Below are 72,089 nucleotides of genomic sequence, written 5' to 3'. Positions count from 1 at the left end.
CAGAGTAAGCAGATGATGGTGTTAGCTTTACATTGGAAGGTCTCTGGTCTTAACTCAGGAGCATACTTTAAGGATTTGAAACTTTACTTACCTGACAGTGAGTCCTGGCTCTGTTTTCCAGGTGAAGTGTGGTTTGTTGTTTGCCTACAGAATGAAACCATGTCACATGAGGATGGGGAAATGTTTACTACACAATGCACTCGTCAGTAGGCCTACAATTAAACATTAATGACACAATTTGCATTACACTATGCACTCGTCACTCAGTACAGTCAACATTAATGACGCAATTTGCATACTGAAAAACGAACGTACCAATGACCATCATTTCATCACCAACTAGCAACTTGGCAATTTGGCAACACAGAAACAAACAATATTTAACAGTTGACGGAGGAACACAGCTAGACTACGTTGCTTTTCCGATGTGGCCACTGGCCAGCATAGTGCCAGAATGGTAGTGAAATGTTTTACTCATCTTGATGTAAGGACTTGGCTACGGTACGGAAGGAGGGAATTACACCTGACGCACGCCAAACAGACACATTTTGCTTTCAAAAGCAATGGCATTCAAATTATAATTAAGTTACTTGACAAGCCGACAGATCATCAAACACTGAAAGATCAGCATGCTTGCCTTGGGCTAATAACAAGCTAGCATTGTCGTACGTGTTTGTTTAACAAAGCTCAGTCATTTTGGTCAATCAGCCACGTATATACATGTTTTTATTTTACTTACCAAAACTGCAGAGGTCCTTACAGAGTACGGAGAAGTACATCCAAAAGTACAACAACGCATATTTGTGGAGAAAGTGTACCAAAATTAAATAACCCATCGCAGTAATGAAGCTGTTGAAAGCAGAGCTGGTTGAAAGTAATGCAGCAGGGAGGGAGGGGGCTTCCCCTGGAGACGCCGCGAGACTCGCCCTTCTCCTTGACAACGGCCTGCCTGTCAATCAAAACAATAATTCTAAAGAATGGCAACTGCCAATCAACCCAAATAGCCATGCTCATTGGTCATTTAAACTATTTTAATAGCTTTCTTAAATAAAGGGTCAGCCCGAAAAAAATATCTGGGTTGTTTGGGAGGGAGGGGAGACTACCGTTTTAACGAAACAGGGCCGACTCGGCAAGAATTGCCGAGGAACTATATGGCTTCAAGTCCACCATAGAGATACATGGAAAAAGGCGCTCTACTTCCTTCTTCCGCCCAAAAATCGTCCCATGTCCCGCCCCCAGCCGTTGCTTCACAACACATCGAACATCCGCAGTCCAGTTATACTATACACGTCAGTGAGGTAGACTGATATTGACAAATGTAAATGTGATTTAAATGATGAGAGTAGTGCATTAGTATTGTATTGGTATAGTTCGGCTACCATATGAGTGGCATATTGGTGAGGTTTCAGCCATATGTGTCCCCCTCAGATTGTGGTTGGCAGAGAGAGAAGGTGCCTACAGGAGTTTGGTGGCAGATGGCAGGGTGGCTTTGGGCAATCCGTACTACCCCTGCCTTGCTAGTGACAGTTTGCTACCCAGCACTGGGCATCCGTGCCCCTGACACTAACAGTGCACCACCCTGCCCAGTGCCCAGCAACGAGGAACTCCAGCTGTCCTTCCCCAAGGCCTTCCCCATTGTGGAGGAAGAGAGACTCTGTGTGTGCTTGTGTGTGTGTGTGTGTGTGTGTGTGTGTGTGTGTGTGTGTGTGTGTGTGTGTGTGTGTGTGTGTGTGTTTGTGTGTGTGTGTGTGTGAGAGAGAGAGAGAGAGAGAGAGAGAGAGAGAGAGAGAGAGAGAGAGAGAGAGAGAGAGAGAGTGCATGCGTGGGTGCATGTGTGCGTGCATGCGTGTACATTTGTGTGAGTGTGTATGCTTATTTGTGTACTGTAGTGTAGTGGAGACATTAAAGAATGTTCATTGAATGTCCAAGAATGTCCATTCTCCATTCCCACTGTCTCACCTCATCATCCAATGCATTGTGTTCATAAGACTTGGTGTTGGTGACTTACAGTAAGGTTAGGTGATAACATTGTGAACACTTTATGTGTGTCTCTCTTCATGTCTGTGCAGATCAACTAAAGAACGCGTCGGTCGAGAATGGGTGCAAAGAGGACATTTTCGGTGAGTATATTGTAGCATGATATAGTAGAGTCAATGGTATAGATATTTGTGCACGCCCCCATGTATGGTATACTGTAGGCATACACGTGTGTGTGTGTGTGCGCGTGTGTGTGTGTGTGTGTCTGTGTGTGTGTGTGTATGCGTGCACGAGCGTGTGCGCGCATGTGCTTGTGCTTGTGTGTGTATGCCTGCGAGTAAAAGAGCAGCTCGTTCCTCACCGGGGTAATGTGTGGATGCTGACAGGTTAATGGGACCTGAGCACTGCTTTATGATGCCACTGCATTTTATGGCTCTTATTGGGGCGTGTGTGTGGAGCGGGGCAGGTCACACCCAATCAGAACTCACATCTGCTTGTCTGTGATGACGCCCTTTGTGTGTGTGTGTGTGTGTGTGTGTGTGTGTGTGTGTGTGTGTGTGTGTGTGTGTGTGTGTGTGTGTGTGTGTGTGTGTGTGTGTGTGTGTGTGTGTGTGTGTGGGTTTGAGAAGGATGGAAAGACTCCATTGATGGACAATATTCTTTGTGACTCAATCTGGTAGTTTTGTTTATATACTGTATTATACATCTCTAACCATCACTGTATGATACACTTAAACTGTCATTAAAGCTTTGTATGTCCGTTTTGTTTGTGTGTGTGTGTGTGTGTGTGTGTGTGTGTGTGTGTGTGTGTGTGTGTGTGTGTGTGTGTGTGTGTGTGTGTGTGTGTGTGTGTGTGTGTGTGTGTGTGTGTGTGTGTGTGTGTGCGCGCACGTGCATGGGTGCGTGGGTGCGTGGGTGTGCGTCTGTCTGGGTGTGAATCTGTCTTGATTTTGTGCAAGGCTATAGAACTGTGTATGGAATAGACAATCCCCTTTTAAACCTTAGATGTTTCTTGATGAAATGCCACTTGACTCGTACTCTATGTCTAATCACGTACGCCATTTCCTGTTAGATTTGACGGAGGCGGTCCCACAGACTCAGCGATTGGACACGAGCCTACAGAAGGCCAGAGCCCAGCTGTCAGCCAGGAGACACCGGCCCTCTCGCTCCCGCCTCCGAGACAGCCTGAGCTCCATAGAGGATGACAGCCTGGAGTGGAAGGTCTGTGTGTGTGAGAGAGAGAGTCAGAGAGCAGTTGTAAAAAGTTGGGACACTTGGTATTTTGTGAATAAAATCAATATGCTGGCTTTCTCAAAACACTCAATATGTTAATAAGGTAGAGCATTGTGCACAGACAATACAGTTGTTAAAGACAAGCAGAATTATTGTTTTGAGGTACAGTAATTACGTGATCATTTAAAATTTCAACCCTGCAACAAATCCCAAAAAAAATTGTTTTCATTACATTACATTACCATAGGTCCGTGAAAGGGGGTTGCAGTGGTGCATTTTCATACCCAGTTTTGGGCTCCCTAAATGAGGATTTCTGGACTTTTACTGCAGATAAATGAGTGGAGTGCAGGAGCATTAACATTGTTAAGAAATAATTATGAATAAAAAATGCACCGTCACTTTAAAACTCATTCCAGCGCCCTTGTACATTACATTACACTTCGCTGACGCTTTTATCCAAAGCGACTTACAGTAAATTACAGGGTATTGGTCCCATTCCCTGGAGCAGTGTGGGGTTAGATGCCTTGCTCAAGGGAGTGGAAGAGTGGAATTTAAACCTGCCACCCTCGGATCTAAAGCCCATCTCCTTAACCACCGGGCCACGGCTGCACTTCCCATTCGATTTTACAGCCGGACTGAACAGAACGCTGTTGAAACAATTGTCATTGTGCCTGCTGCGGTACGTAAGGTCAGATGTTTTTCGGAAAGAAGCATATTTCATTGTATTCGTTAGGGGATATCAGTCAGATTTTGCAATCAAGGTCGGAAGAGTCATTGTTCACCTGTTAAGGATTACAGTAATTTAAGCATCAGCTGACCCATGAAAGTGATTAGTTAAGTAGTGCCTCTTTAATGTGTGTGTGTGTGTGTGTGTGTGTGTGTGTGTGTGTGTGTGTGTGTGTGTGTGTGTGTGTGTGTGTGTGTTTCTGTGTGTGCGCGTGCGTGCGTGTGTGTGTGTGTGTGTTTCTGTGTGTGTTTCTGTGTGTGTGTGTGTGTGTCTGTGGGTGTGTGTGTGTGTGTGTGTGTGTGTGTGTGTGCATGTGTGTTTCTGTGTGTGTTGTGTCGTTGTCTGTTTTCTTTCAGTCTTCCCAGAGCTACAGCAGCCCCCTGCACAGCTCCTCCTCCCCTCTCCACTGCCTCCTCCACCAATCCACCGCCTCGCCCGACCTCCAGTCATCCTCCCCTGCCCAGCGGACCCGGGCCTTCACCTTTGACCCCTGCATGGTGGGGCCCACCCTGGCGGAGGTGCGCAGGAGGCACCGGCCCCTCCAGAGCGACTCCTCCCAGGAGGCTTTGCTGCTAACGCCCGCCAGCTCACCACCCCAGGGCCCCGTGGAGGAGGCCGACGCGGTGCCCGGCTCAAGGGACACATCACAGCAGAAGGACAAGCAGGCCCTGAGCAAGAACGGCAGCGCACTCCATGATGGGGACAAGCAAGGGGCCCAGGGCCACCTACAGCAGGGCGATCACTCGCAGAGCGAAGGTAAGCTTTCTCACAGCTCGAGTTTTAAATGACATTACATTAAATTACATTTACATGTACATTACATAGCTGATGATTTAATTTGAAAAAGCTGGACATACAGTATTTGCATTGCATTACACTTAACTGACACATTTATCAGCATCTTACGGTAACTCAAGGCGCGCTCAGGCTGACTGAGAACCGTGCCGGTGCCCGTTCTTGCACCTCATCTTGAACTGGCCGGCGTGCTCACACAGCAGGTCTGAGTGTTCGAGAACCCGAAAGCTGGTTCGCAATGCAAACTGAAAAATACTTGTCTTTTCTCTAAATACCATGACGACAACATGGACAGCAGCAGGTTCATACAGGTAACACAGAGTCAGGTGTGGAAATGTTCAGAGCCTGGTAAGAACATGGGTGGTTCGCAGTTAAGCTTCAGTTCCGAATCCGATAGTAATTGGTGCGGGCACAGGCACGACACTGTTCTAGGTGACTTGAAAACAGTATCAGACTTATTTAGGTACAATATGGTGTTAGGTTCAACCATAGACAAAAGTTCTGGAGAGTACAGTTATTCCTCCAATGCTATGAGATTCAAACCTGGAATGTTCCTGTCACAAGATCAACTCCCTAACAGATGTGTCAAAAGTAAAAGTAAATTTATGGTGCAAGTACAACACTAGCACATGGTATTACATAGCTGTTACACCATTTACTCTATTGTATGTACAATGTACTGACATAGATCGACTGTGTTGTTACTGAAAAACACTTAAAACCTAGCAAAATCCCCTACAAACGTCATCCAACCAGCGCAGAGTCAGCTGATCGTATGACAAGTACACAGGTTACTCAGATAATTTACCTGAGTTGGAAGGAAACTGTGGGCCCTTCTCAAAACCTAGTGCAGTGCACTTCCAAGTGTATCAGCCTAATTAGTCACGCCCAGTGATTGGATACTCTTTTGTGAACTCTACGGAATATCCTGGGTGTGACAAATTAGGCTGATACACTTGGAAGTGCACTGCACTAGGTTTTGAGAAGGGCCCACTGTCTCTTTTTTCCTATTACCTTTGACACCCCTGCTCCCTAACCATTAGACAAAAACTGCCTTCGCATTTGGCATGTACCCAAGTACTCACGCCCACAAGTACACTGGCAATGGCACTGAACAATTGACCTTTGCGGTAAACAGTAGAAATCAGATTTGGAGCTTGTTTCCTGTCATCCTTGTTTCCTCATTTACAGATGACAGCCACGACACTGGCACCGACGAGCCTGGCAGCCCCACGGTCCTCCTGGACAAGAAGACCAAGAGGCGTTTCCTAGACCTCGGGTAACGAAAGGAACAGTCTTTCTTCTGAGAGTGTGCTCAACTCCAAACTGTTTCTACAAGGTCTGCGGGTGCGATCGAACAGAGTTGTGCAGAACCGAAAAGGCACACTCTCAAGTGTAGTTCTTGTATTTTATTTTTGTGGGTTAGTCTGTTGTGGTAACCCTCTAAAATAAAACACAAGAACTACACTCGAGAATGCGGCTTTTCTACAAAAAAAATCAATGAAAGGAACACAGATGTGTTTCCAAATGTATTTTGATAACTAAGATTTTATTCCTGGTAACAAAATAACATACAAAAAACAAATGCAATTCATGATGACAAGAATAAGATAAGTAACACTGATATCTTAAGAAACAGGATTTTTGGAACAGCTTGTGGAAATCTTTATGTGTTGTATGTTTGGGTCTTTCAACAGGGTGACCTTAAGACGGACCTATGGAAAAGTCAGAAAAGACAGAACTAACAGAATGTAAGTGTGAATTCCATTAGTTAATTTCTAAGCAAAATGAGAGAGAGAGAGAGAGAGAGAGAGAGAGAGAGAGAGAGAGAGAGAGAGAGAGAGAGAGAGAGAGAGAGAGAGAGAGAGAGAGAGAGAGAGAGAGAGAGAGAGATTATATATGACCTTACTAATGGTGTTGCTGCTGAATTTGCTGTCTCTGTGTGCAGAGAGTCAACAGAAGCACGTCCGGCCCGTTCGTCAGCTCCGTCACTGGTGCCCTTCTCCTGGTTTAGTGAGAGGATGAGGGGCTCTGTCAAATCCAGCTCTCAGACTGCAGTGAAGGCTGACTCGGCAGTACGTGATAATACAGTAATATCATCTTATTTCCCACAAGTTCTGTGATTTGGACTGCTCTGTCATTTCATTTATAATGGCAACAATAATCCAAAAAATGTGCCAGGCATTTTTTTAACACAGGGCCCAACATTACATATGTTGCAGATTTCACAAGTTTGTTTACCTCCTCAAAAATCACTTGATTAATTTAATTGTTGAGCTTTTTGTCCTCATGACTTCATTGCCCATTGCTCCTTACTGACCGCTTCTCCTTATTTGGTCTGCAGGTGTCCAAGCAACCGACAAGAGAATCTCAGCAGTCCTCTCAGCCCTACCAGAGCCTCTCACTATCCGCTGAGGAGGTGACCTCTCTCTCTCTCTCTCTCTCTCTCTCTCTCTCTCTCTCTCTCTCTCTCTCTCTCTCTCTCTCTCTCTCTCTCTCTCTCTCTCTCTCACACACACACTCTTCCCCCCTCTCTCTCACTCCCTCTCTCTCTCTCTCTCTCTCTCTCTCTCTCTCTCTCTTCATGCTTCATGTCAAACCTGTAATAATACCTATTATAAATACCGGTGTGTATATAATAAATCATGTTACAAATTCTATTACAAAACCCCTCAAAAATAGCACTATTATTAGTACTTAGCACTTGCATCCAGCTTAGAGATGTGATAATGACACAACCAATGTCTGAATGAGCAGCAGTGTACTGTAGGTTCCGAACTGGTGTAGTTGTGGAAAGGTAGATCCAGTACTTCCTGATTCAATGTGTTGATCACGTGTGGTTTGACAACAAATTTAATAAGGAAACTTGGCCGTGTCAGATGGGAACATTTGTATTGATTATTCATTAGGAACATACAGCGTACATTCTGCCAGCATGCACACTTTCTAAACCAGCAGATATCCATCAATATGGAATGGCACACTGAATGTCAAAGCCACATATTGTTTTGTCTGTTAGATTCTCGTGGGCGTTTAATTTGAAGGACGCTCCGGTCTCCATTTCTATGCTGACATTGGGCAGCTAATAGGAAATAAATCCTGGTGTCCTTGGTGCTCTGGATTCGTATTAGGGAAGGTGCTGGCAGTGAAATAGACAGTAGTAGCAAAGCATGTAGAACAAGCATCCAAGCAGCAGTTGACAAATACTGCATAATAGACAATAGAATAGAATACCATAGAATAGAATTCTTAACAAATTATATAAATCCCTTTTTTTAAGCTCATTCGGTGTAAAATCATTAGTAGTAGTAGGAGGAGTAGAAGTATTGCTTTATTGTCACTATAAATACAGTGAAATGCTGTTTGGAAGCAACCCACAGATGCCCACAAAAGTAAAGATAGTTTAACAGTATAACTAATGTAATGATAATATAGAAATATAAAGATACACATTGAAAAAATATAAAAGAAAAAGCTAGGAAATATAAAGATATAGAAGAAAAAATAAAGATATAAAATCATCACTTCATCTAAAACCATGAACATCCCAGAGCATATTCACAGTTTCTTAGTAGCAGTGTATGACAAGGGCTGCTGAGATGTTCTGATTATTTGTAAGTGTTTAAATCAAAAGTGCATTTATTAAAACACTAATAGGCCGTGCTACAGATGCATCAGATGTTGCATCCCTATCAGAGTACAGTTGATAAGAAATGCCAGTTTCCCAGCAGTGTTTTCCTACAATACTGTTTCTTCAGGCTGCAAGCGAGTGAGGGTGAGTGCAGTCTGAGACAGCAGTCTTCCCCAAGAGCCACACCTGCACCCTAGAAACAACACAGGCATACTGCACCCTGCTGGACAATCGCAGTAACACAACTATGGGCAGACTTTTTGTTACCTGACTCTGGCCATCTAGCCGAACGCAGCCAGATGATGTAAATCAGGTTAGGCTTTTTGGCAACCACAGTGGGACATATAGTGCATTGAAATTCCTACTCTCACTTTCTCCTCCACAATCGGCTATTTTTCAACCAAAGTGATTTCCATGGTAAAGCCACGAAAACTGGATGCTTTTATCCAAAGTTACACACAGTTGTTACAGGGTATCAGTAAATGTTACACATAAAAGGCTTCATTGGTTGTGCATGTGAAATGTTCTGGCTAAAAGGCTGTAGGGTTTGCGTTGTCTGTGTGTGTCTACAGGAGAACAGCTCTGGACAAGAGACAGATGGCAGTTTGCTACCATGGAGACGAACAAGGACCGCACAGCCCTCCACAGACAAACGGCTTTCTCCACAGGACAGCTGAGAGACCCAGACCTTGCATACGATACAACCACAGCTTTTTGGGTCCATCCACACTTGGCTATTTAGCTTCCACACAAGCCCTGGCTCTGGCCTGAATCTGGGCCTTGTCCGGCCAGGATCTGTTTTGCTGCTGCAGCTGTTTTAAAAGACGTCTTCCACACACAGCAGGTGTGAGTAACAATGAAACGCATAGCAGGTATAGCTTTTGGGGAAAATAATACCCCTATGCTCAGAGGATTGGATAAATGGACAATGCATGTATAAAGGACTTCACAAATTGACAGAGAATTACAGACATAGAGGAGACAGAATGAGACAAAAATGTTTGCGCAATGGACTTTACAATAGAAAAGTTTGACATGTCTAGAGAGACTAGATGTTTGGCCACTGAGTGTTGCTCAGTTGGCCACTGAGTGTTGGTCAAGATGAATTAATGTGGAATCTTAATTGTGGAGAAGTCCTCACTTCAATGGGACAAGCCTTTATCTTATGCAGGTCCGCCACAGATAATGCTGTGACGACCTGAAAGCTTTAGATGCAAAATCTTTAAATATTTAATATTTAACGTTTCTTTTAATATAACAGTATAAATCCCTCTTTTCATGTTATAGCAAACAAAAGAGACAGATGTTGGACAGGTATTAATAAGGATGAATCATGTAGAAATTGGATTTAAAGTCTATGTATTGACACTGAACTGGAACTCCATGGTTGAGGCTGGGCATCTTCAATGAGGTAAACTGAACGGTCTGAATTAGCATAGTAGGCCACTACTCGGACTTGCCAGGCCACAAAACAGACAGTGCATAACAAAACATTTCGCTTCAGTGATGGCATACCTTTACTAGGGTAATACCACACATTAAACCGTTATCATATGTAGTGTAAGAGAACACATTGTGAAACTATGACAGAAGAGAAAAGATAGTAATGCCTGGAAATACAGTGTGTTGAGGAATGATATATTACAGGGCTAAATTGTATGTGTTATTTAAGATCAGAAGAGACGGAGGTGCTAAAGTGAGCATGTTGTAAATGTGTGACAAAGGAGTTTTTTTGGTGTGTGAGTGCGAGACAAAGCTTTGACAGGGGTGTTCAATTCTTAGAGCATGGAAATGTAAGACTGGTCATTGCCTCATTTGAAAGTGTGAGTGTTGACATCAAGAATCTTGTCACTTTGCTTTTTTTCTGCTTACCAGATGACCTCTTCATTATTAAAAAAAAAAAATTATTGACCTTTTTTCATTTAAAAGCAGAATCACATAGGCAAAGTTTTGCCCTTGTCATCACCTATGACTACAAATAGAATATATCTGGGAGAGTTATGTCTCAGTCAAACTGACAGTAGTGTGTTGGAGTGCTATTTACACTGTGACAAATGTGCGTGTACATCTGAGCATGTTTTGAACTGATGTCAAAGGGTTTCCTCTGAGATGCCAGCCTGCTTTGCTGTGTCCATTGACAGAAAGGTAGCCACATTTTCTCTTTTTTGTAAGGCGTCAGAGATCTTTCTGTTAATGTACATATCACTCCATCTTCTGTTGTGTCATTCATTGTTCCTGCTTGTGATCAGGGGTGTGTTTCTCGAAAGCGTAGTTCAGCAACTTGGGTAGTTGCCAATGGGAAATGACATTGCAAACAACAAAATAGCTAATGAAGTTAGCAATGATGGTTTCGAGAAATGCACCCCAGAACTGGTAGGATATATGGAAGTATATCCCCAAGTTATATTCTCATATTGTCTTGTTTTGCAAATGATGTACAGGGCGTGTTTGCTAAATAACGACAGTGGTTCACACAGTTCGCACGACTGACGGTTTATTCCATAAAATCACATTAAACAAAACTGTGCTGGACAATCCTTCTAAAACGTACTGCTTGCCATGGATACCCGTTTGGGTCCAGCTAATAGTGTTTCCCTAAACATTACTAAAATTCACAAGCAATTGTAACTTTTTTACCTTCCACAAATCTCCAGAATATATTTAATTATATCGTCATTGTCTGTTCAACACTTTGTGACAGAACATTTTTTCCAAAATGCTTTTCTTCACCTTTTCTGTCAGATGCGCTGTGATACAAATATCTCCCTTTTTGTTGATACCCAGGCCCTCTGATGGGACAAACGGTTCAGTTGTCCTGGACTCACGGAAAGGGGGGGGATGGGGGTTGTGTCCAGAATTGGGACCACATAACATTGTATGTATTGAGTGGGGGGCCCTTTCAGATGATTTAGTCCCGGGCCTGGTCAGAGCTGTCAGAGGCCCTGCTGATACCTGTTAAAAGTCCAGAAAAAGACTTTCGCACCAGAGGAGACAAAGTCTATACTGCTTCATCAGAATGTGTAGGACAAGTCTGGGCCCAAGCAGGGGGGTGTGAGTGAAACAGAAGGACTTTGTCAGTAATTCTGCGTGCAGTAATACTCTTGCTGGCCTGCATGTGTGTGTGTGTGTGTGTGTGTGTGTGTGTGTGTGTGTGTGTGTGTGTGTGTGTGTGTGTGTGTGTGTGTGTGTGTGTGTGTGTGTGTGTGTGTGTGTGTGTGTGTGTGTGTGTGTGTGTGTGTGTGTGTGTGTTCGTGTTCCTATGGCACCCATGCCCAGTCTTTTTCAACAGGTTTCTGTAATTGTAACGCTTCCTCTGAAAATAAAAGTACGAGTTAAGACAGAACTATGCACCAAAGAAGAAAAGAAAAGACTAGAAGAGATACTGTGCTGGCTCAGGTAGTTGGTCCCATGTGAGTGTGAACGATATACGTGTATGCAGGAAGGTCAGCAGATGGATCCATTTGCCAACTTGAAGTTGGACATACTACAGTTGGACATACTACAGTACTGTACATTCAGTAGACGTTGTCTGCAGCATGCAGAAACAGATGTGTGTCTGTCTGGCGGCTCTGGTCTAGTGATCCATCCCCAACTCTACCCAAGTCTCTGGAAAAGAGACAAAGGCTGCATTTGGATCTAAACCCATTACTACTGCTGCATGGGTTGAGGAAATATCTCAATTTCCTTCTTCTAGTAGTCGAAAAGTCATACTATACATGATGCATTTTTTTGTATTTTGATTTGTGGTACGGCTGATTGAAATCTCATCACTTCTGATTGAGGCCACGTGCAATGGCACATCAGTTAGTGAGCTTCCCCGTCTGTCACAAAACAAGGATGGTACAGAAATAGTCATCATACAGGTGGCCACATGAACCACTTGGACAGAGTGGCAAATTGCACAATTGATTGCACTGTTAGTAATTACCAGAACTTCATAGAGCAATTTCGATTAAAAAAAATGGGGGTCACAAACAGTAGCGTGACAGGTACAATCAGCAATTCTCTTATCATTATTCACAGGTGCTACTTATCAATAAAATAGGTGCACTTATTTACGTTCATCAAAGTGACAAATGATGGATGCCGTAGGTATTCTAAGTATGTGGTTTAGAGATTGACCTTGATAAGGTCAACCAGACTTAGTGTCAAGAAATCTAATGGGTAATGGGGTACATTGAGTACCCAAGTTACTCGTAATGACCCTGCTCATAATGATGCTGATGTTTATTTACACACATACATGTTGTGGCTTTAAGCCATGTCTTGGTGTGCATTCCAATATGCAACCTTGCTCCTTGCACGTTTTGCTGATGCCCCGCCTCCGTGGAGAAAACAATTAAGATTCCCCGCTGTCAGCATAGCCAAAATAGTTTTTGGGGGACTATTCTTCATTCACCATCCAGTTTGCAAATGAGAAAATGACTTAACAATTGAGCTTTCACGAGATATTCAAATATAATGCTGTTGTCAGTGATGTCATCACGCCATATTACTTCCTGGTACGAGGCCACAAGCACAAGTGGAGGATGGAAGTGTGCATATTGGAATGCACCCAATGTCTTAGAAACTGTTGGCACTATACAGCTTCCTGATGACCCTCCAATAGCTTCACACAATGACCCTGTGACCTCATGAGGCTGTGAGCCAATAGGGAGTAAGGATCATACAGTAATACTTGACAGTTAAAAGATTGTGCTGAAGTGTGATACATATCATAATTGTTCCAGAAACATCCCAAAAAATGTGCACCTGCATTAGTTGTGACATACACATGGCATTTGAATGAGGTAAAAACGGATTTTGTGTGTAGCATGGCTTAGCCTACTCCAGATGTCATCTTTGCAAACCTCAAAGTACACGTCGTCTTCCTTCTCAAAAATACATTTTACAACCAAAAACCTTCTTCCGCCTCACAAGAGGACTTCAGCAATTCAGCTCCGTTTCCTTGATTTCAGATTATTTACACTTACACTTTATGAATATACACTTATAAAGTTATATGTACAAACAACACTGATTTCAACATGTAGGAATATAGACATGTCTTGAAATACTGTGGGGGATTACAACTAAAAAAAACTATAATTAAGTGCAACAAAAGAAAAAAAAGCATTTCGTTGATGTCCATTTGGAGTGTGGGATTGAGGATGACCCCCTACAGTCTTTCATCACCCCACCTTCAAACACGCTGTCTCACACTCAAAGAAAAACTAGAGATAAAAACCTTGGTAAAGGCATTGACATGTTTAAAGTCATTCAGTAGTTTTAGAGGCAATATTTTCAAAAAAGCAAGAGGAATCACTCACAAAATACTTTCATACACAGGTTACAGCCTGTGTGTGTGTGTGTGTGTGTGTGTGTGTGTGTGTGTGTGTGTGTGTGTGTGTGTGTGTGTGTGTGTGTGTGTGTGTGTGTGTGTGTGTGTGTGTGTGTGTGTGTGTGTGTGTGTGTGTGTGTGTGTGTGTGTGTGTGTGTGTGTGTGTGTGTGTGTGTGTGTAAGTATGCTTTCCAACATCTGTTGTGTTGCAAGAAGAAATTCACATATCCTTGGGTCACAGTAGGAGAAACAAAACAAAAGAGAAAAAGAAGCACAAATACAAATATGTTTTCGACTCTGTCCACCGACAATTTACCCTCATGAAAAAAAGACTCAAAAAGGATGAATGATCCTTCTTTGAAAATGGAGGAGGAAGAAGAAAGAGTGTGGATGGCCTCAATCCCATGTCCTAGGTCCATAACGGGCTCTTCCTCCCCACAGACAGGCAGAACGGTTCACAGAATGTACAGTAGTCTATTACCAAAGGAGAAAGGGTGGGAAAGAGAGGGAGAGAGAGAAACCAAAAATGGTGTTGGCCCTAGAGATTTAGTTGTCTCTCATGGCCACAGCGGCCGACCTGTTACGGATAGCCACCCTTTAGGATTCCTCTGGCTTGGCCTCCTCTGAGGACTGAGGACCATCAGGCACCTGGGGAAAGCACATAGAGTATAGCAGGTAAGAAGCAAACCTACACTGTATGCCAGTGTGGCATACGGTAAAAAGTGTGTGTGTGTGTGTGTATGTGTGTGTGTGTGTGTGTGTGTGTGTGTGTGTGTGTGTGTGTGTGTGTGTGTGTGTGTGTGTATGTGTGTGTGTGTGTGTGGGAGAAAGAGAGAGAGACAGAGAGAGAGTAAGAGAAAGTGGAAGTGAAAGATAAAGAGAGACGTAGAGGAATGAGAGTAGGAGGAAAAAAATCGGTATGATTCTGCATGTGCACGTGAAATCATTTCTAATGTGCTGAGAGGATACAGTGAAGAGGGCTGTTATTTGATTTGCACTTGCACTTGTTATTTGATTTGCAAGTTACGTAGGCCTACCTCACAGAAAGTGGTTTACAATGTACCGGAGATCTATATAGGTAAATGCACCGGGGCGCTGTATAAAGTTCCTACCGTGTCCTGAGGCTGCTCCGCCTCTTCAGTGTGTGAGGTCTCTGCCTCCTCCCCTTCTGGCTGCTGGCCCGTCTCCTTCTTCAAGAACTCAATCTCCCTGCAGCCATTCAAAACCATGTTGGTTTATTTTCAAGTCAAGTCGGATTTAGTAAAGTTTAATTTCTGCACATGCACTGGTCATACAAAGAATTGATATTATGTTTCTTACTTTCCCATGCAGACATACTTTAGGTATAGACATAGGCATAGACATACAGACATTCAAGTGTAAGAGGTATTTGTTTTGCGGATTTACATGTAGAGTTAACACATTATGACTGAATGACACTTTAGAAACCCAACTGCCTCGTACCTGAATACTGTTCTCACTCGTTCATCAGTAACCAAATCTGCTTCATCTTTATAACTCAGTATGGTGAGGTTTCACTGTGCTTATTTATTGGTGATACCTTATTGTTCCTGAAAGCAGATGAAGCAGCTGACCTCCTGAACTCCCTTTAAAACTTGACCCGTTTAGGCTACTGGGCTTGGGTCTAACCTACTCTCTCTGGTTGCGTAGCCTCTTACTGCAGATGGTGTCGCCGGCGGGCCTATTCACTATTTGCTGAAAATACTCAAATACATCATAATAACATTGCTATGACATTACTGAGAACCTTAAGTCACAGATTACTGTAAGAAATAGCCATTACCATTTTGGTGAGTGTAAGGTTATAACATAGGCTCTGCGCTAAGGGGTTAACCTTTCTAAATGTTGGCTATGTGTATTGTGTGGTTATGGGACTGTGTCGGGGCGATTGGCTTACTTCTGCTGGTACTCCTTGATGAGTCGTTTGGCCTTGCTGTACTTGCGCTCCAGGGCCTGGTACTGGGCCTGCGTCTCCTTCAGGTGTTCGTCCACGGCCTGGCACAGCGACTGCGCCTCCATCCAGTAGCCCTCCAGCTTCTCCATGCGGTCGCGGTTGTCCGCCAGGTTCCGCTCCAGGTGGGCCTTCTCGCCGCGCCAACGCTGCTTGTCCTGGTCAGCGTGGGCCAACTGGGATAGGTGCATACACACACACACACACACACACACACACACACACACACACACACACACACACACACACACACACACACACACACACACACACACACATCAGAAGGAAATGTAAGTGTGTTATGTTGCATTAACATCATTGAAAAGGAAGAAAGGAGTCGCACACTGGAGCTGAATGCAAAATCAAAAACTGTATTAAACAAAGCCGAAAAAAGTAAATAAAACCGACAGACAGGGGACAAACGTTTCGGGTCTTGCCCATCATCAGTGTTCCCAGTTAACATTAACATCATTCACACACACAAGCAAACATACATACACAAACACACACACGCACACACACACACACACACACACACACACACACACACACACACACACACACACACACACACACACACACACACACACACACACACAGTCTGTATGTTGTGTAAATGAGTGTGGAATTGAATCCTACCTTCCTCTTGAGCTGCTGAATCTCTGCCTGTGTCACGGCATGCTTGATCTGGAGCTGATGGGCAAGGAGAGACAGACTCAGAAAAATATACACTTGGGGTTTAGCAAGGTGTGCATATATCTACAGTATTACTGCACATGCAGTATAGCTGGTTGAACATGAACTGTTATGGTGCCACCCCAGATTATTCTCGTCATGTTACAGTCTGGCTTGCCAAGCTAACCCTGACACTCTCACACACACTCACACATAGCCTGATAAACCAGACTAAATGTGAGATTGGACGTGTAATTTAGTCTGGCCCCGATGAATGATACATCCGAAGATTGTTGATGAGCGCAACCCGTTGTCTTTCAAACCGTGCCTGTGCCCAGAGCCATACAGTGAACAGAGTTACGCGATTGGAGGACCAGGAATTAAATTGCAGCCCCGCCTTTCAGCGAGATAAGGGAGTGCCTAAAGCAGCTGTCTTCCCATAGACTCAACATAGAACCACCACATTAACAGCCAAAAATAAGGACTAACGAACTATACTGCGGGGTAATCACCACAAATATGTAAACTATCAACTGTCTCGGTGGTGATAATCACAACACTTTTAGCACCTGTGATGTTTATCTGAAGTTATTACTACGAACAGCAAGTCTTGTCATATTCCCTGCATTGCATCGCATTGCATTTGCTGTGTGCTACGCCCACTACTAGGAACTAACATTCGCAACGCTGAGCAGTACTGAGAAGCTAAAACAGCTAATTTTGCTAATGAGGAAGTCGGCCTTAGGACACAGCGGAGATCGCCTGACTCTGTTCACTGTATGGCTCTGCCTAGGCCTATAGGCCAACGGTCTGACCAATCAGCGTCAACTTTTGACGCTTAGTCGCCACTCCCTCAAAACCCCACCCGCTTTGATTCAAAACACATCTCTGCGTTGAGACTGGGTTCCCAGATTCAGGGCATTCTGGCAGAATTGAATCATTCTGTGAGGCTAGACCGCTCGCAGGTTTAAAAAAAATACCACCAGCGGGTGGCGCTAGTTTATTAGGGTAACTCACACACATCCATTTACCTCTTTATACTTGTGAGCCAGCTTCTCAGGGTCCATCTCCAGGGGAGAGAGCATGTCCTCATTCTCAGCCAGGTCGAAGACCTCGATAGCACCAGGGTACATGTCGCCCATCTCCCCCTCTTCCTCATCCTCCTCTTCGTCAGTGCCATAGTCACCAGCCTGGGGAAGGGATGACTGTTGGTTACTCTTTTTACATCGCATTTTGGCCCATGCTGCCATACTGCCTAGACCTGAACCTTTGCCTCTAAACCAGTGATTCTCAAAGTGTGGTCCGCAACAGAGCTCAGGTGGTCCACGAGGGGATTTCTACTTTCAAAGACAAGCTAGCCGTTAGCGTTAGCTATATTTGTAACATTATTACAAAGCTAAACATAGTTGATGTCACATTTTCACCACAATGCTTACTGTGAATGAAAAGTAAGTGATCTGCATAGAAATTAGCAGTGTCAAATTAGTACACTTAAACTGTCAATTCAGTTGGGTTGCTCCCTGAACCTTTTTTGGAGGGACAAGGTGGTCCTCATTCTGAAAAAGTTTGAGAAACACTGCTCATCAGATGAGTTGGGTGGGAGACTGTGTAGCAGTTGACACCACAGACTGCATAATAAATGGACAAAGCATCCGTGACGTCACCCATAGACTTTAGCAGAGCTGAATGAAGCCAATTTTGAACTGCAGGGGTGCTGCCATTTTAGCACACCTGGGCATCGTTGTCAATCAGCCTGCTCATATCCAGTTCCAAACATGGATGCAATTATACCACACGCTGCAACTCCGACCTCCCAGGTGTTCTGAATGTCTGGAGGAACAGTTTGATACTGTCAGTCATGCCAGACATGCCAACCACGCTTGGAATAGTTTTAAAAACTTATTCTGGACTATGTGTGCAATGAAACGCATTTAAAACATTAGAGCTAGTCACAAACAATATGTCGTTGTCTTGGATATCACAATTGGCACAATTAGACGAAAAATTGATCTTTGAACCACGCTGTTAACATGTTTGTTTGAGATGTAGTCTGTGGGATTGGAATCTGTGGAATTTTCAAACTTCCTGTGCCTGATAGTCTACATACTTCTGCAGCCAGCTCCAGCCATGAGGGGGAAATAACTGGCTTGCTTCATTACTTTGATCGTTAAGGTTACCACTTGGATGAGACTGAAACACAGGGCTTATCTGAAATGAACAGCATTGACCACTAGAGGGAGCTACTTGACAATACTAAAGCATCTGGTGTTCTCCTCACATGCATTGTGCATAATGGGGTGTGTGGGGGGTGCTTTATGGCATTATTATGCTTTTTTTTTTAAAAGAGTAGTGTTTCTAAAAAATCAAAACAAAATCCAGGTACCGTATCATGCTCTAAGCATATGCACACACATGCACACACACACACACACACACACACACACACACACACACACAGACTGAAACACACCTCGTCCTCCTCCCCCATGTAGTTTGCGTAGCGCTGCTCCATCATCTCCCTCTGCCAGCGCTCCTGCTCCAGCGTCTGCTGGATCAGCTGGGCCACCTCGCTCTGCTCCCCCGGCTTCTCTCGACCAATCAGAAACCTGGACATAAGGATGTGCGTCAGAGCTGGACAATCACAGGCTTCAATGATACGCATAAAGATATGCAGGGTTTGTTAACAGAAACGCCGTAGCCTCATAATGCACGCCATTCCATCAGCGGAACGCTGTAATAGTCGTTGAAAAGATTTTACTACCATAGTATTACACTACTATAACACTATACAGAGCCTATAGTATTGTGTTTTGCTTTTTGAAAGTTGACCTTGAGTCTGGAAATAAAGTTGAGAATGATGACGATGACGATGACGATGATGATGATGATGATGATGAGTAATGCATTACTACTTGGTCATTGCCATTCTGGTATCAATTTATAACAAGGCTTGTGTCTTAACATGTTTGTTGACAGAAACACCTTGTGAATATACCTACTCTTGCATGTACAGTTGTACACTACAAATACTCAAGAAACCCACAGTAAAAACATTGACTACGTGTGTTAATAAATGTGTTTGCATGTATAAATGAAATTAACATTCACAAACAATTGCACATATGGGCACACAAACATGCGCCTGCGCAAAGCAGGTCTTCGGGATTAACATCTGCTCTATTCAAGAGAGTGTCGGCGGCAGACGGCCTAGAGAGCAGAGTGGAGCTTAGCAGACATGTCTCTGAGGACGCCACGGGATAATTACAGTCCTGTACTGTACTGACTTACAGGGAGAGCACAGGGCAGCCCAGGCACACCACTAGCCCCCCGACAGGGAACCCTGACAAGAGACCTAGCCTGAAATATACACCCAGGATTCTGTCCATTATCCAAACTACTGTTCTCCCTTCCGCTTGTGGCCTTGTGATGACATTGCAAGACATGATTGGCAACAGAGGTTTAATTCAATATCTCTCAAAAGCGCAATCCATTTTGTCATTCGTATTCGGGATGGTGAATGGGGGAAAGTCCATCAAAAGTTGTCGTGGCTAGTCTGGCAGCGGGGAAACTTTGTTGTTTTCTCCACGGAGGCGGAGCGTCAGTGAAGCACAAAGCCACAACCACAGGTCGAGGATGGTAGTTAGGATAGTGGAATCCACACCTAGCCTGAAATACACCCAGAGTCCAACCACACTGCTGTCCAGAAGTAAGGTCTCTGAAAGAATGTGCTGCCTGTCTTGCACATTCCAACCAAACAATTTACACTAACTTAGGGATGTAAATCACAGTCTTCATGACGATACGATACGGTATCGATTTCTTAAATCAGGGATTCGATTTTTTTTCGATACTTAAGAATTCCCCACGATACGATGCGATTCGGTTTAATTCGATTTTTTCCAATTACTTTTCCACTACTATTGTGTTATGGAGATAGGGCATTTTACAGGGGGCAGCGATTCGATTCTTTTCGATTCTTAAGAATGCCCCACGATACGATTCGATTCGATTAAATCGCCGGTCGATACTTCCGATACATTTCGATTTTATTTACATCCCTACACTAACTAATGTTGCACTGAGATCATGCCACCGCGGACTCAGAGCCTGGCTCGATGAGACTTATGACAGCTCAAACATGAAGAGGAGGTAACATTCAAATTGTCTCATTCATATTTTAAACCGACAGACCAACCATCTTAAGTAATCACATTTTGGCAACACCATTAACAACTTTCGTAGGTGCTGCTGCTCTCACTAAATAAGAGCAGTAATTGTGTTGTATCACCTAACTAACCAGCTTAAGTTCTACATTCAAATAATGATGTTTGCAATATTATCATCAATTGTGCTTTGTGAAACTGTTAATGATTTCTGACATACATGTAAGAAGAGCAGTGTTGGCTTGTCTCACCTGACAGTTCCCGTGGTGTTCCGTAAGACGGAGGCAGCAAAGGCCTGAGTGACGCCCACCAGACTGGTGCCATCCACCTCCACTATCAGGTCATTCACCTGGATACTGTAGGACACACACGCACACACACAAGCACGCACGCACGCACACACACACACACACACACACATATTATTCACCACATAGAACTGTGTGGATGTATACAAAAAAAATGAATTTCATTATACAATAAAAAAGCAAATGATAATGCTGGGACCACAATTGGTACATTATCACAGAGGCTGTCAATCTTTTTTGAAAAAATGCCCCCTTGACATAATCATAAGCCTGCCAACACCCTCATTAGTATATAAAAAGAAGAACTATTGCCCCCCAATAGCAACTGATCATCCACCTCTCCGCTGTCTCCTTCTCAAGGCCCCCCCAAGGGCTACCTAACACCCTGTGGGGGGCTGTGGAGCCCTCATGGAGAAGCACTACTCTAGCGCAAGTGCTGTGGAATATACAGTAGACACATTGTATGTACAGTACACCTACCGTCCGTCGCGATGGGCAGCCCCTCCCTCGGTGACGGTCTTGACGAAGATGCCCAGCTTCTCCAGGCCCATGTCCGCTCCAGCCCCCATCCCGATGATGCTGATGCCTAGGCCGTCGCTGTCTGCTCACAAACATACACACATCATCCATCTCAATCACATTTCAATCAATTATATGCCATTCAGTCAAACTCAGTGCAACTCAAATGCACATACCGTACTACTCAAATCAAATCTACAACTCTAATCAATCAACTAGACAATGTCAGACTCACGCACAGAATTTTCATTTGAGAGTGATCATATGAGTAAGTGCAGATTGACAACTCAGATTAACATACTGGTATACAGTACTGTATATCACAAAAGTGAATACACCCTCACAGTTTTTGCTGATTTTTGAGTATATCTTTTCATAGGAAAGCATTGCAGAAATTTCACTTTGACACAATGATTAGTGACCGTTTAACAACTTATTTAACTGCTTAAATTTCTTGTTCACTCAGAAAAAAGCAAAATACAGCCATTAATGTTTGAACATGTACTCACAAAAGTGAGTACACCTCAGATGAAAATCCGGTAGACAAGGGGCTGTGTTGGCTCGAATCGTCTCTAAATGAAACGAAATGAAAAGGGATGAAATGGGAGGTCATCAGTGTGCGTTTCAACCTTTCTTTGCATTGAACTTTTACATTTTGAGTCTGCATCTGGTTTAAATAGATTGGTGTTTGATTTGAATGTAATCCTATGGAGAATATCATAATCTGCTTCAGTAGTCACAGTGCATGTTGACATGCATGTTTCTTTTAGGTGTATTTCAGATTGCCAATGTTGACAGCATTCATGCATCCCCAAACCATGTCAGTAGCACGGTCATGCTTGGCTATTGAGAGGATACACTTTTTTGTAAAACTCACTTGTTAACCATCACACATGCTTGACACCATCTAAAGCAAATTTGTTTATCTTGGTCTCAAGAGAGATGAACAGACCAAGGATATGGATCACTGGAACCATGTTGTGTGATCTGAAGAGACCAAGATAAACAAATTTGCTTTAGATGGTGTCAAGCATGTGTGGTGGTAAACAAGTGAGTTTTACAAAAAAGTGTATCCTATCAAAAGCCAAGCATGGTAGTGGGACTGACATGGTTTGGGGATGCATGGATGCTGTCAACATTGGTAATCTGAAATACACCTAAAAGAAACATGCACGTCAACATGCACTGTGACTACTGAAGCAGATCATGATATTCTCCTTAGGATTGCATTCAAATCTCACACCAATCTATTTAAGCCAGATGCAGACTCAAAATGTAAAAGTTCAATGCAAAGAAAGGTTGAAACGCACACTGATGACCTCCCTTTTTATCACTTTTCATTTCGCTTCATTTCGAGACGATTCGAGCCAACACAGCCCCTTCTCTACCGGATTTTCATCTGGGGTGTACTCACTTTTGTGAGTACATGTTCAAACATTAATGGCTGTATTTTGTTTTTTTCTGAGTGAACAAGACATTTAAGCGGTTAAATATGTTGTTAAAAGGTCACTAATCATTGTGTCAAAGTGAAATTTCTGCAATGCTTTCCTATGAAAAGATATACTCACAAATCTGCAAAAACTGTGAGGGGTGTATTCACTTTCATGATATACAGTATCTACTCAGTCAGTTTAACTCAACGGCTCAATTGTTGACAGGAAAAAAAAATTGTGTGTGGATATCGTGTTTTTGAGAGACTCAAATCTCAAGCACCATCTCAAGATTGGAACAAGATCACAGCTGGGATCTGAATCTCAAAAGTAAGACCACGGCTGCCAAAATGGAACAATGTTCTCTGTTTTTAATAAAAGGCAGGAAATGTAAACCAGTTTTTTTGCTCAGAGAAATACAGCTTGCAACACCTTATGTCCTATAACCATCTCTAACAGTCATTGTATTTCAATGCTCTGCAGCAAGCGCCACCCTACCAAACAAAAGATTGGATGATGGATAGACCAACAGCCAATTAAACAGCCAATCTCCTTTGTGTTTTGAAAGCCTATTGGATGATACATAATGTCTACTACAGCCTTCAATTCGTGTTGCAGCTGAAGAATAAGTAACTTACAGTGTGTATGTTTTTTCCCCCTACTGATTTTTTTCTACATTTGGCACACTTAACATTTTCAGATCACCAAACAAATGTTAACATTAAACAAGAATGACTCGAGCAAACATAAAATGCAGTTTTTTAGTGATTATTTCATTTGTTAAGATCAATTAAATCAGTAGGGGGAAAAAGCAAATGCACAGCACTGTAATCTCTATCCATACCAAGGCTTTTTATGTATTACTAGGCAGAAACTGCATCTCACACTTCAAAGAATGTGTTTCTATGATCTAATAATAGACTAGCTTGTCTTGTCCTCTGAGAATCGGCGTCCAGTCTTCTCATTGCGGCCCATTGTTATTTACCACTTGTGATGGATGAGGGGTGGTGTGAGTAGTGTGTAGTGGAAGGCAGTAGGGGTGTAAATAATAATCGAAATGTAGCGATATATCGCAATATAATCTGAGGATTGAATCGAATTGCATCATATCGTGGGGCATTCTTAAGTTTCAAAAATAATCAGATCGCTGCCCCCTGCCCAATGCCCTAGTTCCATAACATAATAGAAGTGTAAAAGTAATTGGAAAAAAGTTGAATCGAATCGTATTGTATGGTATCGTGGGGCATTCTTAAGTATCGAAAATAATCGCATCGCATCGCATCACATCGAATAATAAGATATCGATATTGAATCGTATCGTCGTGGAGGCTGTGATTTACACCCCTAGAAGGCAGTTGTTGCTATTTTTTGCCCTGGATGTAGACCTGGGCACTCCAATCCTTCAGCCAGTGACAGCAAAGGACAAAATAATGTGGCCCAATCATGAGCCAGGCCAATATGTGGGGATTCGGTCCAGAAACTGGGACACCGAACATTGTTACTGTGTGTGTGTGTGTGTGTGTGTGTGTGTGTGTGTGTGTGTGTGTGTGTGTGTGTGTGTGTGTGTGTGTGTGTGTGTGTGTGTGTGTGTGTGTGTGTGTGTGTGTGTGTGTGTGTGTGTGTGTGTGTGTGTGTGTGTGTGTGTGTGTGTGTACCAATGTGTGTGCGTGCGCGCCCAAAAGTGTTACGCATGTGTGTGTGTGCCTGTGTTTGGGTGTGTGTGTGTATGCGTGCGTGCATGTATACGTGTGTGGCTCTGTGTGTCTCTGGGTGTAGGGCGTTTGTGTGAGTATAGTAGAGAAGGTGTTGCCCTGACACATCTAGCCAGGGCTCAGGAGGGTGTAGCCGGGGCCACCGACAAGGTGCGGACAAATGGGTATGTTGTCCCGGGTCCGGGGAGATAGGAGGCCCAGAATTGGGTCCCCATTACATTGTAAGTATTTGGTAGGGGGCCCTTTCAGATGACTTTGTCCCAGGCCCAGCAGAGGCTGTCAGCGGCCCTGGGTGTTAGCTGCAGTGTCCGGTGCTGTAGTCTATTATTCACCAGGAGGAGCCTTTCACTGCTGCTGTCCCCTCAGCAGAATAGGAGGGAGGGCAGAACAGATAAGGGCCCTCTCTCACAGCACACCATCATCCATTATTCAGCCTTTACATCTCCACTCGTGCATCCATCCACTCCCTGGCCTATGGACATTTACATACTATATTCTCTCTCTCTCTCTCTCCCTCCATCTCTCTCTCTCTCTCTCTCTCTCTCTCTCTCTCTCTCTGCTATTCTGTCCATTCTACCTCTCCACCTTTGCACTGTCTCATTCTACATCCTTCACTTGCCAATCTACATAAAATGATGAATATAATGCCGGTGTATGCACCTCTGACCGTCCCTGAAATCACTCAAATCTCATGTTACTATATGAAGCTCCTGCTATCTGACCATTACAGATCTCCAACATGTAATCATTTCCTTAAGTACCTGTCAGTGTAAGCACACAGGATTTGGTGAAAATCCATCCACCCATTGAAAAGTTCATTATATGAAATATCTGTGGCAACAGTGGTAAGAATACAATAAACGTACAGCTTGTGTGTGTGTGTGTGTGTGTGTGTGCGTGTGCGTGTGTGCGTGTGCGTGTGTGTGTGTGTGTGTTGGGGGGGGGGGAGGATTGGTGCATGCATGTGTGTGTGATTGTAATTCTGTGTTCACCTTTTTCCAGTTCGGCGGGGAACAGGTCGAGCCTCTCCACTCGTTTCTCCAGTTCGTACTCAGCAGAGGCGGCCATGGGATCCACGTCTTCATTACGTCGATCGTAGTCCTCATTAGAGTACGTGCTGAACACCTGAAACAGACGCACACAAACACAACTAAATTAACTTTTTTGCTATACATGTGTTGCATGAACAACTGACATATACAGGAACCATGTCTCTCTTGCCCTTTTTTTCCGGTCTGCATCATATGCATACGTACAGTATATGTTGGGCTCTCAATTAACACCAGCCAACCAGCCAAATGCTGTTGAAATTTCAGTTTGGCTTGTAGAAAAGACCAAAGTACTAGCCACATTGACCCATTAGACTTATGTGTGTGTTGGCTGGTAAGATTAGGATCTACTAGCCATTTTGGCTGGTGATGAAAAAAGTTAATTTAGAGCCCTGCATATATGTGTAATGACACATACAGGGGAGACTGAAAGAATTGCACATAGGGACCCAGATTCGACTCCAGGGCCTGGGCAAAATCCCAACCCAACCCTAAACCTCTTGCCCTTTTTTCATGTCTCCACACAGTAAATTTTATAGTGTTAAAATAACACTTAAAGAGTTAAAATCAACACTGTTCTAGTGTCTATTTGGTCCTGCTCCAGATCAGTGTTAAACACTGGTGTTAGATTCATAGTGTTAAGCTAACACCATAAAGAGTAAAGCAGTTTTGGGGAGCATACAATGGCGCAGACAAACTCCATCACCTCGAGGAGGCGGGGGCTCTCTGGAGTACTTCTAACTCCACACAATTTAACAACTTCATTTGTCACTGACACTGGAGAGCATATCACTCAATTTGGTGTTGGAATTACTCCAATAGTGTTAATAAGCCTTAACACTGCAAAATTAACACTGGCAAATTTACTGTGCATCTTCATTTTCCAATCGTAGAAAAGGCTACAAAGCCCCAAAGATATACAGAATAATTTGTGAGTCAGACAACACATTGCACACCTTTAAATAGATTTACAATGGGAAAGGAATACGCTTAAGGAACAGAGGCACCAGAATGCTGGACTGTTTATCATCGACTTTCAAATCTCTTTGAGAACATAACACAACATAACAACATTAACATTTCCCAAACGGCATGGTTGACCCGCCTCCCTTGGTTTGCTACTGGTTGTTTGCTTCCCAACAAAGTGGGAGGAGTTCCCAAATTTTTTGGAGCTCAGAAACGATATTTGTATTGCTCCTGGCCTGACTAGAAGCAACACTGAAGGTGTTGCGTCACTCACTAGGAGGGCGCGGCCTGGCAACCAGAATGCTTCCTCATTGAAATCAGGAGAAGTCTCAGTAGCGCTCCAAATCCCAGCATCCTTCCTGTGCTCGCTAACTTGCAGTACGGGTATCATCTGACCGAGGCACTCTACGCCCCCTGCTGCTGCAAGCCTCGGGCACATTGCTTATGTAACCGACACCCCCCAACAGATTGGTATGGTAAATGGGGACTAACTATGTTGGATATGCCAAAGTAAAGCAGAAAAGACACACAGAGAGACATAGCTACACACATATCACACGCACACATATTACACGCGCACACACACACACACACACACACACACACACACACACACACACACACACACACACACACACACACACACACACACACACACACACACACACACACACACACACACACACACACACACACACACACACACACTATTCCTACACTGAGAGAGCCAGTGAGAGTGATTCCCTTCTCTTCAGGATGTAAACACTCGGATTAAGAGGAGCCAGACAGGGTGATCAAGGTCAGAGAGAGAGAGAGAGAGAGAGAGAGAGAGAGAGAGAGAGAGAGAGAGAGAGAGAGAGAGAGAGAGAGAGAGAGAGAGATGAGAAATCAGCAGCAGAATAGAAGGATGGGAAATGAGTACTACACAGATAAAATCAGAATTGGGAAAACGAGATATAGAGAATGGTTGTGTGTGTGTGTGTGTGTGTGTGTGTGTGTGTGTGTGTGTGTGTGTGTGTGTGTGTGTGTGTGTGTGTGTGTGTGTGTGTGTGTGTGTGTGTGTGTGTGTGTGTGTGTGTGTGTGTGTGTGTGTGCACGTGTGTGTGTGTGTGTGTGTGTGTGTGTGTGCACGTGCGTGTGTGCGTGCGTGTCTGTGTTTTAGATATATATATATATATATATATATATATATATATAGAGAGAGAGAGAGAGAGAGAGAGAGAGAGAAAGAGAGAGAGAGAAAGAGAGAGAGAGTGATGGAGAGGAGGAGAGGAGATAAGGGGGGGCGAGGGGGAAGGACTAGTTGCGCTGCTCCAGTTGTGTTGCCTAGTAGAGTAGAGTAGGTCACATCATCTCAACCCATAACAGATGGCTACACACCCCCACAGCTCCCCCGCCCTTTCCCTCTCTCTAGCTCTCTCTATATGTCTCTCTCACACTCTCCTTTCTCCCTCTGCCCTTCTCTGTTCTCTGCTTGCCTTTCTGTCTCACTCTCTGTGTGTATCTCTGTCTGTCTAATCTGTTCTGTCTTGTCTGTCCACGTCTGTCTCTTTTCCTGTCTTCCTCTCGGCGCTCCCCACTTGCCTCTTTCATCTCTCTGTCTCCCTTCTTCTCAATCTATTTTTGTCCTTTTACATTGTCTTTAATCTACCATTTCTATTTATTTCCTCCCCTCCTCCTCTTCCTCATTCTACTCATCGTCATCCTCCTCATCATCATCATCTATTTTGTCTCACTTCTGTTGCCCTTGGCATTCACAATGATTCAAGGATACACAGATTTTCTATTTGTCACATGCATATATCCATATGCATATAAGTACTACTAAGTATAATATGGTGAAAGTCAGGTATATCTCCTACACTGGGTACTGAGGTACAGTGTGAGTGAGTGAGTGAGTGAGTGAGTGAGTGAGTGAGTGAGTGAGTGAGTGAGTGAGTGAGTGAGTGAGTGAGTGAGTGAGTGAGTGAGTGAGTGAGTGAGTGAGTGAGTGAGTGAGTGAGTGAGTGAGTGAGTGAGTGAGTGAGGTGCAGAGACAAGAAAAGAACCCCCCCCCCTTTTATTTGCACTCTTCACCCCTTCATCAGGAAAGACAAATCCTCCTTTTTGATTTATAGTACCATGCCAGCCCCAGCCCAGCACACTATCAACCCCCACCACCAAGACCCATCATTGGTCATGGCATGAATGTAGGAGATTAAAATGCCATGTGTTTATCTACGCACGCATTACACATGCACGCACGCCATCATGGCATGCTGACACACATGGATATAGTGACATAGTGACATTGGCTACTACGTTTACATGAGACATTTAATTCAGAATCAACTCACTTTAATTCTGAATGAAGCTTGATTCCATTTTGAAAACGTCATGTAAACACTTCACATCACTTTCAAATCAACCTGGTCTCACAGAATGCTGTGAAATGAACACAGCCCCTTGAAACAAAAAATCTGTGCCAGCTGCACTGATTTGGCCTAAATTCTGTGGTGGAATCACGGAAGTGCTTTCTTTTTTTAAAGGGGCTCCAGGTAGGATTTAAAGTTTAGTTAATCACCGTCCCGAGTCAGTCGATGGTTATGTGAATCATTAGTAAATGAATGATAACTCTCGCGGCCACTTACACTTATCATACGAAAAATCGCTTTACATACCGTATCAGATTTGTATCAACTGCTGGCATTCCGTGATGAAAAACATACTCACAGCGAGTTTATTTGAACAGCACTTTTTCATTACAGTGTAGATTTTGAGACAGGCCACGGACACCGTGCAAACGGCATCATCCTACCTTGTGCCCCTTCAAAATATATTTTTAGGGGCTTTTGTGCCTTTATTCATTGGAAAGTGGAGACTATGACAGGGAGTGAGTGTGGGGATTGAGAAGGGGAAGGATCTGCAAATGACCCGGGCCAGAATCAAACCAGGGTCGCCGACGCAGCAACCCAGTCCCCCACCGCTAGGCCACGGCAAGGCCCATGGAAGTGCTTTCTATTGTGTTCTCACAGCACTACAGACGTAAATCATACCAGAACTACTGTATACCGTTAACTATAAAGATAAAGATAGATTAGCAAGCATCCTGTTTTGGTATGAATGAAAGTAAACAGCGCAATTGAATTTGAGAGAAAGTTTGGAGCACATTGAGAGAGGCGTAGGAGCACAGTCACAAGCAATATGAAAGCCCATATTTTTGACTCAGGAATCATGACAAACACCCCCCTGAACCTGAGATGACTTTAAAGAACTGTGATGGATCTCTGTACATGTTAATTCCTTGTGTTCCTCTCCCATGCTCCTCTCCAGTGCATTCCATGCTGTTCCATATTACTCTCCTTTGTTTCACAATCAGCTTGAACTTCTTGAATTAAAACAATCCTTACACATAAACTCCTCCTCTCTCTGCCTCTTTCTCTCTCTCTCTCTCTCTCTCTCTCTCTCTCTCTCTCTCTCTCTCTCTCTCTCTCTCTCTCTCTCTCTCTCACACGCACGCACACACACACACACACACACACACACACAGATGCAGAAGAGTGTGGGCTGGATTTGCCACTCATAGTCTCCAGCAGACTCTAATTTGCACATGCTGCCAACAGCACAGCACGACACCAGAGGTGGAGAAGAGGAGAGAGAGAGACAGACAGAGAGAGACAGAGAGAGAGAGAGAGAGAGAGAGAGAGAGAGAGAGAGAGAGAGAGAGAGAGAGAGAGAGAGAGAGAGAGATATGAAATAAAGACATAGGGAGAATAAAGAGACAGAGAGGAAGACATGGAAATTAAGACGTCACATACACCTGACAAACTGTATTTCCTGACATGCCCCCTACCACAGGCCAATACATTTAAAACACAAATCCACACAAAATCTCTCTCGCTCTCTCTCTCTCTCTCTCTCTCTCTCTCTCTCTCTCTCTCTCTCTCTCTCTATCTATCTATATCTCTCTCTCTCTCTCTTCTAAATGTGCTGTCTTCAAAACAGTCATGTGAGTCACCACCAGAAATAGCTCTCTTCATTGCTGTTGTGATTTGTGAACATGCACACACACACTTAGATAAAGTCAGAAACATACACAACACACACAGAGACGCACAGAGACGCACGCGCGCACGCGCGCACACACACACACACACACACACACACACACACACACACACACACACACACACACACACACACACACACACACACACACACACACACACACACACACACACACACACACACACACACACACACACACACACACAGTAAAATACGAATGCACACCCCTAAACTTCTGTGTGATGTATCAAGGGAGGTCAACATTGGGAAACCTGAACAAGTTGTACAATGTTTCTCCTTAATATCACAGTCCTCTGCAAATTGAGCCCAAGACAAATGGCTCATTCCACAGTCCATACAACTCACCAAAATTGAAGCAAAGATAGACTTATGCTGTTTTAACTATTTTATTGTCTATCTGATATGACAAAAAAACACCGAGAATTTCGGCAACAAACACAGAAACAATATTTCTCACATCAATAGGCATACGTATGTCTATGCTACTTTAAACCAGGAAAAGTGCAGGTGGAGAACGTGAATAACTATGATATTTAAAAATTGAGCACACACTGGCGTGCTGTGATTTGTTTATGAGACATGACTCTTGCTTTTACTGCTTATCTTGTGCCCAAAAGAATGACTAAGATTCAAGTCTAATAAAAGTCTGAAAATCTATACCTCATGCCATCATGGCTAGTGGCTTTGCAGTGGTAATTGAATACTTAGAGAGTCAAATGTAACACTTTTCTCGATGGTTTGATTGATATTCTTCAGTGGTACTGTACAAATATAAATATACAAGAGATATACCTTTGTACTTAAAATCAAAAGGTTTACCTAAAAGAGTTCAAGAACTTATTTCCATTGTGATCCTTCGTATAATGAGCGATTAAGTTTTGAATACACACTCTTGAATTAACACTGCAAATAGTACAGCAAATGCACCTCCAACTCACTCTCTCCTTTATTTAAAACACCACTACTACACAGAGGCAGAGAGGTCAGCGGGGGGTCAACCTATTATTACTAAGAACAAAAGCTCTGACCCTTCATGGCAATCCATCTTTGTTGTCACTCCTTCAATAACCCCATTGAAAAAACATCACCATGGTGTAGCACCACATCACACGCATAGAAAACAGAAGCTTGCCAGGCTTATATATACACTATCATGAGATGACGCATTGTAATGCGCCAGCTTTGAACGATTTTCACATGACGTATACTCACATTTTGTCATTTTGGCATGTCATTTACTCCATATAATGGAGATTATGGTTATGGATGGGCTTTTGTGCACAGCACAGTTTTGTCTTTGTAGATATATTTTGTTAATGATAAAACTAAAAGTGCACTTGCTCCCAGGTTTTTTTTTTTTTAACATCAAATAATCACATTAAATGACGTGGGGGAAAAAATGTGTCACATAACACTCAAAAAGATGTGTTGTCAGTCTATAGCGTTTTGTGAGAACAGTCTGTGAAGGGCCCGTGCTACCTGCCCTGGCATCCACATGGAACCATGTTGCCATGGTAACTATTTCCTCAGGAGCCAGAGCTGGAGTTGGCTGGCGGAGGGCTTTTTTTGCTTGGCTCCAGCTCCACACACGCTCAGGTCTTGGCAGCCCCACTGTTGATCTACCAAAGGATAAAATAACTGCATGGACAGGCAACTCTGTTTATAATCTCTCTGTTTCTGTTTCTGTTTCTGTTTCTCTCTCTCTCTCTCTCTCTCTCTCTCTCTCTCTCTCTCTCTCTCTCTCTCTCTCTCTCTCTCTCTCTCTCTCTGTGTGTGCCTGTGCCTGTGCCTGTGCCTGTGCGTCTGTGTGTGTGTGTGTTTGTGTCTTTGAAAATATGTAGCTGAGTTAGTTTGTTTGTTTGTGGACTGGCAGTTTCAAGGGCGATCTGCCAAACGATGTAAGACAAAAAGGAAACACATATTAAAAAATTATATTGGTAATGCACCAACATGTACCCCTCATCGACAAAATATTAGACCACTACAGTCCAGTATCATTATCCCAATGCAGACCAGTTGACACAAGCTCCAATGAGAAGGAACATCTCATCGACATCTTGGAGAGTCAAAAGATGCCCAGCTGTTAAGCTTCTTTGACGTTAAACCCAGTAAGACACAGCCCTTGTCAGTGTTTCCCACAGAAATTTTGGAAACTATGGGGGCAGCCGGGGTTTATTTTGTCCGAGGGGGGGGGGTTCTTCTCACACGGGCCTTTTTTGGGGGGTGGGGGGGGTGTATTCTTGCAGCGTAAATGCAAAACGGCAAAACAATGACTTCAGTATGACATTGGCGCATGGAGAAACTGTAGGCCTGGGCCTATATTTCAGCCATTTATATTTTGAGAAATAAGGCTACATAAGATTTTACCCATGACTTGTATAATAGTAGTACATTGTCATTGTCAAAAAATGCAGTACAGTGAATAATTTCTGTTTACAACACAGTTTCATTCGTCCCTCATGCAGGGGTCTGGGAAACAATAATAAAACAAAATAGGAGCAGAGATAAGAATTTAAGAGCACTGTGAAATTGTTAACGCATAGACAAAAAGGGTCTTAGAGGGTAGGCTATGCCTTTTCCCCCACACATATCTGTAGGCGTACACATTCTACATGAGGGGTGCTGGTCACAGGGCCAGTTTTTTCCAAATTCCTCCCATTAAAAGGGCTGAACAACATATTACACATGTATGTCTATATTCACATTCATTACACATTCATTTCTATATGCAGCCCGATGTCTCCTCTGCTGTGTCAATGAAGGTCTGTCACCAAACTCATTACAACTGTAAAACAAAGCCTAGGGAGTGTTAGTAAACTCATCCCAACTGTCCCTTCTCTGAAGGTTTTTTATATTGCTCTCAAACCCAAGTAAACTACAACAACTTGACTAGGCTTTTGATCCCTGTCTTTCAAGCACTTGTGGTTCTCTCTATAGCAGGGGTGCCCAACCTTTTTTTTAACCAAGATCTACTTTTGAAGTTGATGGTCTGCCGTGATCTACCAAGTCAAATTCAAGGATGTCAGTATGAAAATGTAAGACCACCATTTATTAATCACCATTATTATGAACAAAATGTTTTCAGTAGGCTACTATGGCCGTATCTTTTCAGTGTGTTTTTAAAGTGTGTTGAATAGCCTATCTTTACAAAGCAATGCAGCACTGATAGTATGCAGAGATAATTTCAGTCATACACAAGTCATAAACAACTGAAACAATTTCAAAATGATAAACATTTGGTATATAAAAGGCACATATGCCCTATTTCTAAAATATGATGAAGCATTATCATGCCTTCAGTCAGTGGTATAGGCTACAAATTAAAAAGGGCTCAGAAATTCACCATTTGTTATGGGTAAATAGTAGGCTACTATGAGAGAGAGAGAGAGAGAGAGAGAGAGAGAGAGAGAGAGAGAGAGAGAGAGAGAGAGAGAGAGAGAGAGAGAGAGAGAGAGAGAGAGCTCATTGGATTGGTAGACTTCTTTTATGAAGGTTTTTTTTCAGCTCTCTGGGACAGTAGCACAGCAAAGGCTTTCTATTGTGAGTTTGGCCAATCGTTTTGTCCACAACTGAAGCAAGAAACAGCACAAATTGAAGTGAATTCCATACATGTCAACAACTAACATTTCCCTTACACGCGGCACGCGATGTAAACGCAGTTAGCGATGATGCATGCGACTAGCGATTTGGACGAAGATCCTCGCATATCGGCGTGTCATAACGCATCGTTGCGCACATGTTCTGTTACTCACCCGATGTTACACGTGTGCACACATGAATCAACTGTAATACCCTTACGGTCACTTCCTAATGCTTTCCCCTCATTCTGTGTGACCGTGGGACTACTTATCTAACCAATACAGAGTCTATAGGATGTATTTACTCCAGGAGGAAAATGCGAAGGAAATTCAAAATCGTAATTCAAATCGTTTTTAACAAAAACGGATATCGTTTAAAAAAAAAAAAAAAGTAAAAAAATTTTTTTTTTTTATTTTTTTTTTTTTTTACATTTTCGTAAACTATGGCGGCCAAATTTAAACTATGGCGGGCCGCCATAGTTTCCTCAATGTATGGGAAACACTGCTTGTTATAGATTAGCTGTTACCAGAATAGCAATGACCAAGTCATAATGTCTTACCAAAGGCCCTGTTATTACCATCATAGTGGTGTAGTGCTATGGTAGTAAAGGACCATCATGGACTTCTGATTTCTGCAGTGTTCCACTGGTTGGTGCCATTAAGGGGCTACAAATGTTAAAGCCAGTGAGAAGACATTTTCCGTGGTGAAGCCTCAATAGCAGACACTTCGACAGAGCGAGATGCCATTAAATGACGTGGAAAAAATGTGTTCCCCATCAAGTCACGCATTACGAAGTCCTCCTCCTAAACCTTCAAGTCCCTCCATGGTCTGGCGCCCCACTACCTCACAGACCTTCTTCACCACTATGACCCCTCAAGATCCCTGCGGTCCTCTTCCAAGGGCCAGCTGATCATCCCTCATACCAGGCTCAAGGCCACCAGTGACAGAGCCTTCCATGTTGCTGCTCCTATTCTTTGGAACAATCTGCCCGACCACATCCAGAATGCCCCTTCACTGGCCATGTTTAAGCAACACCTTAAGACACATCTCTTCCCTGAGCCTTATGGCTGCTAGTTCCACAAGCACTTTCACTTACATGCATTCACACACACACTCACGCACTGACGCGCACACACACTCACACTTTCCTACACGATACTCTGTGAAGCGACCTTGGGTGTTTTGAAAGGCGCTATATAAAACGAAAGTATTGTTATTATTATCATTACAGAATATAGCAATATACTGTATGTATATAATGTACAATATATATATATATATAGTACATTATATACATACAGTATATTGCTATATTCTATAATAATAATAATTAATAATATAATTAATAATTAATAATATATTATTATTTATAATATATTATATTACACATATATATATGTGTGTGTGTGTGTGTAATATAATATAATAATATAACTTATAATAATAAGTTGAGTCTTCTGTACCAGAAGTCGAACCCACATCAAATTAAGAAAAGGTAGGCTCTAGGTTTCTAGCGAGGGTTTGGTAGCTGTGATTCAAATCCTTCATTTCCTTCGGGATCAATAAAGTTACTCTACTTAATCCCTCTACATGCCAGAGGATAGTACTTCAACCAATCTGCACAACAAATAGGATGACATAAGAACTTCATGGCAATTTGTTGATCACTCTCACGCGCATCAATTCAAAAGCACTATATGGATTGTCATAGGCCTCCTGGCAGATAATTATCGTAATTTACGGCCTGTAAACCGCAACTTTTTCCTAATGCTTTGAATCCTGCAGCTTACGTATACCATGTTGTGGCTAATGTATAGATTTTTACATGTGACAAGCACAAAGTGAGTTTGCACCAGAACTAATGTAAATGTACTAATGTAAATAGCCCATGTTACAATGTGGATACCTGTGGCTTACAAAGAGCTGCAGCCTATATATGTGCAATTGTTTTTTTCCTGTTAATTAGAGTGGGTGCTGCTTATATTCAGGTATGGCTTATAGGCCGGAAATTACAGTACATTTGCTGCTGCTGGGGACGTGCAGATTTCTAGTATGGGCCTACTTATGGGGATCCAACAGAAAGACAAGGAGGGTGGCGCTGTGGGGCCCTATAACAAGTCACCCCTCAGTGCCGCCTGAGCAGTGAGCAGCATACCATTCTCTGGATGGGAGTGGACCAGCGTAAAGGCTACTTGGCTCCCCGCCCAGCAGGACCAGCGCAGCGCACAGAGCAGACAGAGGAGCCCTCAGGGCATGCAAATGAGGAATTAAAGCTGTCCCATCAGAACCAGCGCTGAACTGTTTGAAATTCTAATTGGGTCCGACTCTCCCAAAGACCGCAGCCAGCTAGCCAGCTCCGGAGCTGTCAAGTGTCACAATGGGCCCCATGGTAACAGGGGCGTTAGGATGAGGTGTCAGAGAAGGTACAGCACACATAGACACACACACACACTCTCGGACGCACATGTACATACACATGCACATGCCCATGCCCATGCCCATGCCCATGCCCACGCACACACACACACACACACACACACACACACACACACACACACACACACACACACACACACAAATGCATATGCGTGAATGAAAACAGTATATGCAAACTTTCACATGAAAGACACACAAATGAATCTGCACGGCCAATGTTTGGTGCTTTAGAAATTGAAACAAATGGAACGTAAACAGTGTCCGTCTGTGACTGCTGGTTGGTCAGAGTTCGCACTTAAAAATCTCACATCATTGAAAGTCACTAACATCCTCCACACCTCTCAAAGATCCGTAGCTACCCCTTTGTGGATGACTTTTAAACATTTCAAACATTTCAAACCTCTCAAACACGCCTGCATACTTGAAGGTTAAGTTACTTTAAACCCTTGTGTAACTTTAAACTGAGACAACACGCAAGCTATCAATGCATTGTAATAACAGACTCATTTTCTCTTTAATCATTTCATGTAATGGATCAACACCCACGAAGGTAGATAATGCTATCCTTGCGGTGGTACTAAATGAAAAATGGAACACATTTCTCTGACGACAGTTCCAGGCAAAGAATCTGAAGGGCTACAGTGTTCTAGAATCCTTGGTTCCAGGACACCTCCAGTCATTATGGTCTGTGATGTGTTTTTGTTGCCATGGTAAAAGAACAATGGAGTGTAAGCAAGAGGGGTAAAAATTACCTAGCAACATAGTGAAGAGAAGATGAGATTTTTTGGACAAGGACTAAGCAAGACAAACCATCCAACTGGCTGAAGAGCTATGAGTAGGTCAAAAACTACTTGTAGCCTATGCATAAAAATGGCCTCAACAGACTAGTTATCCCATTGATGCCTGATGTTGTGTTGCGCAACATTGGCCCTGGCGCCTGGAGCTGCATTATGCAACACTCATGCTCATGAGATTTGAGACAACTTTATTAAAAATCTAGCTCGTTTGACTTTGAACACATTCTAATAAAAGATGAGGGTCTAAGTGTTTAAGTGTAACTTAGTGCATACTTTTTATGTGCTTCAGAAGCTGAGATATTTAGGTTTTTATAGGCTGAGGGCAGCTTTTCTTAAAAAGGGCTCAGGCATTCAGTACCCTTTTTTGCAGGTGCCTTTGGCATCAATGGGTTAAATCTAAAAAAAAAATGGTAGAAAACTACATAAGCATGCTCCACGACTGTTGTAAAGAGAAATGTCAGTAACACATCACAGCATAATATAATGAAATATAATAAAATTAATTTTATGCACTTCCTATATTCAATACTATGATGGAAAAATGGAATTCCAAGGATGGTGAATAATAAATATGGGTACAATTGCTTTTAGATAAAAAACAAAAAAACAAAAACATGTCCGCTCTTTAGACTCTTGTTCAGATGACCATTAGTTAAGTCTAAATGTAGTGCCACGTGTTGACATGTTTACTGTGGTAAGGCTTCTGTAGGCTATTGCACTCTCCTTCTGCTCTGGGCATCTTCAATCTTCCTGGCTTAATTAATACACTCTGGTCCCACACGGCTTAGGCTCAATAAAGACACACTCGCCTCCGCTCAGACACAGATGCAGAAGTGTGTGTGTGTGTGTGTGTGTGTGTGTGTGTGTGTGTGTGTGTGTGTGTGTGTGTGTGTGTGTGTGTGTGTGTGTGTGTGTGTGTGTGTGTGTGTGTGTGTGTGTGTGTGTGTGAGAGAGAGAGAGAGAGAGAGAGAGAGAGAGAGTTACCTCCGCACACTGGTGCCGACATGCTATAGCAAGGAATGGCCAAGTTCATCAAAGCAGAGCATAGATAATCAATGGGCGGCAATGGGTGTTTGTATTTGGGCTAAATTATTAAGACCTGCTTTATCTATTTATTTGGTACATTTAGCCTTTTTTTAAACTAATTTTAAATATTTTTTGTCGAATAAATGCCCCCGACCACCAAAGCAGAGTCCCAGAGCCCTGGTCTTGTCCTCTGTGCACATTCAGGGACATCCTAGAAGGAACACTGAATGAACAGAGGACGTGACAGAGTGCAGGCTTCTCACTAGGGGAGGAAGAGAGGGATGCTTGCCCCATGGTGAGTGGTGAGTAAGGAGGATGGATGGGTGAAAGTGGGAAAAAGGAGAGATGCAATACTAGCAAATGGCAAATGGTGAAAGCCAAGGCAATGGGAATAGAGCAAGGGGATGGTAGATAGGAGGATAAAAGAATAATGATGGAGACGTTAATAAAAGATGAAGAGGGGAAGTGACTTCCTGTGTTCGGCACATGGCTTAAAATAGGGCTACAATATGGCTATTTATAAAGGTAAACACCAACATGCACACACACACACACACACACACACACACACACACACACACACACACACACACACACACACACACACACACACACACACATGCGCGCGCACACACACACACACACACACACACGCACACACACACACGCGCACACACACACGCACACACACACACACAGCCATTTGAGACTATTTCCTCTCTCTCTCATGTGTGTGGCGTGTGTGTGTGTGTGTGTGTGTGTGTGTGTGTGTGTGTGTGTGTGTGTGTGTGTGTGTGTGTGTGTGTGTGTGTGTGTGTGTGTGTGTGTGTGTGTGTGTGTGTGTGTGTGTGTGAGAGAGAGAGAGAGACAGAGAGAGTGTGTGAGAGAGTGTATGCGTGTGAGCGAGAGTGTATGTATGAGTGTGTATGTGTTTGTGTGTGTGTGTGAGAGAGAGAGCAAAAGAGTGCGTCAGCGGTAGACTTAGACAGAACAGAGCAATATGCAGTGAAAGAGGAGACTGGGTTGGGAGGAAGTGGTGAAGTATCGAGAATAAAACTGAGAATAAATGAAGACCTGAATGCATGCAGAGAGAGAGAGAGAGAGAGAGAGAGAGAGAGAGAGAGAGAGAGAGAGAGAGAGAGAGAGAGCAAAAAAGACAAAGAGAGTGAGAGAGAGAGCAAAAGAGACACAGAGAGAGGGAGAGTGACAAAATTGCACAAAGACATCAGTGTGAGATGTAGCAGCTCGCTGTGTGACTGCCAGCACTAAGCGAGAAGTCTTAAATCTACCCCTGTCTCTCTCACACACACGCGCACACACGCACACACACACACACACACACACACACACACACACACACACACACACACACACACACACACACACACACACACACACACACACACAGTAAGGACCTCACACACTCACAGCACTCATTCAGACTGCAAAGCGAAAGGGAACAGAGTACAAGAAGACAAGTGATGAAGTAAAAATGTCAACAAAGCACCTATGATTTCCAACTAGATATGGTACAGCCTGGTACACACTACTGTGGACTGTGCTGCTCATTAGACAATACCAGCATCAGTAATACCAACATCGGCTGTGATGGAGAACACACACACACGCACGCACGCACGCACGCACGCACGCACGCACGCACGCACGCACGCACGCACGCACGCACGCACGCACGCACACACACACACACACACACACACACACACACACACACACACACACACACACAGAATAGTGTTGGACCTGGCCCAAATCCCTAAACACACCCACCCACGCATGTGTGCACGCAAACACGCACACACGCACACACACACACACACACACACACACACACACACAGAGAATTGTAAATGTTGATGCAAATGCTGAATAGTGTTGGACTGGACCCAAAAGCCCCCTTGACTCCACAGTGCTCTGTATTCTGTCACACTGCCCTATATACGTAGGCCTATTCCGCCTCTCCTTCCTCCACCCATCCACTACTCCTATATTCCTCCTCTCCTTCCCCCACTCCTTTATTCTTCCTCTCTTTCTCTCACTCATTTCTCTCTATCATACAACATACAGGACAGTTCTTTCTTCCCTTTATAATAATCACATTATATTTTTTTGTAGCTGTTCACACACAAAATACTGTAAATATACAAAATACTGAAAATACTGTTCAATCTCTGCCATCATGGGCAGTTTGTCCATCTGGAGAGACGGAGATGTCATGTTAACCCATAGACAATATTGGACTGACTACCTGTATGATCGTCCCCCGGGCCCCTACAACTCTGTTGTGATTTCCAGTAATATTTGGGTCTGCGTAACTGATAATGGGCTGCGATCCAAATAAGAGTACTAAAATGTGTAGGCCAGTATATTTGTTACTATTGTAAAGTCTAGTCATATTTCACAACTACCTCTCAACATGGTGAAAACGATCACGAATGCCTTGACACTTTCAAAATGCAAAACACTCATTCCTTTATCTGCAACATAGGTCCTTTATGCCCAAAACAACAACCACATTATGATCCATTATAATGCTTCTATTGTCATTCATCCGTTACACATTATGAAGCTTCATAATGTACACCGTTCTGCCAGTGGAGAGGTTATTTTATTGAAATAACTGAATATAGTACTACACTGCTACAACATTACACAGAGCTTTGAGTAATACATTACATGGTCAGTGCCATTCTGGTTACGGCAAACTTATCACATTCACTGTGTCATAACACAATTATGTTCCTCAAATGACATTGAATCTTCATACTTTTTATTATGCATGTAACTTCAGGTCTCTGTACATTGTATAGACGATTTATTATTAGACAGAGTTTACAATTCATCCAGTACAGCTCAAAATGTCACGGCATGTTCCATCTCGTCAATAAAGAAACAACACTCTCTCGCCGCCTAATAATCATTAACAGCGCATAATGTGCCTCCTACACTAATAGGGAACATGGCTCCCCACCTCTGTGCTCTTGCCTGGGGGGCTGGTAATGGGAGCGGGGTGGGGTGGGGTGGGGTGTGGAGTCACTTCACGGGAGACGAGATTGCATTCTGATTGGCATTACCGGGTGCTTTAGTTGGGGTTAATGAGATCGCTACTAACACAGAGAGAAAAAAGCAAAACAAAAAAAACAAAAGAGTTCACTTCGAGGCCATCCAATGTTGTGCAGAGGCAGGTAGCTTCCAGTCCACACATGTAGTCAGAGATATGGGAATATGCTAGCAAGCTAGCAAGCAAAGATAGGCCTACAGTATTCATTTGTGATATTCATAAATATACTATGGTATGGTATACTAGGTACAGTAAGTAACAGTATATACTACTATAGACTTCTATACTATGTGATGTGGTGAAACTGTTGCTCATCTATTTTGAGTATACATGCAGAGTAGATGGGAATCTAATAGATCTATATCATGCATATGGACTTGTGCATGGGCTATGTGCAGAGCAGTTATGCTGACTGTGATGTAAGCAACGCTTGTCAATTCCAGACACTGGCATAGCAACGGTTGTCAGGGCTATCTGTGACAATCCTTAGTGAATCATCAAAGCTGCATAAATGAGGCCTGTTGACACAAACCCTCAAAGCTACAATCTCTCTCTCTCTCTCTCTCTCTCTCTCTCTCTCTCTCTCTCTCTCCAAAACATCTAGGCCTATCGATCAATAGGTCAAATAGACCAATACATAAAACAATAACGAATACAAAAAAACCCTCTCTCTCTCAAACACACACACATGCGCACACCCCTTATCCCTTATGGAAGAGAGGTTTCACGCAGACCAGCGGCCATATTTGATGCATAAGAGGAGCGGCTCAAGTCAGGTCGCAAGTGGGGTCTCTATACACTTAATACTATGGGGCTGCACAATATATCGAAAATGTATCTAAATCGCAATATGAGTGGCGATATGCATATCGCGACAATGACTTAATTATCAATGACCAGTAAAAGAAAATATGTGCTGTCCAATCACTAGCTGAATGTCAACAAATGCGCGAGAAGGCCGCCACAACCAAAGCCGCGCCCCCCACACAGACCGACAAATTAGTGACAAGAAAAACACTCGGCTGTATTGCTAAATATCGTTTAAATATTTTTATCGAGGTATTGCATGCTGTTATCGAGTATCGATTTTTTTCTGATATGGTGCAGCCATACCAGAGAGACTAGAGAGAGAGAGGTTCCATTGGCCCATTGTTTCCTGATTCTATTATGGCCCCCCTTAGGCAGACCTAGGCAGACCTAAGGTCTGTTCTATTCATTGTAGGAGCATTATGACACGGCCCTTTAGGCAGACCGGAACCTGGTCGCGTTAAGTGCCCATAGAAACCTATTATGTTGGCATATCTCTATATACTTAAAGAATCTCTGGCCATAGTACTCAATACCATATGTGGAGGAGACGAGCCCCCTTTGTGTCCTACTGCAGAGGGAGGAGTACAGTGGGAGAGTAAACACTCGAAAAGCTACAGAAGGCATGGAGACCCAGATAACGACGCAATCAGGCAAACGTGCTGTGTCTGCCCGCTCCCCATAAACATGATCTTCCCTTCCTCTTTTGCAGGCCTTTTCTTTGTCCTCCGTCTCACTCACATACAGAAACTCTGTGCGTGCATGCGTGTGTGCAGGAGAGAGAGAGAGAGAGAGAGAAAGAGAGAGAGAGAGAGAGAGAGAGAGAGAGAGAGAGAGAGAGAGAGAGAGAGAGAGAGAGAGAGAGAGAGAGAGAGAGAGAGAGAGAGAGAGAGATCAGAGCAATGTGTGTGCAGGATGGCAGCAGGGACACCACCAAGGGGACAACACAACAGTCCTCGTCGTCTCACCACACGGCACCAGGGATGGCAAACGGGCACCCTCCCTCCTAGGCAAGATGGCAATGGTGCCAGAGTTCTAGCACAGTATGCAGAAATGCACACACGCACACGCACAGACATGCACTGAACACAAAATACCATCTTCATGTTCCTTCCTCTCCCAGGCACCTACTGTGCTTTGCCATCATATGTACTGTGCGGTTATTCAGCAACCATATGCCAAGCAATCACACAGATATCTATGTGCAGCCAAGTGAGCCAACCACACAGCCTGGAGCTGTAATGCGCTCTAGGAAGACTGCATAAACTAGCCTGATTATCATCGACTTTCAAATCTCTTCAAGACTTGGTCTGACCAAGAGCATGACAATTAACATTTCCCAAACGGCATGGTTGACTCGCCTCCCTTGGTTTGCTAATGGTTGTTTGCTTCCAGACAAAGTGGGAGGAGTTCCCAATTTTTCGGGAGCTCAGAAACAATATTTGTATTGCTCTTGGACTGACTAGCATAAACAGCTCTATGCATGTTGTGATACCACTACAACACACAACACTCACTACCAAACCTGAAGGATTATGCCAAATTCACAGACCAAAAATCCAAAAAAAAAGGTCTCTTGTCTCTGAGTAATTTGACTCCAACAACATAATAAATAGTATGAAGGCCAATATGATGTCTACTGTTCCACCAGAGGAACGCTGCACTACTTGCTGTAAAACAATGTCACAACCACAGTACTACACCACTATGGCATCAGACAGTCTTTAGCAATCTATTACAACATAGTCATTGCCATTCTGCCCGACAAAGGCAAAGTGCAGTAACTATGCCAACATTGAAACTGAGAGAAATGCCTTCAAAGTATGGATGGATAGGTTGGATGTTGTTGTTACACCAAATTTGATATTGCAATATCTCTAAAAGGAAACATATTTGGATCCTAAGGCTTTGTCACAAGATGAAGGAGGTGCAACGAAGAGCATTTTCGATTTAAGCGCAATTTTGACAAAATGTACTGTATGTAGTTACTGCATTTTGTCTTTGTGGGGCAGCATTCTTGTAAGTGGTATCAACAAACTCATAACAGGGGATTGGACCCTGAAACGCATTACAGGGTTTGGTATTTCAATCTGAGTTGAACAGCTTACCGGTAATTCATCTCTGGCCGACTATCATTTTCCTCAATAACAATACAGAAACAGCACAGTAGATTGCATAGATTGCATGGGAAGGATGGGTGGGGTAAGCAGAACATCTTCCCTTTAAGGCAGGGCTGGGGAACCTTTTTCATTCGAGGGGCCACTTCAAATTCCTCCAAGGGCCATAAAAGTCCTCCGAGGGCCATAGTATGAACACAAACCAGGATTTCCCCCTGCACTAGGCCTATATTGAAGGCAGCCAGCTTTAAAACAGACCCCGCCTTCTCTAGTTCCCTGAATAGAAGATAATTGTATTGTTGGCTAAATGTAATTTCTAAAATTCCTTTACAAAATATTAGAGATGCACCGGATCCTGATTTTTAGGATCCTGCCGGATACCGGATCCACTGCTTAAGATCCAGCCGGATCCGGAACCGGATACCGGATCCTACAAAAGGGATGAAACACATAGCCAACTCGCACACGTGGGCCCTTTTTATTACGTTGGCGCAAACTATTTTTAAGACTCATTGGCTTACTGCCACACTGCCTTCAACGACCGCTTCCAAAGGGCTTTCACTCCATGCAGCGATTAGGGTTGTGAAAGACTGACTGAAAAGCCTAGGCTACGTAAAAAGTAGAGATGCCCCAGATCCTAATTTTTAGGTAACTGCCGGATACCGGATCCACTGCTAAAGATCCTGCCGAATCCGGATAGTCTGAAAAACCCTATTATCCTGCCAGATCCGGAACCGGATCTTGGATCCTGTACATCTCTACAAAATATCTCAGATTTCATGTGAAGATGCGTAACATTGAAATTATATCGGGGGCTGGATAAAATGGCCTCAAGGGCCGCAAATGGCTTCAGAGGTTGCCTGGGTTTGATTGAGAAGGGGGCAACGGCAGTGTGTGCGTTTCATATGGCAGACTAGTCTTTAGAGTGCACACCGTGTCTGTGGGCTTTGTGTTTGGGTATCTGTGCATAACAATTGCATTACACTACAATACACTTTGGCGACCCTTTGTTCCAAAGCTACTTACAGTTGCTGTATGTCCGTATAATGTATTGATTACACTCAATGGAACTCAAGGGCATTTCAGACGTGGATGAGAGCACCCACATCCTGCTATGGGATTCAAACCCGCAACCTTCCGATCACAGGACCAACTCCCTTACCCTTAGGGTACAACTACCCCATGATAATGCTATAGCCAAACCATCCGCTGGCACAGCAATTGGTTCTCCTGCAGCAGACAGCAGCTATTCCACAATCATTTCATTACGGCCCTTATCATCTCTCATTTCATTACATTACACTAGCCTACATTACATTACGCATAGCTGTGCAGTTATATGTAGCACATACAGTCCCTGGTGCAATTTGGGGTGCCTTACTCGAGTGCACCTGGAAGGTAACATGACTTGACCCTGTAACGTTATAATTACACGATCACCACCCTAACCATATTAAGCCACGGCTGCCCCACCTAGCCCTACCTTGCAGAGCCCAGGGCCGGGCAGGTGCTGGTGCTGGAGCCGGTGCCGAACTGGCCTCGGCCCTGCACCGGCACGGCACCAGCACCGGCCCTGGTCGAAAAGAGGTCTAGACTCACCTTGATGGGGCCGGTGCTGAAGCGAATCTTGCGGCTGGGGGGCGTTTCGTCCTCTGGGGGAAGGCCTGTGATCTCCGTGCAGCTGGACTCAGGCTCGTAGGCCTCATCTTCCTCCTCCTCCTCTTCCTCCTGGCTGCCGGCTGACTCCTCGCCGGCGGCACTGTAGGTGCTGATATCCAGCTGATTTCCCTCCTTCTGCTGCTCTTCTCCGTCTCCTCCTCGCCTCCAGCCCCCTGCTGCCCTTCCCGTAACCTCCCCGTCTTCTCCCTCATGGGCACCGTTCCTGTCAAATGTCTCCTTGCCGTTCTCTATGGGGCTGCTGTGCACACCCCGGCTTGCCCTGGTTACCTCGCTGGCCGCCTGCTGTGCGTTGGCCTCTGGTGGCGATCCTGCCACACCTGTGCCGTTCTCGGCCCACTCAGCAGCCCTCGGGTGTCCATCTGCAGCTGATGAGAACCCGTCGGTCGTGAGGGAGCCTTGGTTCTTGGTTCCATCCTGTTGCCGTTGGTTCTGATTTTGATTTGATGCGTCTTCTCGATTGGACCCCGCGGGAAAGCCCCGGGCACGTTTGGCAATTATTTTGGAGTTGAGTGTGCCAGGTTTGGCGGTGACGCCCCGCGACGGCAACGGCGGCGTGTTTGACAGGCGGTGCAGGTTGTTCCGCAGCTCGGCTGCCCGTTCGAACACCGCGCTCAGCTGGCTCACGGTAGGCGAGACGGCCTCGGTGGCACCACCCACCGCGTCGAGACTGTCCAGTGACTCTGTGCTGCCGTTGAACCGGGCTACCACGTCCAGCCGCCCGTCCTGGATGCCAGCGACCCGCTCTTTTTTCAGCAGAACACGGCCCGTGACGCCTTGCCTCTCCTGTTGCTGAGTCTGCTCAAAGATCTTACGCGTCTCCTGCAGCTTGGAGAAGCTGGAGGATGCAGAGGATGAGGGGGAGACAACGCCTCGTTGTTGGCCGTTACTGCCTTCCGCTTTTGGGTCGAACTTGTTCACCCGCTCGGAGACGGTGGCTCCCAGTTTCAGCAGCGCGCTGTGGTCCACGTTTTCGTTCAAGCTCCCGGCGCGGGGGAGGGTGAGGCGCACGGGCTTATCGCTCTCACTTGCTTTGCCCGGATCCTCCCCCTCCGTCGGCGAGGAGGCTCCCATCTGCATGAACATGTTTTTGATGCGGTGCACGTTAGAGCCGTACGTGCGGCCGCGGCTCGATTGCCTGGGCTTCCCATCCTGGGCATCTCCGTTGGCGGCGTTGCTCAGGATGTCGTTGGCCGCCGGCTTCAGCGCCTGGATGCTCGCCTCGTAGGCGTTGCGGTGAGGCGACGGGCTACGGAGCGCGGTGGGGTTGGCCGTCTTTGCGGACGAGGGTTCAGTCTTCATCATGATCAATCAAGCGTCTCCAGGGTTACTCAGTAACGGCATGGCTCCCTCGCTCGCTTAGTGTGTCAGCAGTCAGTAGGCAAATCCGTGCCCCCTGATGTCTACCGTCCTGCTACGAAACGGCGAATAATACCAACCAACTAAAACAGAATCAATCGTCAATAGGCCGTTAAATCCCACGCGAAAAAATAGGCCTACACGTAGAAGATCGAATCAAGAATCACAGAGGGAAAAAATGCAACGGTGCATCTTACAATACTCCAGGTCAATAGCATCCACCGCCCCACGCCAGGGTTGAAATTGGGGGAAGTGTGCTGATCACAAAAGTATTAAAAAATGTAGAGCACCAGTGCGCCCTGGATTTCCTACTGACGACAGATTGGCCACGTTTAATCCCTTTTCGCCACATCATTTAGATCTCTCATTTTGTCGGCAGCAGATTTTCAGTCCCTGCGCTCGAGCTGCTCCTGCTGCTGTTGCTGCTGCTGCGGCGGTGAAAGCAAGAGGAGGCGCGCGCATGGGTCATAGTGCGAGTTGGTTACTGGTTCGTGCCGACCATCCCTCAACTACGCTTTCCATTATCAAAGCGCCTGAGCCCCACAACTTAAACATATCGGTTTAGTGTGTTATAAACTGACACGGGTGTAAATCGTCATTTAAAAAAAAAAAAAAAAAAAAGCCCACTGCTGATTGGGAAATGTTTTAGAAATGCTGTGATACGGATAGGCACTAGGGCCATGTTTAGGGCTGCGTATGCCACAGAGCTGGCATACCTAGTGATGCTTCGGCTATATGACAGCTCTTCCTGCATCCTGACGCTTGGCCTTATCCAGCTAGCTGGCACCGAGAACGAGCATAGGCTCCACAACACTGGCGATTCTAGGGGGGGGCAGGGGGTGGCCAGGGCCACCCCTGGGACGCTATTGTCCACCCTACTGGCCACCCTTGATTCGACAAGTAATTAATAAAAAAATATATTTTTAAAAATAAATAAATAAATATACAATAATAACAACAGTATAAGACCAATAATAGGTAATTATCAGGTAATCATTCAAGTTCGTCAACCCAACAACAAACAAGAGAACTGTCAATCCAATGTGATCGCTGGCTGACAGATCTAGGGTCAGTTTTACACTTTAACTAACACGACAGTCGTTGGACTGATGCTGCACAAGGCTGATTTCTGATCAGTAGGCTTACACGAGATGACCACTGCGTGTCGCCTGCTGCCCCTATAGTCGCTTATTTATCGTGAAAGATCTGGCAACCCCGCACCAGCGATGCTGAGGAGCACTGTGTCACCTGCAGTTCCTTCACGAGAGACCGCATCCACTAACTGCCTGGACAGTCTAATTTGGACAATAAGGTATGGCAATTTAATGATTTGTTGGTTGTCTGAATGTGTTGGAAAACCTAATTTTGAAAACTTTATGCAAGTATTAGCAGCCAGGAAGAGCCAAAATACGAGATAGCTACACGAAACAACAACATGACTAAATGAGAGCAAGTTAGTGTTGTGGCAGCTGCAAACCAAGTTAGTAGCACAGCGCAATCCTAACGTGCACGTCAGTTTATTGTTTTGTTGATAACAGGATAGTTAATATGAAACCGTTTGGATAGCCCATTGGCCACACATTGGAACTAATGCTAAGCTGTCCTATGATTGTTGTGATGCCTTCTGTCAGTGAGAAGCTTCTCCTTTGCTTCTTCGATTGTCTTGACTTTTCTTGGAGTTTAAATCAAACTTAAATAAAGTCGGAGTAAGTCATAGTAAAGAGCACCTCTGCCTCAGTCACAGATGTGTTGCCTAAACCCACAGCGCTAGTCCACTTCAGAGTATGACTCCCCCCCAATAGCTAAATTTGCGGTACATATTTGACCTCAAATGTGTCAATATATCGTAATCCTTTTGTTCAAACGTAGCGAAAATAAATCGTCACGCACACAAAATCATGGTACAGATGTGAGTTTGTTCACCGACGAAATTCACGTCATGTAATTTCTTTGCTAAAACCCTGCAGCCACGGCTTTAGAATCAGCCACTGCTCACAGCTGTAATTGCCTTGCAGGCCGACGGCGCCTCAGACTTGAAATTCACGTCATGTAATTTCTTTGTTAAAACCATATGCCACTGCTTTGACATCTGACACTGTCAACATCAATAATATAGGGTTTTTTTGTATTCTGACATTGTTGAATGAAGTCAAAGTTGTTACTCTAAGGGGAACCACAACCACGAACACAAAACTCATGAACACAACATGTGTACTCTGCCAATTCGACAATAATCCCTCTGATATTGTAGCCAGTTACTATGCTTAGAAGTGAGTTGATTGAATGATTAATTGGTTGCATTGATTTGATTACATTTCCTCCAGTGAGTGACATTAAGATGAAGAGAAGAAACGATATTGAGAGCTTCTTTATCAAGAAAAAAAGAGTCAGAGTCAGCTACAGCCAGTACCAGCGAGCCTGATCTCGAAAAATTGCGTCTCATTTCTCACGCAAACCAACATCCAAGATTGCGTACATATTCCGACGCATTCCCTGCTGTCTAGAGCACATAGGAAGCTTCTGATTGGTCTAGCTGTGCCCTTCCCAAAACCATCCCTAAACCTAACCTGTCAGTAATGCAATGTTTCATAGTTTTACAACTGTGCCCTTCCCAATACCATCCCTAAACCTAACCTGTCAGTAAGGCCACGTTTCTGAGTTTTAAATTTGTGCCCTGACCAAAACTTTCCCTAAACCTAACCTGTCACGGAGACCTGCATGACCACTGCGCATGTGTGTAAAGAGAATGCGTCGTAAATGCGACGCAATTTCAGTTTTGGTTTGCGTGATAAATGAGACGCAATTCGTTCGAGATCATGTAGGTACCAGCACCAGTGCAGAATGATGCCCACACAAGCCAGCAGCCTAGGGATAGTGTTGATGAGCAGTCCACTACCCCAATACAAGATGGTAGGTTGTGCATGGAAAGTTTGAATTAGTTACATGTAGCCCTTTCATGCACACCGTTCAACCAGTGGAACACTGTTATTGTCATCAAAAAGGTTCTGTCATAGTGCCACACTACATAACACAGGGTCTTTAGTAATACACTATGGTAACTCTGGTAACGACAAAGGTATAACGCCATGCATTACAGGGTTTAACAGCTGACAAATGTTGAGACAGAAGATGATGAACTAAAGATTTGTATTATATGTATATGTGCATGGACCTGTCTGTCTGTCTGTCTGTCTGTCTGTCTGTCATTTTAAACTATCCTTGTATTACCACAGTTGACCAGCCACATTTGGAGGAGGAGGAGACGGACTGTGAATCTGTGTTGTCTGGATCTCCACCTACTGAGCATGGTATGTCAGGTTCAGATGTCATTCATGAAGTTGGTGTCTACTCTCTCATACTTCAGTTATTTAAAAATGGCCAATTATGCATATTTATATGTGAATGCATAGCATTTAACCAGATTACACTGCACTTTCAATTAAAAGCCTGGCACATTAAAATAACTTAATGAGGATATGTGTGTGCATTTATCTTTAATTTCTGTGAATACGTACATAGAAAACAAAGACCTAAACATAGAACATTTCAATACTATATATATATATATATATATATATATATATTATACTACTACAAAATATTGTAGGCCTATTTGAAGTTCACTGGTGCTTTTCTTTAAAATGCAGGAAATAGCATAGAATAAATGCAACATTTTCTGTGTGGGAGGACCCCCGTATGTGTATATAATTCCATGATTCCATGGCCACCTCAGACTATATTTGTGTGTCATCTTGGCCACCCTAGTAAAAATGTCCTGGATACGCCCCTGCTCCACAAATACTAGCTTGCAGAGGAGAAAACACGTGGGCCTTACAACCAAGAGAACCGTGGTCTCTCTCTCTCTCTCTCTCTCTCTCTCTCTCTCTCTCTCTCTCTCTCTCTCTCTCTCTCTCTCTCTCTCTCTCTCTCTCTCTCTCTCTCTCTCATTCTCACTCACTTTCTCCTCTTCTCCCCTTCTGTCTACCTTATCTCCCACTACCCTGATGCTTTGGCCTACTGTGATAATCTGAAAATAAAATGTTCAGAAAGGCCCTTTGTACTGTCAGAGTAGTATCATGCTGTGGTAGTAAATGTTTTTCAGGTAAAGTTTCACTAGTACAGTGTTCAACTATTAAGTATAGGCTATTATTACAATACTGTAATTTTGCCACATACGACTTTCATCCTATACAGTAGGTCTATATGTATTTTATAATGATTTACCAGTGGCAGGAGTGGACTATACATAATAATACTACATTTTATTTGGAAGCGCCTTTGTAAACACTCAAGGTCACTGTACAATATAAACATCTCAGGAAAAGTAGACACAACAGCGCCAAAAATAAAAGCACAAAAATAGATAACGGTAAATAGAGATGAAGATAGAGAGACAGCAATCAAAGAGAATAAGCTAACTGGAAAAAAAGTTTATATAGGGCTAAATATAAGGAGTATCGTATAAATATGTATATGTAAGAAACAGATTTGCTATCATAATCATCATCTGGAATTAACTCATAGGCTAGCTATTTATTAACTTAAGTAAATGTAAGAAATAGATTTACTATTACTGTAAATGAAAAGCTAGCTATGTATAACGACAGGCATGGTTGGGTCTTAAGGGCATTTCTGATTCATAGAGATATTCACACACACACACACACACACACACACACACACACACAGACACACACACACACACACACACACACACACACACACACACACACACACACACGCACACGCGCACACACACAGAAAGAGAGAGAGAGGGGCGGGGGGGTGGTGGGTAGCGAAGAAGCTCGGTGACACTACAGCACCAGAAAAACCTTAAAGGAATGTAGGATGTAATAGCTCAGAACGAGTGGTGAGAAAATAGCTCCTGTGTATTTCTGCCTCTCTCTGTGTGTGTGTGTGTGTGTGTGTGTGTGTGTGTGTGTGTGTGTGTGTGTGTGTGTGTGTGTGTGTGTGTGTGCGTGTGTGTGTGTGTGTGTGTGTGTGTGTGTGTGTGTGTGTGTGTGTGTGTGTGTGTGTGTGTGTGTGTGTGTGTGTGTGTTTCTGTGTGTGTGTGTGTCTGTGTGTGGGTGTGTGGTCACAGAAGCCCCCCAGCCCTCCTTTCCTCCTGCTGCTGTCCATCAAAGCTTCAGTCCAAGATGGCGGCTCCACAGCACTGGGCTCTACTTCTCGCAGGCAAGTTTACTTTTTATAACGTGTGGACAGTTGACGGAGATCTTTCAAAACTGACATCATAGTGGAAACAACATAAAGTAATATTTTTTTTTAATGGAGTATAGCTGCACACTTACTGGATGTCTGAGGGGGGGTATACAGTAGGGAGGTCATTATTAGATGGGCAGGGCTGGGCTGCTACATATGACCTATATACTGTAACCACTCAGACTAAATCCCAAGCTCTTTTCAATGTAAACAAAAAACAATAGAACTGTTAGAAGTATTAGCATGTGGTGCCATTGCTGCACTGATTCGCATGAGCCTTCATATCAGAAATGTAGGCCTTGCTGAAGGTACTCACCACTATCATTGTCTGCACTAACATACTAATCGTCCCTGTATGGTAAGATTGTTGTCACCAGGAAGGCAATGACCAAGTTGTAACAAATAATAAAGTTGTGTAGTAATAGTGGTTTTTCAACCAAAATTAAGGCATTCCACTGTTGGAATGGTAGACACAGTGAGGTTTCAACAGTCTTGTTTTTGGATAATTAAAAAAAGAGAGATTATGATTTGGCTGTGGCACATATTAACTGATAAATACTGTATTATTTCTGCTAGTAGCTTTACGCAATACCTGCTTGCATTCATTATATTAATTAACTGTAATATTGCCACATTTGTAAACTGGGAGAAAGTTTTGTCTATATTGAGTGAAAGGCAGACGGAGAGGCAGAGTCTCAGAGACACAGATATACAGACATGATGTGAGGCTCATATATCATTTTTGTTTCATTTGTTTCAAGTAATATCCCCCCAATAAAACAATGTATGTATGTATTTCTAAAACTTTGGGGAGTGTCAGTATATGCCAGCCGTCCCCCAAATATTTATACAAACGTAAAGTAATTGTAGTTAAGTGTTTATTGAAATGTATTTAAAGTGTACAACTTATATTGAATAAAGTTTTTAGTAACACTTTATTTTAGCATTACATCTATTAGCACTAATACATACAATGTGTCTGTATAAGTGACTTTAAGGCGTGTACTAAGCAAAATCAAACATTTGTTAGGCATGTATTTGCAAATACCTTGTTCATGCACAATAAGGGATTTATTACCAAATCAACCTTAGTAAGGCTCTAGTAGGCCTTAGCTTTTGTTTAATACATGCCTTACAAGTTATTTATGCAGGCATTACTGTTGTATGTATTATAGATGTAACACTAAAATAAAGTGTTACCAAGTTTTTTATTAATCTGTTCTCAAACTGACATCCATTCTGGTCCGGGCACTGATAGTGCGTTCACTTCCAGTGGTTGCATTGGCCTTCACAGACTGTTGCATGTCTCATTGCATAGACTTTAGACACCAGTTGGGCAGTGACAAAATCTTAGTAATGTCTGTACATTCTTTGAAAAGAACATGCATTTGTAGATGTACATTTTATTGGGACACCCTGTATATACCAAGCTTTCATATTTGTCTATTTTTGTCTATTTGATGTGTGTGCGTGTGTGCGTGTGTGTGTGTGTGTGTGTGTGTGTGTGTGTGTGTGTGTGTGTGCGTGTGTGTGTGTGTGTGTGTGTGCGTGCGTGCGTGCGTGCGTGCGTGCGTGCGTGCGTGCGTTCATGCATGTGTGTCCCACAGTGTGTGCCGCCAGCTCCGTTGTGGCTCAGGCTTTGAGGACTGCCCCCATTGGCCAGTTCTTTGTGTTTGAGATCCAGAGAGAGGTGTACCAGGCCGACTTCCACCCCGTCAGCAAGATCTATGGTGAGGACACACCAGTTCTGGGCAGCCGTGGCCTAATGGTTAGGGAGGTAGTCTTAAGGTCAGAAGGTTGCAGGTTCGAATCTCACCTTGCCATACACCTCTATCCATGGCTGAAGTGCCCTTGAGCAAGGCACCTAACCACACTGCTCCAGGGATTATAACCAATAACCTGTAAGTAAATAACTGTACGTTGCTTTGGATAAAAGCGTCAGCTAAGTGCAATGTAAAGCACACCTTCATCCATGGCCGAAGTGCCCTTGAGCAAGGTACCTAACCCCACATTGCTCCAGGGACTGTTACCAATACCCTGTAAATGTACTGTAAGCCCCTTTGGGTATCTGTGTCAGCTAAGTGTTATGTCACCCGTTTCTCACACAGGGGAGGACTTTCCAGTGATGAAAAGTAGTTAAACTATACCAATGCAATGTGTAGGCCTACTGTGTGGTTCAGGCCCAATGAAACTGTGACCTTACAGCAGGGGTGGGGAACCTTTTTCAGTCCAGGGGCCACTTCAAATTCATCCGAGGGCCGTAAAAGTCCTCCGAGGTTCCGCACTATGAATGCAAATTAGGATTTCTCCCTGCACTATAGGCCTATATTGAAGGCAGCCACCTTTAAAATAGACCCCACCCTCTCTAGGTCCCCTGAATATAACTTAATTGTATTGCAAATGTATCTTCTAAGATTCCCTTATAAAATATGTCATATTTCATGTGAAGCTGCATAATATTGAAATTATATCGGGGGCCGAATAAAACGACCTCAAGGGCCGCAAACAGCCTTCGAGACATAGGTTCCCCACCCCTGCCTTACAGCAAGGCAGACGGACTACCAGGTGACCCATAAAGCAGGCTTCTAGCTCAGTGCTATAGGAAGGGATATTTACTAGCATTTCACGCTGGACTACCCTGATAGCAAAATGGCGTTGATTCGACGGCATTGAGCTATTGGACTGGTCCTTTAGCTCAGCGGCATCGTGCTGTGCCTCCCATACCCAAACTGGAGTGTTGACTAGGAGGTGACGGGTTCGAGCCCCGAGTGGTGGACTGCACAGGAAAACCTCAGATAAATTAGGATAAGTGATAATAAAACAGTGAATATTGCACTTTAAAGTGTGCATTCACCCTTTGAATAGTGGCTGCTGGTTAAAGTGTGTATGTGTGTGTGTTTGTGCGTGCGTGTGTGTGTCTGTCTGTCTGTTATTCTGTCTGTCCCCTACCTGTCTATAGGGTCAGTACCAAATGACCCTATTGAGTTTAAGTGCAATAAGCAGTTCTCCCCCGACCTGCCGGCCTGGCTACGCTTCAAGCAGAGAAATCCCTATGACAACGGCTTCCTGTACGGGACGCCCACCGAGGACGACAAGGGCAAAAACGTCATCGAGGTACGGCAGCTCACCACAGGGGGCATCCGCTGAGCACAGCAGGCCTAAAGACAGACTCACTCACTCACTCACTCTCTCTCTCTCTCTCTCTCTCTCTCTCTCTCTCTCTCTCTCTCTCTCTCTCTCTCTCTCTCTCACACACACTCACTCACTCACTCACTCTCTCTCTCTCTCTCTCTGACAGGGAGGGACAAAGGGGACAGTTGTCCCAGACCCAGGGATTGAGGTGGCCCAGAATTGGGTCCTCATTACATTGTATCTATTGGGCTGGGGGGCCTTTCAGATTACTTTGTCCTGGGCTCAGTCAAAGCTGTCAGTGGCCCTGCATGTGTGTGTGTACATTCCAAACCTCATAGATCTGTAATTGAAAAGCACAGGGTTTCTATGAGCTAACCACTTCACTGTTACAATCAATCAATGAAGTAGTTGAAAGGATTCGACTGGTTGTTGAGAGCAATTGTCTCTCACCAGGACCATCAAATTGTGTTAGTTTCAGTCCCAATAAAGTGCATTCCATTTCCAATATTTTCATCCCTATGGATTTATTTTTCCAAGCGAGTGCATGCACAGCAGTTGGTCAGCTGTCATTCAACTTGTGCTAAAAGATGGCTGTAGCCTAGTTTCTGAAATTGTTATCTTAATTGTTTATTTTAATTGTTATTTAATTCATTTTTAATTTTAATGCATTTACTTTGTGTTTTGGATGCAGATAACAGTGATTAACAGACGCAGTTATGAAACCTTTGAAGATTCTGAGATCATCAATGTGATTCCACGAGGTACAATATACAAATCATTATGCAGTGCACGTACACACACATTCACACACACATTCACAAGACACACAGACACACACACACACACACACAGAGAGACACACGCAAGCACACACACACACACACACACACACACACACACACGCACACACACGCACACACACACACACACACACACACACACACACACACACACACACACACACACACACACACACAGACCTTAACTTCCCTAATTCAAATCTATATAAACTAGAACTGCACTCAGAGAATGCAGACCTCCGCCAAGGAGACTGTTTGATAGAACATTGGACTATGTTATACTCTCTTTTTTTTCCAAGTCTTTCTGCCTTGTTTTTATGAAGCTAGAAACTGGAATGTCAAAATTCGCCCTATCCCGAAATGGTGAAGAGTCCTTTTTAAAAACTCTTGGATCCGGATCATGAACCGGATCACCACCAACATTTGATCACTTGTTAGTATGCTTGCCATGCGGCAAGCATACTATTGTTATTCTTCCGTTTCTTTTTTATTATTTTTTTTCTCTTTTTCTCTACGATCCATTCGTTTTGAAGAACCGCTCAAGCTAGAATATCCGTTCAAAGACCAAAATGTTCGGCTCGGTGATCCGCTTTGGATTTGTATTTTTCACAGGGGTACCTCAAACTCTGTAGCGCCACCAGCAGGTCAAAGTTGCAAGATGTAACACACTGTAACTTTTGAACCGTTGGTCAGAATTTTAAAAACTTGGTATCCCTGGAATTCTTGGACCAAGCCGAATCCAATGCACCCTATGACGTCATTTTCCGCCAGGATAATTTTCCCGCCTTTTTGAATTTTGTAAAAATCACTAAAAAGGACGACCCGCCCACAATTTTAGTCCACTCGTCCCAATAATTTTATAAGGGCATTGTCAGACTGAGATACATCTACCCTAAAATTCCTGGAATAATTGATGGAACCGTCTTCAAACAGGAGCCAATCAAAGTTGGCGGCGAAGACGCCAAACAGGAAGTGAGCTCATATCTCGGCAACGGCTACTTGTATCAGAACCCAACTTTATATACATCATCAAGACTATCCCCAGAGGAGAAAGATTACGTTTCGTGTAAATACGCCACTAGGGGGCGCTACAATAAGCAAAAATGTGTTTTTGCCCATATTGGCCCGTATTGACTTCGAATCATCAAACGCTTGATTTCATTGTAATCCTTGGGTCAAGACGAATCCAACGTATACTATGATGTCATATTTACCATCATGAATTTCCCACCATTTTGACATATTCAAAAATCAATAAAAATGAAGCTCCGCCCACAATTTTTGTCTGATCGTCCTACAATTTTTATCAGACCACCATTTGACTATTCTGCACCTATGCTGAAGTTTACAGAGCAATAGCTGAAAGCATCGGCGCACAGCAGCCAATCAAAATTGACAACAAAGGCAAACTTACCGTCGAAACAGGAAGTTAGCTCATATCTCAGCAACGCCTTGACGGATCTTAACGAAATTTCTCACAAATGATCTCCAGTACACCCAGAGGCTACGTACCGAATTCAGTGCAATACGGCCATTGGGGGGCGCTACAGTTGGTGAAAATGTGTTTTTGCCAATATGATACATACCAAACAGGAAGTTAGCTCATATCTAGATGGTTAACTGTATGTTGTTTATGCATGAAGGGCAGCATGTGCATTAAGGGCAAGTCAGGCATGAAAGGCAAGGCATGCATGAAGGGCAACGAATGCAAGACGGGCAAGCATACTCCAGCATTTTCTGTGAGGAAATGCAATCTAGTTCCTTTTGTCATTTCCAACAACTCCTTAAAATTCAATCAAAATCCACTCATGACTTTTTGAGTTATCCTGCTGACAGTCAGACAGGCAAACAGTCAGACAAACCAATGTGACCAAAAACATAACCTGGCAATAAAATGGAACATTTTCAAGGAGACTACCAATGTGTACATTGTGTCCCCGTCCTCTCTGCAGCCAAGCTGATGCCCTTCCAGGCCGAGTTCTTCATCCCCCGCAGAGACATAGAGAAGGTGCTGCCCCCTAGTGTTCAGTATGACATCAAGCAGGACGTGCAGAAGATGTGGGGCGTGGACGACCTGGAGTTTGTCAACATCACCTCGGCTCTGGACCGCGGAGGCCTGGTACCTCTGCCCCTGGCCGGACACTTTGAGGGGTAACATACAGCATTTGTCATAACAACATATGAAAGCAAAGTATACCTGCTATGGTCAGTGCTGATAGACCAGGAAATTGGATGGGCTTTAGTGGTGGGGGGAGGGGGGGTCACTTTTTCCAGGTTCATAGTACTCATACAAATTGTGCCAAGGCCAGTGAATCTCAGTGTGAAAGATTAATAATATTGCTACTATTTTTCTCAAGCAAACACTGGAAACAGGTGTAAAAGACTACCTTACAAGGGTTAAGAGCATTAAAGTCCCTTTAACACCACACACATAATTACAATACTGACATTCAAAGACAATGTCACTGTTCAAGTCTCATTCACCTGTTTCAAAGACACTGTCTGCTACGACTAACGACTGTTTTGTATGTGCTTGTGCCCCAGTGTGTATGTGAAGCTGGGCTCTGAAACATACTTCTCAAAGTGTCTGCTGGGCGTGGGGACAACACAGCACGTGCGCGAGTGCGATGCCCTGGACAAGATGCCTGGCCACACCTTTGCCAAAGTCACCAGCGACTGTAGCAAGTGCACCGTGGCCAGCAACTGTGTGCAGTGGTGCCGCTCCACCCTGGTGAGAGAAAGGCCCTCCACAATGTACAGTACATCAACATATACAGTATGTCACATACATGAGTACACCCTTGACATTTTTGCAGATTTGTAAGTATATCTTTTCATAGGACAACAACATCTACAGAAAATTCACTTAGACACAATGATTAGTGACCTGTTAACAACCGCTTATAACCGCTTAAATTTGTTGTTCACTCTCAAAATATCAAAATCCAGCCATTAACGTTTTGTTTGTTTATGATGTTAACAGGTCACTAATCATTGTGTCGATGTGAAATTTCGTTAACATTGTCCTATGAAAAGATATACTAACAAATCTGCAAAAATGTCAAGGGTGTACTCACTTAGGCCTACGTGACATACTTTACAGTAGCCAGACAGATACAGCAGATATTTTAGGTAGATATACCGTAGATCATAACTCAAACAAACATACACTCAGTAAGACAATTCTGAAGTTAATTATGTCTGAAGGAATGTGAGACTGTACAGATTTGTTCTTTTTTTGGCACTTTTTCATATATCTTCTGACCTAAAGTTCCTCCACTACAAAAAATACTATAGAATAAAGAAAAAGGTATATTAACCCACTGGGAAATATTTCTGCGATGAAGATCCACGTGTCATCCATTCATTAGCCACTCATCTGCTGTCTTCCTGTTATCAGATTGATCTCTCCAACCCAGAGCCTCCTCCGCCTGTACCCACAGTGGGCTCGGGCATCCTGGAGAGCGGGGGTGACTTTGATCCGCCCGAGTCCCTCCCGCCGCGTGACTTCTTCCCCGACTACATCGCCACGGTGCTCTTCCCCTTCGCGCTGGCCCTCCTCCTCTTCCTGCTCCTGGCCTACATCATGTGCTGCAGGAGGGAAGGCCTGTAAGTTCTTTTTTAAAGATATATATATATATATATATATATATATATATATATATATATATTTTAGGGGCTTTTATGCCTTTATTCAATAAGACGGTCTGAGATGGTGACAGGAAGCCAGTGGGACAGAGAGATGGGGCGGGATCGGGAAACGACCCCTGCCGGCATCTCAAACCGGTGTCCATGTGGGCATGCAAGGCCAAATGTGGGGGGCCTAGCGCCATAAATTCTATAGTCTAGATCAGGGGTGTCAAACTCAGGCCCGGGGGCAAATTTGGCCCGCGGAGCCATTTTATTTGGCCCGCGAGATCATTTCAAATGTATATTACATTTGGCCCACATACACCATTAATGTATCGCGTAACATGACTTGAACATGAAATTTGCTGTGTCACAGGATGCGCAGACACACATTAACTAACAAATATGATGGAAAAGAGTGTATGTGAAACTTAACTATGAGTATGAAGTGCATGCATGCACAATTTTAGTCCATTTTTGAAAATAATTGTTGAGTTCGGCCCACAACTTTGTTACAGATTTAGATTTTGGCCCTCAGTCAGTTTGAGTTTGACACCCCTGCTCTAGATTAAAGTAGCTCACACCAAAGATTGCTTTTGAGGTGCTGGGCAGTGGCATATCATTTCAAAAACATTGGCTACGTTTACATGCGACATTTAATTCAGAATTAACTCATTAAAACATCATGTAAACACTTCACAATTCGGAATTAAATGAAAGATCAAAGCAAACTCGACGAAACTATTTCATTCGGAATTATGAATTCAGAATTAAAAACGTCATGTAAACGTAGCCATTATTTTCTGTTCTGCGTTAGCAAAATCTTCTAGTATTATAGCTGATGTAAAAATGACTTTTTTTATCTATTCATTTCTCATAGTCTGCTAATTTCGCAACCACGCAAGTCAACAAAACACCATGAATTACTAGCACAATTCTCATAGCATCTATATGTAATAATAATTGGTTATTGTTCTCATAATATGTTAATTTACAGTTTTTCTCGATTGGTTTGGCTAATTTCTCAAAACCGAGATGACATTCTCAAAACAACACGGACAAATCTCCAAACCAACTTACAATTTCCCACAACAGAATGGCATTTTTCATTGCTTTCATCAAATTTCAAATGCTTTGTACATGTCTCAAATGTTTAGTACATCTCAGCAGATGGCTATATACAAGTACCCTACAGTTGACACATTGAGCATACATTTAGCACATTTTCCAAATAAATTGACCTGTCTTATCTGAACGAATTAGACAATTCTCAGTCTAATGGTTGCCCTCTCCAAAACATGTCAGCATGATTTCATTGTGTGAGTCACCATATGCAAAGTAGTCTACACAATCGTCAAAACAGTCAAGGACATAATATTTTAAGAATTTCTTTACTGTAAACAGTAAATTCATGACAGTGTTCAACAGGCCAGATGGTAATGTAACTTTACTAATTTGTAGAAAATAATTTTACAGCCGTGTATACTACAGTTTCCTCTGTTATTTGGCTAATTTCTTGACATTTTTTCAAACAGCATTCTGTGGAAGGAATTTAGTTTTGACACACGGGTAAACTGTTTTTGGAGTGATATGAGCAAGTGATGAGGATCCATGGCGTTATGCTGAACCATCCAGTTTATTTTGACAGAATGACTAAATGCATGCAAATGAGCCAAATCAATTGAGAAGGATATATGCCATTTTTATGGTACTGGCTATTTATGTGGGAGAAGGTTTGGTGCTGATGCAAGAATGAGCTGTTTTGGGAGGTATATGACATTTTGCTAGTTATCTGAACTGTTGTGCAGAAGTGTAAGAATGTTTGGCCAAATGACCCAAAATTTAAAGAAATGTCATCTCGGTTTCAAGAAATTAGCCAAACCAATCGAGAAAAACTGTAATGTAGTAACCACATCTGCACTTTGGTGTACCTAGAGAAACAGTATGAATTATTTGCAATTTTTTGCTCCCAAAGAGCTGTGTTGACATTGTCCCTTGTGCTTTCGTCCTGTTGACAGGGATAAACGGGATGCCATGACACCTGAGTAAGTGAACAAGAATTTTGTACACCACAAACACTTTCAAGGATGCACACACACACACACACACACACACACACACACACACACACACACACACACACACACACACACACACACACACACACACACACACACACACACACACACACACACACACACACGCTGACAGCTTTTTCTGGGCCTAGGGTAAAGTCATCTGAAAGGGCCCCCAATCCAATATATACAATGCAATGAAAACCCAATACTGGGCCCCCTCTCTCCCTGGGCCCGGGGCAACTGAACTTTGTCCCCCTTGTCAGCTTCCCTGCACACGCACACACGCACGCGCACACACATACACACACATACACACACACACACACACACACACACACACACACACACACACACACACACACGCACACGCACACACATACACACTCACACACACACACTAACACACAACCTCACGTCATTTTTTAACCCTTTGTCCTCTTTCTTCCAGTCTGCAGTTGTACCACCACCACACCATCGTGGGCAACACGTGTGAGCTGCGGGACCTGGCGGAGACCAGAGAGGGCATGCCGCCTCCCCTGTCCACCGTGCCCATGTTCAGCACCCGCACTGGGGAGAGCGCGCCGCCATACTCCGACAGCATCCCCCTCATCATGGCCCAGCAGTGAGTACACACCACAGGGGTCACCTCACCGCAAATCAATATCGGCCCTGCCTGCTGTTGTTTCCTTTGATCTCTGGCCTCTTCATAAGGTGACGCCCCTCCTCCTCCTCCTGTCAATCAGTGCAGAGTGGTGGTAGATAGATAGATAGATAGATAGATAGATAGATAGATAGATAGATAGATAGATAGATAGATAGATAGATAGATAGATAGATAGATAGATAGATAGACAGACAGACAGACAGACAGACAGACAGACAGACAGACAGACAGACAGACAGACAGATTATTATATCTCTGGCCTTTTGCTTTGGTGACGCACCTCCCCACCTCCCCTCCTCCTGAGTAGTTTTTTTGGGCCTCCCCCACCCATGAAATGTCTTGATTAGTAAACGAGACAATAACATATAAATGAGGACTTTTGTCCTTCCATCACAAGTTCAGAGGCTGGAGGAAACACATTAGTACAGGGGGATATACTACATGGCCAATCCACGCCCACTCTTCACTTTACAATCATTTCCTGAATGCCTTTCAGCACAAACCCAATAGATAACTTGCACGTGAAATAAGCAAATTGTAGTAAACCATACACATAAGTGTATATCATTTTTTTTTTAAACATTCAAAAAATATAAAGTTGCATCATCATAATACCAAGCTAATGTCTAGCCAAATCTCCCAGTGCATCGTAATCATCATGTTGATGCTCCAATGTACATAATATAACCAGTTGATACAGAATCTATTGTAATAAATCGTGTTTTTTCTCCACACAGGGAACCCAATGTGGACACTTTCCCCAGGTAAAATGAGGACTGGCTGTACTTTCCTTATTTGTCCACCAGATAGAGACAAATGTAACGTTTTATTGCATCTAGAAAACCGTAAAATCTGCCTCTCTTTTTCCCTCTAGGAAATAAGAGCACAATAGAGATTTACAATGGACATGGTTTGCAGTGGATTGACAGACGATTAGCATTAGCAATGTTGATGTGAGATGTGCATAGACTTCAACTATATTGATTTGTCATGAGTAAAATGTGCCTTTGTAATGTGTGTGGAACACTTGAGATAATGTTATGTATATAATCAAGTCAAAAAAATATGCTGACATTTTAGCTAAAGACCTTTTCCACCACTGTGTAAACTCAGTGATAACCATTTGCCTCACGTGTTTTTATTTTTTTTTACCCTCTGGTCTGAGAGAATGCACTTTTGTAAAGACCATACTGATGACCGGATCACAGTTACACAGGGTTTTTTTTTTTTGTTAACAATTATTATTATTATTATTATTATTATTATTATTATTATTATTATTATTATTATTATATTAAACTTCAACATTGTCTTGAGGCTTTCACCTCTAGGTAGGCCTACCATTATTGCTTTTGGAGCTGCACAGATGATTCTCTTCTGAACAATAAACATTTAAATTTACAAATCTGAAGAAACATTTAACCACCTTGAAAACACTTCAGTGAGAAAGGCTAAAATAATATAGGCCTATTTGTTGTTGATTTTTTGTTTGTTTTTCACTTTTTTATTTAGGCCTATCTACGTATTTAAAAAACTGGGCAAAAGCTTTGAATCGCATATGTTATCTTCTTCTTATCACGATCATCATTATCAGCGTGTTCAAATGCTTGATGCTATGCTTGATGAATGATTGAATATGCTTACTGCCACAAGTCCTAAATGAACTAGACTGAGTTCTCATGTGGTTATGAGCATACACTTGATTTGAGTTTGACTGCTGCTGCCATAACCAATGTGCACTTATGTGTGGGTGTGATATTTAAGTCAGTGTGAAGCCTATGTTTGGAAAATAAATAATTATTTGATATAGTAGACTATATTATTATTATTTCTATCATTGTTACTGTTCTTGTTGCTTCTGTTGTTTATATCAATCAATAATAATAATAATCATATTAATATTGTACACTCAAGTGTTATTATAAGATGTATTAAAGTAATTAAGGAAACAAAATATAGTAATACTCCATGTTTAGAGAACAAAAAAACTTGCATTGACTCCATTGGGCTCAAAATGGCAATAACTGTACACATCTTACCATTGCATTTGACCTGTGTTTTACTACGTTCTGCTATATTTTTGTTTGTATGAGTTTGATTGCTTGCTTGTTGATTAGTTGATTTACAGTATAGTACACTCATAAAATCTTGGCTTCAAATATCATGAAAAAGAGACGAGACAGCATGAATAATTGGCCAAACTCCAATCCATTAAATGACATTTTAAGATATGGCTAAACTCAACTTCAGTAGTGACTGTGGTTACAGTCTTGCCAAAGATTCCAAAGGCACACTACTGGTAAAGTTAAAAAGCCTTGCGTTGCGACTACTGTCTTCTTCAAAGCCTCATTAAATGGCATGATGACGTTTCGACCTTTAGGAAGACCACAAGGTCAAAACGTCATGCCATTCAATGAATAAAAAGAAAAAAAGAACCTAAAGAAGGAAAGTCCAAAGGGGTGTGCAAACATGTTTTAATGTCACTTCTTGTACCCAAGCTAACCCACAAGTCAACCTCAAAGCTCCAAATTGGCTGGGGTTAACCTGGAAATGAGATGAAATCATTGAGATCATAGATCACTGCAATGTGATCTATTCCCCACTGTTTTCATACTTCAGAGAGGTCCCCAAAAGGGAGAATGCAGTGTTTGGAAAGTAGCTAAGTTATTGATAATGTATAGGCATTGTTTCATATTGTTATATTATTATTGTTATGTAATTATTATGTAATCACATTTTTCTACCTAAAATTACATCCCACTTTTTTCTTTTAAATAAATACAGCACCAACAGTATTGTGACATCAGTGAGTCATAAATACCCCCAGAAGTGAAACTATTTATCTTTTAAAAAATATTTTTAATGGGCTTTTTTGCCTATATGACAGAACAATGAAGCTTATGACAGGAAGTGAGTGGGAAGAGAGAGGCGGGGAAGGGTCGGCAAAGGACCCGGGTCAGCCGCGTAGCAAACGAGTGCCCTACCATCTATGCCACGGTAGAGCCAAACTATTTATTATCTTATAGGCTATCTTTGCTATTTAAAATCTTGTCTTCAAGGGGTCTGAAAACTAGGTGAGACAGAATGATTAAGTTGAATTGTCCAAACTTTGTCCATGGTGATTTCTAATGATGATTTATGAGCATTGTTTGATGCATTATCCTACCAAGATTTACATACCACTATTTGCTTTGAAATAATTACAGCACTAACAGTGTGGTGACAGTGTGAGTTAAAATGTGTGAGTCATCATTCAAAGTGTTATTATCTGGGAATGGGTGCTTAAACTGTAGGCTGCCTTTGCTTTTTAAACACAAGATTAAAATCTTAATTGTTTTCAAGTGGTAATAAAAAGAGATAACACAGAATGAATAGACGAAACTCACACACCTTCATGCCAATGCAATAATAGACTTCTATTGTATATTAATTAGCGCAGTGCCTATGTTATAACCTTATGTCACCAAAATTGTAATGGCTATGTCTTAATCTGTTATTTAAGGTTCTCGGCAATGTTGTTATCAAGTTGAGTATTTTCTGCAAATAGTGAATAGGCCTGCCGGCGACCCCATCTGCCCAAAGAGGCTACAAGGGGCCTACCCAAGTGAAATGTGCAAATTGATTACCCTTCTTTTGTCTTATTTTATTCCTTGGAGTGAACAATGCCTTGTTTGCTCCAAAGAAATAAAAGGACAAAAGAAGAGTAATCAGTGTGCTGTGTTTTCAGAACTTTCTTCTTTAATAAAGTTTTCCTGCCTCACACACAACCAGGGTTGCCAGATAAGACTGATGATTTCCAGCCCAAAGGATGCACAAAACCTGGAAGCACTAAATCCAGTCCAATTTGCACTAAACTCTATTGATTTCTATGGCCATACATTTGCAGAAATAGCTTTTTTTTACCCCTTTTTACCCACAGACGGCCATCCCAAACAGCTCAATTGGGCGGGAAACAGCCCAATCTGGCAACACTGCACACAACTGCACCTGTATGACCGAAGGCTTTTCCAGAAGGACTCTCTTGGACTCTGAAATGAGCAAATTTCGGTTACAGTCAGACCATCCTCAGTCCTAAGGTGTGATGACTCCTTTGTCAAGTACAGAATGAATAGCAGAATTGGCCAAACTCTTAGACAAAGACCAGAATCAGTGAACCTGGTGAGATGAGATTATTCAGACGATTTGATGATCATTTATAAGATTTGTTTCATGCATTATGCAACTAAAATTACACTCCACTGTTTGTTTTGAAATAAATACAGCAAAAGTGTGATGTCCCCACCCCAGTGTACAACTGTTATCCTCTCTGAATGGGCAGGGAAGAAGGCTGTCTTTTTTGCTTTTCATGTCCGTTTCATGTGTTTCCCACAAAAATACAGCAACATCACCATGTCATTACCTCCTCACCATCACTTCAAAGGCACCGTGGCCTTGTGAAGTCAGTCCAATCATCAAAAAGTGTTTGGAAGAGTTTCTTCAAGTCTAGTTTGTGCATATGTAGGGACAAACATGGGTGAAATTCAGAACTTCCATCGTCTATTAGGGCTAGTAGCCAGGCCAGTAAATACGGGAACTCCTCCCACTTTGTTGGGGAAGAAGAAGAAATATTTAATGTCACCCCGCTTTCCAGGGCAATTACCAGGACACCTGCTGTGCTCTGCATCTTTGAGATCCAGTTCACCTGACCCCAATTAGCCTACCTGTAAGGTTCCCGCTCCTGTGTCATCCTTCTTGCCTTCCTGACCAAACCCCCAGCAAGATCAATAGTTGCAAATCAGATGGCCGTGGCGTGCAGGCAAACTTTAGACTGACAGCATTAATCGCTTACTTCTGTAATCAGTCGGTGTCCATCATTCTGACACCCCTCTCTCTCACACACACACACACACACACACACAGGCACACACACAGAGACACACACAGACACAGACACAGACACACACACACACACACAGTGTGCTGTGTTACCACAATGACAAATGTCTTTCATTCTCGTATTTGTATGCAGGGCTACAAGGATGTCTCAACACCCAGTAGAACAAAACAATTGTGTCTGTATTGCAGTCAAGTGCAGTCCCTGTGTGTGTATCACCTGCCCCCCTTAAAATCAGACCAACAGAGGAAGCTCCAAAAAACCTTCCAAAAAGACATCCTGCTGTTGTTTACAAGTGAACTGCTTGTGAGTAATTCCATTTGGGAAATTAGGTATTCATATCAATGCAGCACAACAAAGCCATTCAGTACATCCAAAGTGTACTCGAATAGCGGCTATGGTAAGTGCTTGTGTAACAGGGGTCAAGTGCTTTGTTTTAGCTAGTTTTGGGTTAACCTTTGCCCGTGACCAGGCAACACCATTGATGAACAAGAATGTGGCAGACAGAAGAATGATCACAGACACAAGGATACAGTTTCACATTTATTTACTATATATACAAATAATATTAAAACCTTCGAGATTTCGAGTCCTCAGTCTACACTAGCCTACCCCATCCCATGAGTCTCAATGCCCTTTCATCAGTCCCACAGTCTGCCACCAGCCAGTAGGAATGGTCTCCTGCAAGGTACAGCAGCGTAGACACGGGGCATGCAGTGAGCAGGAGCACAAGCAGTCAGCTGAGGAACATCACCGCCATGGCGACACTACAGTCCAACAAGTGGGAGGGCAGCAAGCATAGCGAGCGAACCCAGTTCAGTCACACCGGACCTGCAACAACGAAAGGAACTCGGCAGCGAGGGATTCCAAGCAGCACAGCCAAACATGAAATTAGTGCAATGGGCTCGTAGCCACTCACTTCAGCCGGGCACAGACAGAGTCCATGGCCCAGAGTCGTGGTGAGCGCCTAACCTCCTTAACAGCAGCCAGGGTCCTGGACAGGCTTCTCCGTAGCCTCTTCATGGGCGCAGACAAAGTCAATCAACCCGCAATGTCCAGTCTTCGTCCATCCGCTGCCGCTGTGGCTGTGGCTTCCCCTTCTGCCGAGCTCGATCTGCCTGCCTGCTCCTTGCTCCGCAACTCTGTGTCTGCCGGCATCCCCAGTCACCACCTGTCTTGGCATTTAAATAGAGGTGCAGTAACACAACACACCTGTACCACACTAATTGGCCTACTCACCAGATTGGTGGAAAGTTAATTGGTCCATTGTCCCTCATTATCAGATTGACACTAGGAAGCACTGGGAGTTAACAAAAGCACACAAAGTGAGAATCAATGTAAAATCAAAACACAGTAGCAGAAAAAGAAGTGAATTGACACAACACAGCAAAGTAAATCAAATGCAAAATAACACACAGGCGACACTTGCACAGCTGTTTCCATTCTCAAAACAACTCTTATTTATCCATGGTCAATTAGTCAGTCTAAACCAGTCTAATAGGTGATCGTACACTATGTAGCAAATTAAAAATCGGTCTCTGCATCTCTCTCAGACTCTCTCTCTCTTTCTCTCTTTCTCTCTCTCTCTCTCTCTCTCTCTCTCTCTCTCTCTCGCTCTCTCTCTAATTAAGGGAGGTATATTGGGGACATATGAACAAAGGTAGCCTACAGTGAATGCCAAAGCACAACATACAATGTTGCCTGCCCCTTTGGCCCTTTTTTATTTACTTTTTATTTTTTGTCACAATGTACTGTACTTTACTGTACTTTAGTACTTTACGTGTTTTTCAATTTGAAATACCACAGATATTCCTTTTAATTTCTAATAACCATGTAAAAATAGCAAGGAAAGGTTAGAAATGTGATGATTGACAGTTTATGAGTGATACAATAGAAATGGTAGGCCTATTTATATTACAGTGAGATGAGAAACTATCAAGACAAGAAACTTCTGGTGATTCACAGGTTAGTGGAAATTAAACTGTAGGAAGTCCTGTTAAAATAGAATATTTAAAAATAAATTGTATCATTATTTGTTTACTGTGAGGATTGCTTCTTTAGGCCAATTCAAATGGTGAGGTGCAGAGAGGTGGAGGGCTGGTGAGAGGGGCGTGACGGGCCGTATCCGGCCCCAGGGCCTTAGTTTGGGGACCCCTGGTCAGGCTCACTGTGGAGCGGGGTGCTGGTTGAACATGGAGAAACGGAAGAAGTACATTCCCTTGACCAGTGCTGTGAACACACCTGTTGAAGAGAGAGAGAGAGAGAGAGAGAGAGAGAGAGAGAGAGAGAGAGAGAGAGAGAGGAGGAATATTTTTATTTGTCTTTTTCTCTATCTGCGTGATGGTCAATGAGTGTTCTCAGATGTCAGGTGGTACAACCACAGCTAATGCCAATTTATTAAAAACGCTGTGAACACACGTGTTGAAGAGAGATACACTACTGAAATATCTTAATGATGGACAAAAGACAACGTATTATATGTATGCACTGTAAGTATTTCCATGACATTCACCTGCCTTTGTCATTCTTTTGTAAATAGTAGACCTAGGCCTACTTTGAAGTTTATAGCTTCCTCAAGAAGTAGACATGTTAAGTGCACTTTTCATTTGAAAGAGGAAATTTAAAAGATGATAAAAAAACATTGTTGTGTTTATTTGATTGCTATTCAAGACACTTTTATAAGAATGACTATATTGCTAGGCGGCTACTATAATTTGTTTTCATTATTTCATAATTTTTGGTTGGTGGTGTGCCGCGAGATTTTTTGAAGGGAAAAAGTGTGCCCTGGCTCAAAAAAGGTTGGGAAACACTGGTTTAGAGGTCCTTCCGCACCTTCAACGAGGGTTCACACTTCCACAACTTCTTTTTTTGCCAGTGTTCTGCAGCTTGGTTGCCTGGTTAACACCAGACCTAATCACAAGTGAGATTTCAGATTGAAACGATTGTGTAGAACTAAAGGCAGTATGGAAGTTCCCAGGCTAGCAGCTTGGCCTCTAGAAGGGCTATCTTCTCCGCCAGGTACATGTACAAGTAATCTGCATCCTTTGCAGCAAAACTTGTTGGTCCATCGCACTTCTGAACCCCTCAGTGTTCTGGGGCTCACACTGCCGGCAGCACCTCAACACCACAAACAGGGCTGTAAATGCTCTTCATTGTCCCTTAGCAACGTCTCAGGTGCCTACACTACTGTGTCAAACTTTGTCTCTTTTGTACGATTACAGAATTACATAAAACCAAGCAATTCAAGTTTCATCAGCCCTAAAATCTGCACTTTTTCCTCCAGCGATGTGGGAAAGTCCACAAGAGCCAGACAGCTCAGACAGACTCATAGACACAAGCGTTGATAATATGGATCAGCTTGAAACAGCTCAATAGAAATGCACCGTGAAGGCAGAGAGGATAGAAGATAGGGACGAGGTGTTGCTAAAGCTTTTTTGTCGCACACTTTTGATCGTCAAGCATTTGTAGATGATAACATGGACCTACATTGTGACATTTTTTTGTACAGTAGGGCAAAGGGACAGGTGCTTCAGCACCACCTTGTTACTCAGTCATGCCAACAAGCCTGACTTTATAAAAAGTAAACTTAGGACTTTTGCCCTACTTTACAAAAAATTCCCCCGAATGTAATATACATATAAATACCTGCCCTCGAGCACCTGGCCCCTAAAATTGGTGTGTGTGTGTGTGTGCGTGCGTGCGTGCGTGCGTGCGCGCGTGCGCGCATGCGCGCGTGTGTGTGTGTGATAGGCTGGGTGTGTTTGGCTTAGGCCAAAACGTCTGTGTGTCAGTCGAGGGTGTTGCTTTTCTAAAACAAATGATCCAGTTGCTCGCTCTCAAAGACCATTTTCCAAACTAAAACAGTTCTGTGTCCCTTTGCCTAATGCAGCGGTTCCCAAACTTTTTTCCCTGCGCACCCCCTTGTACATTTCAGTGTGGTTCGCGCACCCCCTAAGCGAAGATTTTGGTGTGCTAATGGCCACAGAAGTAAGATTCACTGCGCATTCACTGCACATTATGCTTGCGCATTATGCTTGTTGATATTATGCTATGTTGATTTGGGGAATCCTCTTTTCCAATAGTCTGGGAGTGAAACTACACTTCAGATGGACCCTTCCAGCATACAATTCACCATACAACTACTTAATGTTCATTAATGCTGAATGAAAACTCACATATCCACCATTGCTCTATATAGCTCGCGCACCCCCTTATGGCAGGCCGAGCACCCCCAGAGGTGCACGCACCACAGTTTGGGAAACCCTGG

At 43.4% G+C, this 72,089-nt stretch overlaps 3 protein-coding genes and 1 long non-coding RNA gene across 5 annotated transcripts in view; 2 read left to right on the top strand and 2 right to left on the bottom strand.

Moving 5' to 3' along the window:
• Positions 1-1,154, bottom strand: part of LOC134460641 (uncharacterized) — a 2,124-nt gene extending 970 nt beyond the window's left edge. Inside the window, exons 1-2 of one of the 2 annotated variants that reach the window (XR_010037135.1) lie at positions 740-1,154; positions 92-144 (exon numbers count right to left, since the gene is read on the bottom strand). This is a non-coding gene — a long non-coding RNA (uncharacterized LOC134460641). Of the gene's footprint in view, positions 1-91; positions 296-739 lie in introns of those variants that run through there. The other variant, XR_010037134.1, reaches the window with a different exon arrangement.
• The window catches only part of samd14 (sterile alpha motif domain containing 14), a 15,202-nt gene extending 5,629 nt beyond the window's left edge, over positions 1-9,573 (top strand). The window contains exons 2-9 of the mRNA XM_063213021.1: positions 2,070-2,120; positions 3,050-3,198; positions 4,294-4,693; positions 5,924-6,011; positions 6,430-6,483; positions 6,681-6,822; positions 7,077-7,151; positions 8,936-9,573. Of these exons, the coding sequence (XP_063069091.1) occupies positions 2,070-2,120; positions 3,050-3,198; positions 4,294-4,693; positions 5,924-6,011; positions 6,430-6,483; positions 6,681-6,822; positions 7,077-7,151; positions 8,936-9,040 (1,064 nt within the window). The 3' untranslated portion in view covers positions 9,041-9,573. The remainder of the gene's footprint in view (positions 1-2,069; positions 2,121-3,049; positions 3,199-4,293; positions 4,694-5,923; positions 6,012-6,429; positions 6,484-6,680; positions 6,823-7,076; positions 7,152-8,935) is intronic.
• Positions 9,574-14,265: 4,692 nt separating this feature from the next.
• Positions 14,266-47,371, bottom strand: ppp1r9bb (protein phosphatase 1, regulatory subunit 9Bb). Its single transcript, XM_063213009.1, has 10 exons — positions 45,989-47,371; positions 25,455-25,587; positions 21,282-21,402; positions 20,745-20,849; positions 18,801-18,936; positions 17,362-17,520; positions 16,295-16,348; positions 15,602-15,831; positions 14,796-14,892; positions 14,266-14,331 (listed from the first exon to the last, which is right to left on the bottom strand). The coding sequence occupies exons 1-10, from the start codon at positions 47,369-47,371 to the stop codon at positions 14,281-14,283; spliced, it is 2,469 nt and encodes an 822-aa protein (XP_063069079.1). The 3' UTR covers positions 14,266-14,280.
• A 5,171-nt stretch (positions 47,372-52,542) lies between these two features.
• sgca (sarcoglycan, alpha) lies at positions 52,543-64,501 on the top strand. The gene is made up of 11 exons (XM_063221667.1): positions 52,543-52,618; positions 54,253-54,375; positions 55,605-55,759; positions 56,469-56,538; positions 58,530-58,728; positions 59,122-59,308; positions 59,978-60,186; positions 62,226-62,252; positions 62,734-62,907; positions 63,687-63,713; positions 63,824-64,501. Exons 1-11 carry the CDS (start codon positions 52,582-52,584, stop codon positions 63,828-63,830), a joined length of 1,215 nt encoding a protein of 404 aa, XP_063077737.1. The 5' UTR covers positions 52,543-52,581; the 3' UTR covers positions 63,831-64,501.
• Positions 64,502-72,089: the final 7,588 nt, after the last annotated feature.

The sequence above is a fragment of the Engraulis encrasicolus genome, chromosome 2 (genome assembly GCF_034702125.1).
Source record: "Engraulis encrasicolus isolate BLACKSEA-1 chromosome 2, IST_EnEncr_1.0, whole genome shotgun sequence".
In the NCBI taxonomy this organism is placed as follows: domain Eukaryota; kingdom Metazoa; phylum Chordata; class Actinopteri; order Clupeiformes; family Engraulidae; genus Engraulis; species Engraulis encrasicolus.
This window is presented reverse-complemented; position numbering and strand designations above follow the sequence as displayed.

Coding starts and splice junctions, on each gene's coding strand:
- ppp1r9bb (XM_063213009.1), bottom strand. CDS start 47,371: ATGATGAAGACTGAACCCTCGTCCGCAAAGACGGCCAACCCCACCGCG. Junction 20,850..21,281: donor GCTGCCCATCGCGACGGACG/GTAGGTGTACTG, acceptor TGTGTCCTACAG/TATCCAGGTGAATGACCTGA. Junction 16,349..17,361: donor TGGCTCACAAGTATAAAGAG/GTAAATGGATGT, acceptor CTTGCCCATCAG/CTCCAGATCAAGCATGCCGT.
- sgca (XM_063221667.1), top strand. CDS start 52,582: ATGGCGGCTCCACAGCACTGGGCTCTACTTCTCGCAG. Junction 55,760..56,468: donor AGGGCAAAAACGTCATCGAG/GTACGGCAGCTC, acceptor TTTTGGATGCAG/ATAACAGTGATTAACAGACG. Junction 62,253..62,733: donor CGGGATGCCATGACACCTGA/GTAAGTGAACAA, acceptor TCTTTCTTCCAG/TCTGCAGTTGTACCACCACC.